Below are 72,089 nucleotides of genomic sequence, written 5' to 3'. Positions count from 1 at the left end.
GTGGAATCTTCCCTACACAAGCCTCGTCCAAACTGAATACATGGAATTAAAGACAGAGTCCCAGAGAACATTTCCTCATACTAGGAATGTTCAATTTCAGTTTTTTGTAGAACAAAGTTTCCAATTTTCCGTTTTCCAACTGGAGGTCAGGACAGAAAATTGGCTGTGGAATCTTCCCTCTACAAACCTCGTACAAACTGAATACATGGAATTAAAGACAGAGTCTCAGAGAACATTTCCTCATACTAGGAATGTTCAATTTCAGTTTTTTGTAGAACAAAGTTTCCAATTTTCCGTTTTCCAACTGGAGGTCAGGACAGAAAATTGGCTGTGGAATCTTCCCTCTACAAACCTCGTCCAAACTGAATACATGGAATTAAAGACAGAGTCCCAGAGAACATTTCCTCATACCAGGAATGTTCAATTTCAGTTTTTTTGTAGAACAAAGTTGTCGATTTTCCGTTTTCCAACTGGAGGTCAGGACAGAAAATTGGCTGTGGAATCTTCCCTATACAAACCTCGTCCAAACTGAATACATGGAATTAAAGACAGAGTCCCAGAGAACATTTCCTCATACCAGGAATGTTAAATTTCAGTTTTTTGTAGAACAAAGTTTCCAATTTTCCGTTTTCCAACTGGAGGTCAGGACAGAAAATTGGCTCTGGAATCTTCCCTATACAAACCTCGTCCAAACTGAATGCATGGAATTAAAGACAGAGTCCCAGAGAACATTTCCTTATACCAGGAATGTTCAATTTCAGTTTTTTGTAGAACAAAGTTGTCGATTTTCCGTTTTCCAACTGGAGGTCAAGACAGAAAATTGGCTGTGGAATCTTCCCTATACAAACCTCGTGAAAACTGAATACATGGAATTAAAGACAGAGTCCCAGAGAACATTTTTTTATACCAGGAATGTTCAATTTCAGTTTTTTGTAGAAAAAAGTTTCCAATTTTCCGTTTTCCAACTGGAGGTCAGGACAGAAAATTGGCTGTGGAATCTTCCCTATACAAACCTCGTTCAAACTGAATACATGGAATTAAAGACAGAGTCCCAGAGAACATTTTCTCATACCAGGAATGTTCAATTTCAGTTTTTTGTAGAACAAAGTTTCCAATTTACTGGTTTGCAAGTGGTGGTCAGGACAGAAAATTGGCTGTGGAATCTTCCCTACACAAGCCTCGTCCAAACTGAATACATGGAATTAAAGACAGAGTCCCAGAGAACATTTCCTCATACTAGGAATGTTCAATTTCAGTTTTTTGTAGAACAAAGTTTCCAATTTTCCGTTTTCCAACTGGAGGTCAGGACAGAAAATTGGCTGTGGAATCTTCCCTCTACAAACCTCGTACAAACTGAATACATGGAATTAAAGACAGAGTCCCAGAGAACATTTCCTCATACCAGGAATGTTCAATTTCAGTTTTTTGTAGAACAAAGTTTCCAATTTTCCGTTTTCCAACTGGAGGTCAGAACAGAAAATTGGCTGTGGAATCTTCCCTATACAAACCTCGTCCAAACTGAATACATGGAATTAAAGACAGAGTCCCAGAGAACATTTCCTCATACCAGGAATGTTCAATTTCAGTTTTTTGTAGAAAAAAGTTTCCAATTTTCCGTTTTCCAACTGGAGGTCAGGACAGAAAATTGGCTGTGGAATCTTCCCTATACAAACCTCGTTCAAACTGAATACATGGAATTAAAGACAGAGTCCCAGAGAACATTTTCTCATACCAGGAATGTTCAATTTCAGTTTTTTGTAGAACAAAGTTTCCAATTTACTGGTTTGCAAGTGGTGGTCAGGACAGAAAATTGGCTGTGGAATCTTCCCTACACAAGCCTCGTCCAAACTGAATACATGGAATTAAAGACAGAGTCTCAGAGAACATTTCCTCATACTAGGAATGTTCAATTTCAGTTTTTTGTAGAACAAAGTTTCCAATTTTCCGTTTTCCAACTGGAGGTCAGGACAGAAAATTGGCTGTGGAATCTTCCCTCTACAAACCTCGTCCAAACTGAATACATGGAATTAAAGACAGAGTCCCAGAGAACATTTCCTCATACCAGGAATGTTCAATTTCAGTTTTTTTGTAGAACAAAGTTGTCGATTTTCCGTTTTCCAACTGGAGGTCAGAACAGAAAATTGGCTGTGGAATCTTCCCTATACAAACCTCGTCCAAACTGAATACATGGAATTAAAGACAGAGTCCCAGAGAACATTTCCTCATACCAGGAATGTTCAATTTCAGTTTTTTGTAGGAGTTTTCTAACGAGTGTTGTTTTTGCGCCTACGCGACCTTTCGGCATTATTATTGACACTTCGTTTTTCGATCGCCACTCGTAACACAGGTAATCTGATCTTCCTATTTTCCCTTTATTTATAATTATTTATTTATTTACTCAATAAAGCTTCTGCTTTTTATTATTTGAAAATTAAAACGTTCGTGTTTTTATTTATCTCTTTTTCGAAACGCAATTTCGGCGCCTATACAAAGTTGTCGATTTTCCGTTTTCCAACTGGAGGTCAAGACAGAAAATTGGCTGTGGAATCTTCCCTATATAAACCTCGAGAAAACTGAATACATGGAATTAAAGACAGAGTCCCAGAGAACATTTTCTTATACCAGGAATGTTCAATTTCAGTTTTTTGTAGAACAAAGTTTCCAATTTTCCGTTTTCCAACTGGAGGTCAGGACAGAAAATTGGCGGTGGAATCTTCCCTACACAAGCCTCGTCCAAACTGAATACATGGAATTAAAGACAGAGTCCCAGAGAACATTTCCTCATACTAGGAATGTTCAATTTCAGTTTTTTGTAGAACAAAGTTTCCAATTTTCCGTTTTCCAACTGGAGGTCAGGACAGAAAATTGGCTGTGGAATCTTCCCTCTACAAACCTCGTACAAACTGAATACATGGAATTAAAGACAGAGTCTCAGAGAACATTTCCTCATACTAGGAATGTTCAATTTCAGTTTTTTGTAGAACAAAGTTTCCAATTTTCCGTTTTCCAACTGGAGGTCAGGACAGAAAATTGGCTGTGGAATCTTCCCTCTACAAACCTCGTCCAAACTGAATACATGGAATTAAAGACAGAGTCCCAGAGAACATTTCCTCATACCAGGAATGTTCAATTTCAGTTTTTTTGTAGAACAAAGTTGTCGATTTTCCGTTTTCCAACTGGAGGTCAGGACAGAAAATTGGCTGTGGAATCTTCCCTATACAAACCTCGTCCAAACTGAATACATGGAATTAAAGACAGAGTCCCAGAGAACATTTCCTCATACCAGGAATGTTAAATTTCAGTTTTTTGTAGAACAAAGTTTCCAATTTTCCGTTTTCCAACTGGAGGTCAGGACAGAAAATTGGCTCTGGAATCTTCCCTATACAAACCTCGTCCAAACTGAATGCATGGAATTAAAGACAGAGTCCCAGAGAACATTTCCTTATACCAGGAATGTTCAATTTCAGTTTTTTGTAGAACAAAGTTGTCGATTTTCCGTTTTCCAACTGGAGGTCAAGACAGAAAATTGGCTGTGGAATCTTCCCTATACAAACCTCGTGAAAACTGAATACATGGAATTAAAGACAGAGTCCCAGAGAACATTTTTTTATACCAGGAATGTTCAATTTCAGTTTTTTGTAGAAAAAAGTTTCCAATTTTCCGTTTTCCAACTGGAGGTCAGGACAGAAAATTGGCTGTGGAATCTTCCCTATACAAACCTCGTTCAAACTGAATACATGGAATTAAAGACAGAGTCCCAGAGAACATTTTCTCATACCAGGAATGTTCAATTTCAGTTTTTTGTAGAACAAAGTTTCCAATTTACTGGTTTGCAAGTGGTGGTCAGGACAGAAAATTGGCTGTGGAATCTTCCCTACACAAGCCTCGTCCAAACTGAATACATGGAATTAAAGACAGAGTCCCAGAGAACATTTCCTCATACTAGGAATGTTCAATTTCAGTTTTTTGTAGAACAAAGTTTCCAATTTTCCGTTTTCCAACTGGAGGTCAGGACAGAAAATTGGCTGTGGAATCTTCCCTCTACAAACCTCGTACAAACTGAATACATGGAATTAAAGACAGAGTCCCAGAGAACATTTCCTCATACCAGGAATGTTCAATTTCAGTTTTTTGTAGAACAAAGTTTCCAATTTTCCGTTTTCCAACTGGAGGTCAGAACAGAAAATTGGCTGTGGAATCTTCCCTATACAAACCTCGTCCAAACTGAATACATGGAATTAAAGACAGAGTCCCAGAGAACATTTCCTCATACCAGGAATGTTCAATTTCAGTTTTTTGTAGAAAAAAGTTTCCAATTTTCCGTTTTCCAACTGGAGGTCAGGACAGAAAATTGGCTGTGGAATCTTCCCTATACAAACCTCGTTCAAACTGAATACATGGAATTAAAGACAGAGTCCCAGAGAACATTTTCTCATACCAGGAATGTTCAATTTCAGTTTTTTGTAGAACAAAGTTTCCAATTTACTGGTTTGCAAGTGGTGGTCAGGACAGAAAATTGGCTGTGGAATCTTCCCTACACAAGCCTCGTCCAAACTGAATACATGGAATTAAAGACAGAGTCTCAGAGAACATTTCCTCATACTAGGAATGTTCAATTTCAGTTTTTTGTAGAACAAAGTTTCCAATTTTCCGTTTTCCAACTGGAGGTCAGGACAGAAAATTGGCTGTGGAATCTTCCCTCTACAAACCTCGTCCAAACTGAATACATGGAATTAAAGACAGAGTCCCAGAGAACATTTCCTCATACCAGGAATGTTCAATTTCAGTTTTTTTGTAGAACAAAGTTGTCGATTTTCCGTTTTCCAACTGGAGGTCAGAACAGAAAATTGGCTGTGGAATCTTCCCTATACAAACCTCGTCCAAACTGAATACATGGAATTAAAGACAGAGTCCCAGAGAACATTTCCTCATACCAGGAATGTTCAATTTCAGTTTTTTGTAGAAAAAAGTTTCCAATTTTCCGTTTTCCAACTGGAGGTCAGGACAGAAAATTGGCTGTGGAATCTTCCCTCTACAAACCTCGTCCAAACTGAATACATGGAATTAAAGACAGAGTCCCAGAGAACATTTCCTCATACCAGGAATGTTCAATTTCAGTTTTTTTGTAGAACAAAGTTGTCGATTTTCCGTTTTCCAACTGGAGGTCAGGACAGAAAATTGGCTGTGGAATCTTCCCTATACAAACCTCGTCCAAACTGAATACATGGAATTAAAGACAGAGTCCCAGAGAACATTTCCTCATACCAGGAATGTTAAATTTCAGTTTTTTGTAGAACAAAGTTTCCAATTTTCCGTTTTCCAACTGGAGGTCAGGACAGAAAATTGGCTCTGGAATCTTCCCTATACAAACCTCGTCCAAACTGAATGCATGGAATTAAAGACAGAGTCCCAGAGAACATTTCCTTATACCAGGAATGTTCAATTTCAGTTTTTTGTAGAACAAAGTTGTCGATTTTCCGTTTTCCAACTGGAGGTCAAGACAGAAAATTGGCTGTGGAATCTTCCCTATACAAACCTCGTGAAAACTGAATACATGGAATTAAAGACAGAGTCCCAGAGAACATTTTTTTATACCAGGAATGTTCAATTTCAGTTTTTTGTAGAAAAAAGTTTCCAATTTTCCGTTTTCCAACTGGAGGTCAGGACAGAAAATTGGCTGTGGAATCTTCCCTATACAAACCTCGTTCAAACTGAATACATGGAATTAAAGACAGAGTCCCAGAGAACATTTTCTCATACCAGGAATGTTCAATTTCAGTTTTTTGTAGAACAAAGTTTCCAATTTACTGGTTTGCAAGTGGTGGTCAGGACAGAAAATTGGCTGTGGAATCTTCCCTACACAAGCCTCGTCCAAACTGAATACATGGAATTAAAGACAGAGTCCCAGAGAACATTTCCTCATACTAGGAATGTTCAATTTCAGTTTTTTGTAGAACAAAGTTTCCAATTTTCCGTTTTCCAACTGGAGGTCAGGACAGAAAATTGGCTGTGGAATCTTCCCTCTACAAACCTCGTACAAACTGAATACATGGAATTAAAGACAGAGTCCCAGAGAACATTTCCTCATACCAGGAATGTTCAATTTCAGTTTTTTGTAGAACAAAGTTTCCAATTTTCCGTTTTCCAACTGGAGGTCAGAACAGAAAATTGGCTGTGGAATCTTCCCTATACAAACCTCGTCCAAACTGAATACATGGAATTAAAGACAGAGTCCCAGAGAACATTTCCTCATACCAGGAATGTTCAATTTCAGTTTTTTGTAGAAAAAAGTTTCCAATTTTCCGTTTTCCAACTGGAGGTCAGGACAGAAAATTGGCTGTGGAATCTTCCCTATACAAACCTCGTTCAAACTGAATACATGGAATTAAAGACAGAGTCCCAGAGAACATTTTCTCATACCAGGAATGTTCAATTTCAGTTTTTTGTAGAACAAAGTTTCCAATTTACTGGTTTGCAAGTGGTGGTCAGGACAGAAAATTGGCTGTGGAATCTTCCCTACACAAGCCTCGTCCAAACTGAATACATGGAATTAAAGACAGAGTCTCAGAGAACATTTCCTCATACTAGGAATGTTCAATTTCAGTTTTTTGTAGAACAAAGTTTCCAATTTTCCGTTTTCCAACTGGAGGTCAGGACAGAAAATTGGCTGTGGAATCTTCCCTCTACAAACCTCGTCCAAACTGAATACATGGAATTAAAGACAGAGTCCCAGAGAACATTTCCTCATACCAGGAATGTTCAATTTCAGTTTTTTTGTAGAACAAAGTTGTCGATTTTCCGTTTTCCAACTGGAGGTCAGAACAGAAAATTGGCTGTGGAATCTTCCCTATACAAACCTCGTCCAAACTGAATACATGGACTTAAAGACAGAGTCCCAGAGAACATTTCCTCATACCAGGAATGTTCAATTTCAGTTTTTTGTAGAAAAAAGTTTCCAATTTTCCGTTTTCCAACTGGAGGTCAGGACAGAAAATTGGCTGTGGAATCTTCCCTATACAAACCTCGTTCAAACTGAATACATGGAATTAAAGACAGAGTCCCAGAGAACATTTTCTCATACCAGGAATGTTCAATTTCAGTTTTTTGTAGAACAAAGATTCCAATTTACTGGTTTGGAGGTGGTGGTCAGGACAGAAAATTGGCTGTGGAATCTTCCCTACACAAGCCTCGTCCAAACTGAATACATGGAATTAAAGACAGAGTCTCAGAGAACATTTCCTCATACTAGGAATGTTCAATTTCAGTTTTTTGTAGAACAAAGTTTCCAATTTTCCGTTTTCCAACTGGAGGTCAGGACAGAAAATTGGCTGTGGAATCTTCCCTCTACAAACCTCGTCCAAACTGAATACATGGAATTAAAGACAGAGTCCCAGAGAACATTTCCTCATACCAGGAATGTTCAATTTCAGTTTTTTTGTAGAACAAAGTTGTCGATTTTCTGTTTTCCAACTGGAGGTCAGGACAGAAAATTGGCTGTGGAATCTTCCCTATACAAACCTCGTCCAAACTGAATACATGGAATTAAAGACAGAGTCCCAGAGAACATTTCTTCATACCAGGAATGTTCAATTTCAGTTTTTTGTAGAACAAAGTTTCCAATTTTCCGTTTTCCAACTCGAGATCAGGACAGAAAATTGGCTGTGGAATCTTCCCTATACAAACCTCGTCCAAACTGAATACATGGAATTAAAGACAGAGTCCCAGAGAACATTTCGTCATACCAGGAATGTTCAATTTCAGTTTTTTGTAGAACAAAGTTGTCGATTTTCCGTTTTCCAACTGGAGGTCAGGACAGAAAATTGGCTGTGGAATCTTCCCTATACAGAGAACATTTCCTCATACCAGGAATGTTCAATTTCAGTTTTTTGTAGAACAAAGTTTCCAATTTTCAGTTTTCCAACTGGAGGTCAGGACAGAAAATTGGCTGTGGAATCTTCCCTATACAAACCTCGTCCAAACTGAATACATGGAATTAAAGACAGAGTCCCAGAGAACATTTCCTCATACCAGGAATGTTCAATTTCAGTTTTTTGTAGAACAAAGTTGTCGATTTTCCGTTTTCCAACTGGTGGTTAGGACAGAAAATTGGCTGTGGAATCTTCCCTATACAAACCTCGTCCAAACTGAATACATGGAATTAAAGATAGAGAACATTTCCTCATACCAGGAATGTTCAATTTCAGTTTTTTGTAGAACAAAGTTGTCGATTTTCCGTTTTCCAACTGGAGGTCAGGACAGAAAATTGGCTGTGGAATCTTCCCTATACAAACCTCGTCCAAACTGAATACATGATTATTAAAGACAGAGTCCCAGAGAACATTTCCTCATACCAGGAATGTTCAATCTCAGTTTTTTGTAGAACAAAGTTTCCAATTTTCCTTTTTTCAGTTTTTTGTAGAACAAAGTTTCCAATTTTCTGGTGGTGGTCAGGACAGAAAATTGGCTGTGGAATCTTCCCTATACAAACCTCGTCCAAACTGAATACATGGAATTAAAGACAGAGCCCAAAGAACATTTCCTCATACTAGGAATGTTCAATTTCAGTTTTTTGTAGAACAAAGTTTCCAATTTTCCGTTTTCCAACTGGAGGTCAGGACAGAAAATTGGCTGTGGAATCTTCCCTATACAAACCTCGTCCAAACTGAATACATGGAATTAAAGACAGAGTCCCAGAGAACATTTCCTCATACTAGGAATGTTCAATTGCAGTTTTTTGTAGAACAAAGTTTCCAATTTTCCGTTTTCCAACTGGAGGTCATACTAGGAATGTTCAATTTCAGTTTTTTGTAGAACAAAGTTTCCAATTTTCCGTTTTCCAACTGGAGGTCAGGACAGAAAATTGGCTGTGGAATCTTCCCTATACAAACCTCGTCCAAACTGAATACATGGAATTAAAGACAGAGTCCCAGAGAACATTTCCTCATACTAGGAATGTTCAATTGCAGTTTTTTGTAGAACAAAGTTTCCAATTTTCCGTTTTCCAACTGGAGGTCATACTAGGAATGTTCAATTTCAGTTTTTTGTAGAACAAAGTTTCCAATTTTCCGTTTTCCAACTGGAGGCCAGGACAGAAAATTGGCTGTGGAATCTTCCCTATACAAACCTCGTCCAAACTGAATACATGGAATTAAAGACAGAGTCCCAGAGAACATTTCCTCATACCAGGAATGTTCAATTTCAGTTTTTTGTAGAACAAAGTTTCCAATTTTCCGTTTTCCAACTGGAGGTCAGGACAGAAAATTGGCTGTGGAATCTTCCCTATACAAACCTCGTCCAAACTGAATACATGGAATTAAAGACAGAGTCCCAGAGAACATTTTCTCATACCAGGAATGTTCAATTTCAGTTTCTTGAAGAACAAAGTTTCCAATTTTCCGTTTTCCAACTCGAGGTCAGGACAGAAAATTGGCTGTGGAATCTTCTATATACAAACCTCGTCCAAACTGAAGACATGGAATTAAAGACAGAGTCCCAGAGAACATTTCCTCATACCAGGAATGTTTAATTTCAGTTTTTTGTAGAACGAAGCTTCCAATTTTCCGTTTTCCAACTGGAGGTCAGGACAGAAAATTGGCTGTGGAATCTTCCCTATACAAACCTCGTCCAAACTGAATACATGGAATTAAAGACAGATTCCCAGAGAACATTTCCTCATACCAGGAGTGTTCAATTTCAGTTTTTTGTAGGACAAAGTTGTCGATTTTCCGTTTTCCAACTGGAGGTCAGGACAGCAAATTGGCTGTGGAATCTTCCCTATACAAACCTCGTCCAAACTGAATACATGGAATTAAAGACAGAGTCCCAGAGAACATTTCCTCATACCAGGAATGTTCAATTTCAGTTTTTTGTAGAACAAAGTTTCCAATTTTCCGTTTTCCAGCTGGACGTCAGGACAGAAAATTGGCTGTGGAATCTTCCCTATACAAACCTCGTCCAAACTGAATACATGGAATTAAAGACAGAGTCCCAGAGAACATTTCCTCATAACAGGAATGTTCAATTTCAGTTTTTTGTAGAACAAAGTTTCCAATTTTCCGTTTTCCAACTGGAGGTCAGGACAGAAAATTGTCTGTGGAATCTTCCCTATACAAACCTCGTGAAAACTGAACACATGGAATTAAAGACAGAGTCCCAGAGAACATTTCCTTACACCAGGTATGTTCAATTTTAGTTTTTTGTAGAAAAAAGTTTCCAATTTTCCGTTTTCCAACTGGAGGTCAGAACAGAAAATTGGCTGTGGAATCTTCCCTATACAAACCTCGTCCAAACTGAATACATGGAATTAAAGACAGAGTCCCAGAGAACATTTCCTCATACCAGGAATGTTCAATTTCAGTTTTTTGTAGAACAAAGTTTCCAATTTTCCGTTTTCCAACTGGAGGTCAGGACAGAAAATTGGCTGTGGAATCTTCCCTATACAAACCTCATCCAAACTGAATACAGGGAATTAAAGATAGAGTCCCAGAGAACATTTCCTTATACTAGGAATGTTCAATTTCAGTTTTTTGTAGAACAAAGTTTCCAATTTACTGGTTTGCAAGTGGTGGTCAGGACCGAAAATTGGCTGTGGAATCTTCCCTACACAAGCCTCGTCCAAACTGAATACATGGAATTAAAGACAGAGTCCCAGAGAACATTTCCTCATACTAGGAATGTTCAATTTCAGTTTTTTGTAGAACAAAGTTTCCAATTTTCCGTTTTCCAACTGGATGTCAGGACAGAAAATTGGCTGTGGAATCTTCCCTATACAAACCTCGTCCAAACTGAATACATGGAATTAAAGACAGAGTCCCAGAGAACATTTCCTCATACCAGGAATGTTCAATTTCAGTTTTTTGTAGAACAAAGTTTCCAATTTTCCGTTTTCCAACTCGAGGTCAGGACAGAAAATTGGCTGTGGAATCTTCCCTATACAAACCTCGTCCAAACTGAATACATGTAATTAAAAAAAGAGTCCAGAGAACATTTCCTCATACCAGGAATGTTCAATTTCAGTTTTTTTGTAGAACAAAGTTGTCGATTTTCCGTTTTCCAACTGGAGGTCAGAACAGAAAATTGGCTGTGGAATCTTCCCTATACAAACCTCGTCCAAACTGAATACATGGAATTAAAGACAGAGTCCCAGAGAACATTTCCTCATACCAGGAATGTTCAATTTCAGTTTTTTGTAGAACAAAGTTTCCAATTTTCCGTTTTCCAACTGGAGGTCAGGACAGAAAATTGGCTGTGGAATCTTCCCTATACAAACCTCATCCAAACTGAATACAGGGAATTAAAGATAGAGTCCCAGAGAACATTTCCTTATACTAGGAATGTTCAATTTCAGTTTTTTGTAGAACAAAGTTTCCAATTTACTGGTTTGCAAGTGGTGGTCAGGACCGAAAATTGGCTGTGGAATCTTCCCTACACAAGCCTCGTCCAAACTGAATACATGGAATTAAAGACAGAGTCCCAGAGAACATTTCCTCATACTAGGAATGTTCAATTTCAGTTTTTTGTAGAACAAAGTTTCCAATTTTCCGTTTTCCAACTGGATGTCAGGACAGAAAATTGGCTGTGGAATCTTCCCTATACAAACCTCGTCCAAACTGAATACATGGAATTAAAGACAGAGTCCCAGAGAACATTTCCTCATACCAGGAATGTTCAATTTCAGTTTTTTGTAGAACAAAGTTTCCAATTTTCCGTTTTCCAACTCGAGGTCAGGACAGAAAATTGGCTGTGGAATCTTCCCTATACAAACCTCGTCCAAACTGAATACATGTAATTAAAAAAAGAGTCCAGAGAACATTTCCTCATACCAGGAATGTTCAATTTCAGTTTTTTTGTAGAACAAAGTTGTCGATTTTCCGTTTTCCAACTGGAGGTCAGGACAGAAAATTGGCTCTGGAATCTTCCCTATACAAACCTCATCCAAACTGAATACAGGGAATTAAAGACAGAGTCCCAGAGAACATTTCCTCATACTAGGAATGTTCAATTTCAGTTTTTTGTAGAAAAAAGTTGTCGATTTTCCGTTTTCCAACTGGAGGACAGGACAGAAAATTGGCTGTGGAATCTTCCCTATACAAACCTCGTCCAAACTGAATACATGGAATTAAAGACAGAGTCCCAGAGAACATTTCCTCATACCAGGAATGTTCAATTTCAGTTTTTTGTAGAACAAAGTTTCCAATTTTCCGTTTTCCAACTCGAGGTCAGGACAGAAAATTGGCTGTAGAATCTTCCCTATACAAACCTCGTCCAACTTGAATACATGGAATTAAAGACACAGTCCCAGAGAACATTTTCTCATACTAGGAATGTTCAATTTCAGTTTTTTGTAGAACAAAGTTGTCGATTTTCCGTTTTCCAACTGGAGGTCAGGACAGAAAATTGGCTGTGGAATCTTCCCTATACAAACCTCGTGAAAACTGAATACATGGAATTAAAGACAGGGTCCCAGAGAACATTTCCTCACACCAGGAATGTTCAATTTCAGTTTTTTTGTAGAAAAAAGTTTCCAATTTTCCGTTTTCCAACTGGAGGTCAGAACAGAAAATTGGCTGTGGAATCTTACCTATACAAACCTCGTCCAAACTGAATACATGGAATTAAAGACAGAGTCCCAGAGAACATTTCCTCATACCAGGAATGTTCAATTTCAGTTTTTTGTAGAACAAAGTTTCCAATTTTTCGTTTTCCAACTGGAGGTCAGGACAGAAAATTGGCTGTGGAATCTTCCCTATACAAACTTCGTCCAACTTGAATACATGGAATTAAAGAGAACATTTCCTCATACCAGGAATGTTCAATTTCAGTTTTTTGTAGAACAAAGTTGTCGATTTTCCGTTTTCCAACTGGAGGTCAGGACAGAAAATTGGCTGTGGAATCTTCCCTATACAAACCTCGTCCAAATTGAATACATGGAATTAAAGACAGAGTCCCAGAGAACATTTCCTCATACCAGGAATGTTAAATTTCAGTTTTTTGTAGAACAAAGTTTCCAATTTTCCGTTTTCCAACTGGAGGTCAGGACAGAAAATTGGCTGTGAAATCTTCCCTATACAAACCTCGTCCAAACTGAATGCATGGAATTAAAGACAGAGTCCCAGAGAACATTTCCTCATACCAGGAATGTTCAATTTCAGTTTTTTGTAGAACAAAGTTGTCGATTTTCCGTTTTCCAACTGGAGGTCAAGACAGAAAATTGGCTGTGGAATCTTCCCTATACAAACCTCGTGAAAACTGAATACATGGAATTAAAGACAGAGTCCCAGAGAACATTTTCTTATACCAGGAATGTTCAATTTCAGTTTTTTGTAGAACAAAGTTTCCAATTTTCCGTTTTCCAACTGGAGGTCAGGACAGAAAATTGGCTGTGGAATCTTCCCTATACAAACCTCGTTCAAACTGAATACATGGAATTAAAGACAGAGTCCCAGAGAACATTTTCTCATACCAGGAATGTTCAATTTCAGTTTTTTGTAGAACAAAGTTTCCAATTTACTGGTTTGCAAGTGGTGGTCAGGACAGAAAATTGGCTGTGGAATCTTCCCTACACAAGCCTCGTCCAAACTGAATACATGGAATTAAAGACAGAGTCCCAGAGAACATTTCCTCATACTAGGAATGTTCAATTTCAGTTTTTTGTAGAACAAAGTTTCCAATATTCCGTTTTCCAACTGGAGGTCAGGACAGAAAATTTGCTGTGGAATCTTCCCTCTACAAAGCTCGTACAAACTGAATACATGGAATTAAAGACAGAGTCTCAGAGAACATTTCCTCATACTAGGAATGTTCAATTTCAGTTTTTTTGTAGAACAAAGTTTCCAATTTTCCGTTTTCCAACTGGAGGTCAGGACAGAAAATTGGCTGTGGAATCTTCCCTCTACAAACCTCGTCCAAACTGAATACATGGAATTAAAGACAGAGTCCCAGAGAACATTTCCTCATACCAGGAATGTTCAATTTCAGTTTTTTTGTAGAACAAAGTTGTCGATTTTCCGTTTTCCAACTGGAGGTCAGGACAGAAAATTGGCTGTGGAATCTTCCCTATACAAACCTCGTCCAAACTGAATACATGGAATTAAAGACAGAGTCCCAGAGAACATTTCCTCATACCAGGAATGTTAAATTTCAGTTTTTTGTAGAACAAAGTTTCCAATTTTCCGTTTTCCAACTGGAGGTCAGGACAGAAAATTGGCTGTGAAATCTTCCCTATACAAACCTCGTCCAAACTGAATGCATGGAATTAAAGACAGAGTCCCAGAGAACATTTCCTTATACCAGGAATGTTCAATTTCAGTTTTTTGTAGAACAAAGTTGTCGATTTTCCGTTTCCAACTGGAGGTCAAGACAGAAAATTGGCTGTGGAATCTTCCCTATACAAACCTCGTGAAAACGGAATACATGGAATTAAAGACAGAGTCCCAGAGAACATTTTTTTATACCAGGAATGTTCAATTTCAGTTTTTTGTAGAACAAAGTTTCCAATTTTCCGTTTTCCAACTGGAGGTCAGGACAGAAAATTGGCTGTGGAATCTTCCCTATACAAACCTCGTTCAAACTGAATACATGGAATTAAAGACAGAGTCCCAGAGAACATTTTCTCATACCAGGAATGTTCAATTTCAGTTTTTTGTAGAACAAAGTTTCCAATTTACTGGTTTGCAAGTGGTGGTCAGGACAGAAAATTGGCTGTGGAATCTTCCCTACACAAGCCTCGTCCAAACTGAATACATGGAATTAAAGACAGAGTCCCAGAGAACATTTCCTCATACTAGGAATGTTCAATTTCAGTTTTTTGTAGAACAAAGTTTCCAATTTTCCGTTTTCCAACTGGAGGTCAGGACAGAAAATTGGCTGTGGAATCTTCCCTCTACAAACCTCGTACAAACTGAATACATGGAATTAAAGACAGAGTCCCAGAGAACATTTCCTCATACCAGGAATGTTCAATTTCAGTTTTTTGTAGAACAAAGTTTCCAATTTTCCGTTTTCCAACTGGAGGTCAGAACAGAAAATTGGCTGTGGAATCTTCCCTATACAAACCTCGTCCAAACTGAATACATGGAATTAAAGACAGAGTCCCAGAGAACATTTCCTAATACCAGGAATGTTCAATTTCAGTTTTTTGTAGAAAAAAGTTTCCAATTTTCCGTTTTCCAACTGGAGGTCAGGACAGAAAATTGGCTGTGGAATCTTCCCTATACAAACCTCGTTCAAACTGAATACATGGAATTAAAGACAGAGTCCCAGAGAACATTTTCTCATACCAGGAATGTTCAATTTCAGTTTTTTGTAGAACAAAGTTTCCAATTTACTGGTTTGCAAGTGGTGGTCAGGACAGAAAATTGGCTGTGGAATCTTCCCTACACAAGCCTCGTCCAAACTGAATACATGGAATTAAAGACAGAGTCTCAGAGAACATTTCCTCATACTAGGAATGTTCAATTTCAGGTTTTTGTAGAACAAAGTTTCCAATTTTCCGTTTTCCAACTGGAGGTCAGGACAGAAAATTGGCTGTGGAATCTTCCCTCTACAAACCTCGTCCAAACTGAATACATGGAATTAAAGACAGAGTCCCAGAGAACATTTCCTCATACCAGGAATGTTCAATTTCAGTTTTTTTGTAGAACAAAGTTGTCGATTTTCCGTTTTCCAACTGGAGGTCAGAACAGAAAATTGGCTGTGGAATCTTCCCTATACAAACCTCGTCCAAACTGAATACATGGAATTAAAGACAGAGTCCCAGAGAACATTTCCTCATACCAGGAATGTTCAATTTCAGTTTTTTGTAGAAAAAAGTTTCCAATTTTCCGTTTTCCAACTGGAGGTCAGGACAGAAAATTGGCTGTGGAATCTTCCCTATACAAACCTCGTTCAAACTGAATACATGGAATTAAAGACAGAGTCCCAGAGAACATTTTCTCATACCAGGAATGTTCAATTTCAGTTTTTTGTAGAACAAAGTTTCCAATTTACTGGTTTGCAAGTGGTGGTCAGGACAGAAAATTGGCTGTGGAATCTTCCCTACACAAGCCTCGTCCAAACTGAATACATGGAATTAAAGACAGAGTCTCAGAGAACATTTCCTCATACTAGGAATGTTCAATTTCAGTTTTTTGTAGAACAAAGTTTCCAATTTTCCGTTTTCCAACTGGAGGTCAGGACAGAAAATTGGCTGTGGAATCTTCCCTCTACAAACCTCGTCCAAACTGAATACATGGAATTAAAGACAGAGTCCCAGAGAACATTTCCTCATACAAGGAATGTTCAATTTCAGTTTTTTTGTAGAACAAAGTTGTCGATTTTCTGCTTTCCAACTGGAGGTCAGGACAGAAAATTGGCTGTGGAATCTTCCCTATACAAACCTCGTCCAAACTGAATACATGGAATTAAAGACAGAGTCCCAGAGAACATTTCTTCATACCAGGAATGTTCAATTTCAGTTTTTTGTAGAACAAAGTTTCCAATTTTCCGTTTTCCAACTCGAGATCAGGACAGAAAATTGGCTGTGGAATCTTCCCTATACAAACCTCGTCCAAACTGAATACATGGAATTAAAGACAGAGTCCCAGAGAACATTTCGTCATACCAGGAATGTTCAATTTCAGTTTTTTGTAGAACAAAGTTGTCGATTTTCCGTTTTCCAACTGGAGGTCATACTAGGAATGTTCAATTTCAGTTTTTTGTAGAACAAAGTTTAAAATTTTCCGTTTTCCAACTGGAGGTCAGGACAGAAAATTGGCTGTGGAATCTTCCCTATACAAACCTCGTTCAAACTGAATACATGGAATTAAAGACAGAGTCCCAGAGAACATTTTCTCATACCAGGAATGTTCAATTTCAGTTTTTTGTAGAACAAAGTTTCCAATTTACTGGTTTGCAAGTGGTGGTCAGGACAGAAAATTGGCTGTGGAATCTTCCCTACACAAGCCTCGTCCAAACTGAATACATGGAATTAAAGACAGAGTCTCAGAGAACATTTCCTCATACTAGGAATGTTCAATTTCAGTTTTTTGTAGAACAAAGTTTCCAATTTTCCGTTTTCCAACTGGAGGTCAGGACAGAAAATTGGCTGTGGAATCTTCCCTCTACAAACCTCGTCCAAACTGAATACATGGAATTAAAGACAGAGTCCCAGAGAACATTTCCTCATACCAGGAATGTTCAATTTCAGTTTTTTTGTAGAACAAAGTTGTCGATTTTCTGTTTTCCAACTGGAGGTCAGGACAGAAAATTGGCTGTGGAATCTTCCCTATACAAACCTCGTCCAAACTGAATACATGGAATTAAAGACAGAGTCCCAGAGAACATTTCTTCATACCAGGAATGTTCAATTTCAGTTTTTTGTAGAACAAAGTTTCCAATTTTCCGTTTTCCAACTCGAGATCAGGACAGAAAATTGGCTGTGGAATCTTCCCTATACAAACCTCGTCCAAACTGAATACATGGAATTAAAGACAGAGTCCCAGAGAACATTTCGTCATACCAGGAATGTTCAATTTCAGTTTTTTGTAGAACAAAGTTGTCGATTTTCCGTTTTCCAACTGGAGGTCAGGACAGAAAATTGGCTGTGGAATCTTCCCTATACAGAGAACATTTCCTCATACCAGGAATGTTCAATTTCAGTTTTTTGTAGAACAAAGTTTCCAATTTTCAGTTTTCCAACTGGAGGTCAGGACAGAAAATTGGCTGTGGAATCTTCCCTATACAAACCTCGTCCAAACTGAATACATGGAATTAAAGACAGAGTCCCAGAGAACATTTCCTCATACCAGGAATGTTCAATTTCAGTTTTTTGTAGAACAAAGTTGTCGATTTTCCGTTTTCCAACTGGTGGTTAGGACAGAAAATTGGCTGTGGAATCTTCCCTATACAAACCTCGTCCAAACTGAATACATGGAATTAAAGATAGAGAACATTTCCTCATACCAGGAATGTTCAATTTCAGTTTTTTGTAGAACAAAGTTGTCGATTTTCCGTTTTCCAACTGGAGGTCAGGACAGAAAATTGGCTGTGGAATCTTCCCTATACAAACCTCGTCCAAACTGAATACATGATTATTAAAGACAGAGTCCCAGAGAACATTTCCTCATACCAGGAATGTTCAATCTCAGTTTTTTGTAGAACAAAGTTTCCAATTTTCCTTTTTTCAGTTTTTTGTAGAACAAAGTTTCCAATTTTCTGGTGGTGGTCAGGACAGAAAATTGGCTGTGGAATCTTCCCTATACAAACCTCGTCCAAACTGAATACATGGAATTAAAGACAGAGCCCAAAGAACATTTCCTCATACTAGGAATGTTCAATTTCAGTTTTTTGTAGAACAAAGTTTCCAATTTTCCGTTTTCCAACTGGAGGTCATACTAGGAATGTTCAATTTCAGTTTTTTGTAGAACAAAGTTTCCAATTTTCCGTTTTCCAACTGGAGGTCAGGACAGAAAATTGGCTGTGGAATCTTCCCTATACAAACCTCGTCTAAACTGAATACATGGAATTAAAGACAGAGTCCCAGAGAACATTTCCTCATACTAGGAATGTTCAATTGCAGTTTTTTGTAGAACAAAGTTTCCAATTTTCCGTTTTCCAACTGGAGGTCATACTAGGAATGTTCAATTTCAGTTTTTTGTAGAACAAAGTTTCCAATTTTCCGTTTTACAACTGGAGGTCAGGACAGAAAATTGGCTGTGGAATCTTCCCTATACAAACCTCGTCCAAACTGAATACATGGAATTAAAGACAGAGTCCCAGAGAACATTTCCTCATACTAGGAATGTTCAATTTCAGTTTTTTGTTAAAAAAAGTTTCCAATTTTCCGTTTTCCAACTGGAGGTCAGGACAGAAAATTGGCTGTGGAATCTTCCCTATACAAACCTCGTCCAAACTGAGTACATGGAATTAAAGACAGAGTCCCAGAGAACATTTCCTCGTACCAGGAATGTTCAATTTCAGTTTTTTGTAGAACAAAGTTGTCGATTTTCCGTTTTCCAACTGGTGGTTAGGACAGAAAATTGGCTGTGGAATCTTCCCTATACAAACCTCGTCCAAACTGAATACATGGAATTAAAGATAGAGAACATTTCCTCATACCAGGAATGTTCAATTTCAGTTTTTTGTAGAACAAAGTTGTCGAATTTCCGTTTTCCAACTGGAGGTCAGGACAGAAAATTGGCTGTGGAATCTTCCCTATACAAACCTCGTCCAAACTGAATACATGATTATTAAAGACAGAGTCCCAGAGAACATTTCCTCATACCAGGAATGTTCAATCTCAGTTTTTTGTAGAACAAAGTTTCCAATTTTCCTTTTTTCAGTTTTTTGTAGAACAAAGTTTCCAATTTTCTGGTGGTGGTCAGGACAGAAAATTGGCTGTGGAATCTTCCCTATACAAACCTCGTCCAAACTGAATACATGGAATTAAAGACAGAGCCCAAAGAACATTTCCTCATACTAGGAATGTTCAATTTCAGTTTTTTGTAGAACAAAGTTTCCAATTTTCCGTTTTCCAACTGGAGGTCATACTAGGAATGTTCAATTTCAGTTTTTTGTACAACAAAGTATCCAATTTTCCGTTTTCCAACTGGAGGTCAGGACAGAAAATTGGCTGTGGAATCTTCCCTATACAAACCTCGTCCAAACTGAATACATGGAATTAAAGACAGAGTCCCAGAGAATATTTCCTCATACTAGGAATGTTCAATTTCAGTTTTTTGTAGAAAAAAGTTACCAATTTTCCGTTTTCCAACTGGAGGCCAGGACAGAAAATTGGCTGTGCAATCTTCCCTATACAAACCTCGTCCAAACTGAATACATAGAATTAAAGACAGAGTCCCAGAGAACATTTCCTCATACCAGGAATATTCAATTTCAGTTTTTTGTAGAACAAAGTATCCAATTTTCCGTTTTACAACTGGAGGTCAGGACAGAAAATTGGCTGTGGAATCTTCCCTATACAAACCTCGTCCAAACTGAATACATGGAATTAAAGACAGAGTCCCAGAGGACATTTCCTCATACTAGGAATGTTCAATTTCAGTTTTTTGTTAAAAAAATTTTCCAATTTTCCGTTTTCCAACTGGAGGTCAGGACAGAAAATTGGCTGTGGAATCTTCCCTATACAAACCTCGTCCAAACTGAATACATGGAATTAAAGACAGAGTCCCAGAGAACATTTCCTCATACCAGGAATGTTCAATTTCAGTTTTTTGTAGAACAAAGTTGTCGATTTTCCGTTTTCCAACTGGTGGTTAGGACAGAAAATTGGCTGTGGAATCTTCCCTATACAAACCTCGTCCAAACTGAATACATGGAATTAAAGATAGAGAACATTTCCTCATACCAGGAATGTTCAATTTCAGTTTTTTGTAGAACAAAGTTGTCGAATTTCCGTTTTCCAACTGGAGGTCAGGACAGAAAATTGGCTGTGGAATCTTCCCTATACAAACCTCGTCCAAACTGAATACATGATTATTAAAGACAGAGTCCCAGAGAACATTTCCTCATACCAGGAATGTTCAATCTCAGTTTTTTGTAGAACAAAGTTTCCAATTTTCCTTTTTTCAGTTTTTTGTAGAACAAAGTTTCCAATTTTCTGGTGGTGGTCAGGACAGAAAATTGGCTGTGGAATCTTCCCTATACAAACCTCGTCCAAACTGAATACATGGAATTAAAGACAGAGCCCAAAGAACATTTCCTCATACTAGGAATGTTCAATTTCAGTTTTTTGTAGAACAAAGTTTCCAATTTTCCGTTTTCCAACTGGAGGTCATACTAGGAATGTTCAATTTCAGTTTTTTGTACAACAAAGTATCCAATTTTCCGTTTTCCAACTGGAGGTCAGGACAGAAAATTGGCTGTGGAATCTTCCCTATACAAACCTCGTCCAAACTGAATACATAGAATTAAAGACAGAGTCCCAGAGAACATTTCCTCATACCAGGAATATTCAATTTCAGTTTTTTGTAAAACAAAGTTGTCGATTTTCCGTTTTCCAACTGGTGGTCAGGAAAGAAAATTGGCTGTGGAATCTTCCCTATACAAACCTCGTCCAAACTGAATACATAGAATTAAAGACAGAGTCCCAGAGAACATTTCCTCATACCAGGAATGTTCAATTTCAGTTTTTTGTAGAACAAAGTTGTCGATTTTCCGTTTTCCAACTGGTGGTCAGGACAGAAAATTGGCTGTGGAATCTTCACTATACAAACCTCGTCCAAACTGAATACATGGAATTAAAGACAGAGTCCCAGAGAACATTTCCTCATACCAGGAATGTTCAATTCCAGTTTTTTGTAGAACAAAGTTGTCGATTTTCCGTTTTCCAACTGGAAGTCAGGACAGAAAATTGGCTCTGGAATCTTCCCTATACAAACCTCGTCCAAACTGAATACATGGAATTAAAGATAGAGTCCCAGAGAACATATCCTCACACCAGGAATGTTCAATTTCAGTTTTTTGTAGAACAAAGTTGTCGATTTTCCGTTTTCCAACTGGAGGTCAGGACAGAAAATTGGCTGTGGAATCTTCCCTATACAAACCTCGTCCAAACTGAATACATGGAATTAAAGACAGAGTCCCAGAGAACATTTCCTCATACTAGGAATGTTCAATTTCAGTTTTTTGTAGATCAAAGTTGTCGATTTTCCGTTTTCCAACTGGAGGTCAGGACAGAAAATTGGCTGTGGAATCTTCCCTATACAAACCTCGTCCAAACTGAATACATGGAATTAAAGACAGAGTTTCAGAGAACATTTCCTTATACTAGGAATGTTCAAATTCAGTTTTTTGTAGAACAAAGTTGTCGATTTTCCGTTTTCCAACTGGAGGTCAGAACAGAAAATTGGCTGTGGAATCTTCCCTATACAAACCTCGTCCAAACTGAATACATGGAATTAAAGACAGAGTTCCAGAGAACATTTCCTTATACTAGGAATGTTCAAATTCAGTTTTTTGTAGAACAAAGTTTCCAATTTTCCGTTTTCCAACTGGAGGTCAGGACAGAAAATTGGCTGTGGAATCTTCCCTATACAAACCTCGTCCAAACTGAATACATGGAATTAAAGACAGAGTCCCAGAGAACATTTCCTCATACCAGGAATGTTCAATTTCAAAGTTGTCGATTTTCTGTTTTCCAACTGGAGGTCAGGACAGAAAATTGGCTGTGGAATCTTCCCTATACAGAGAACATTTCCTCATACCAGGAATGTTCAATTTCAGTTTTTTGTAGAACAAAGTTTCCAATTTTCAGTTTTCCAACTGGAGGTCAGGACAGAAAATTGGCTGTGGAATCTTCCCTATACAAACCTCGTCCAAACTGAATACATGGAATTAAAGACAGAGTCCCAGAGAACATTTCTTCATACCAGGAATGTTCAATTTCAGTTTTTTGTAGAACAAAGTTTCCAATTTTCCGTTTTCCAACTCGAGATCAGGACAGAAAATTGGCTGTGGAATCTTTCCTATACAAACCTCGTCCAAACTGAATACATGGAATTAAAGACAGAGTCCCAGAGAACATTTCGTCATACCAGGAATGTTCAATTTCAGTTTTTTGTAGAACAAAGTTGTCGATTTTCCGTTTTCCAACTGGAGGTCAGGACAGAAAATTGGCTGTGGAATCTTCCCTATACAGAGAACATTTCCTCATACCAGGAATGTTCAATTTCAGTTTTTTGTAGAACAAAGTTTCCAATTTTCAGTTTTCCAACTGGAGGTCAGGACAGAAAATTGGCTGTGGAATCTTCCCTATACAAACCTCGTCCAAACTGAATACATGGAATTAAAGACAGAGTCCCAGAGAACATTTCCTCATACCAGGAATGTTCAATTTCAGTTTTTTGTAGAACAAAGTTGTCGATTTTCCGTTTTCCAACTGGTGGTTAGGACAGAAAATTGGCTGTGGAATCTTCCCTATACAAACCTCGTCCAAACTGAATACATGGAATTAAAGATAGAGAACATTTCCTCATACCAGGAATGTTCAATTTCAGTTTTTTGTAGAACAAAGTTGTCGATTTTCCGTTTTCCAACTGGAGGTCAGGACAGAAAATTGGCTGTGGAATCTTCCCTATACAAACCTCGTCCAAACTGAATACATGATTATTAAAGACAGAGTCCCAGAGAACATTTCCTTATACCAGGAATGTTCAATCTCAGTTTTTTGTAGAACAAAGTTTCCAATTTTCCTTTTTTCAGTTTTTTTGTAGAACAAAGTATCCAATTTTCTGGTGGTGGTCAGGACAGAAAATTGGCTGTGGAATCTTCCCTATACAAACCTCGTTCAAACTGAATACATGGAATTAAAGACAGAGCCCAAAGAACATTTCCTCATACTAGGAATGTTCAATTTCAGTTTTTTGTAGAACAAAGTTTCCAATTTTCCGTTTTCCAACTGGAGGTCATACTAGGAATGTTCAATTTCAGTTTTTTGTAGAACAAAGTTTCCAATTTTCCGTTTTCCAACTGGAGGTCAGGACAGAAAATTGGCTGTGGAATCTTCCCTATACAAACCTCGTCCAAACTGAATACATGGAATTAAAGACAGAGTCCCAGAGAACATTTCCTCATACTAGGAATGTTCAATTGCAGTTTTTTGTAGAACAAAGTTTCCAATTTTCCGTTTTCCAACTGGAGGTCATACTAGGAATGTTCAATTTCAGTTTTTTGTAGAACAAAGTTTCCAATTTTCCGTTTTACAACTGGAGGTCAGGACAGAAAATTGGCTGTGGAATCTTCCCTATACAAACCTCGTCCAAACTGAGTACATGGAATTAAAGACAGAGTCCCAGAGAACATTTCCTCGTACCAGGAATGTTCAATTTCAGTTTTTTGTAGAACAAAGTTGTCGATTTTCCGTTTTCCAACTGGAGGTCAGGACACAAAATTGGCTGTGGAATCTTCCCTATACAAACCTCGTCCAAACTGAATACATGCAATTAAAGACAGAGTCCCAGAGAACATTTCCTTATACCAGGTATGTTCAATTTCAGTTTTTTGTACAACAAAGTATCCAATTTTCCGTTTTCCAACTGGAGGTCAGAACAGAAAATTGGCTGTGGAATCTTCCCTATACAAACCTCGTCCAAACTGAATACATGGAATTAAAGACAGAGTCCCAGAGAATATTTCCTCATACTAGGAATGTTCAATTTCAGTTTTTTGTAGAAAAAAGTTTCCAATTTTCCATTTTCCAACTGGAGGCCAGGACAGAAAATTGGCTGTGCAATCTTCCCTATACAAACCTCGTCCAAACTGAATACATAGAATTAAAGACAGAGTCCCAGAGAACATTTCCTCATACCAGGAGTATTCAATTTCAGTTTTTTGTAAAACAAAGTTGTCGATTTTCCGTTTTCCAACTGGTGGTCAGGAAAGAAAATTGGCTGTGGAATCTTCCCTATACAAACCTCGTCCAAACTGAATACATAGAATTAAAGACAGAGTCCCAGAGAACATTTCCTCATACCAGGAATGTTCAATTTCAGTTTTTTGTAGAACAAAGTTGTCGATTTTCCGTTTTCCAACTGGTGGTCAGGACAGAAAATTGGCTGTGGAATCTTCACTATACAAACCTCGTCCAAACTGAATACATGGAATTAAAGACAGAGTCCCAGAGAACATTTCCTCATACCAGGAATGTTCAATTCCAGTTTTTTGTAGAACAAAGTTGTCGATTTTCCGTTTTCCAACTGGAAGTCAGGACAGAAAATTGGCTCTGGAATCTTCCCTATACAAACCTCGTCCAAACTGAATACATGGAATTAAAGATAGAGTCCCAGAGAACATATCCTCACACCAGGAATGTTCAATTTCAGTTTTTTGTAGAACAAAGTTGTCGATTTTCCGTTTTCCAACTGGAGGTCAGGACAGAAAATTGGCTGTGGAATCTTCCCTATACAAACCTCGTCCAAACTGAATACATGGAATTAAAGACAGAGTCCCAGAGAACATTTCCTCATACTAGGAATGTTCAATTTCAGTTTTTTGTAGATCAAAGTTGTCGATTTTCCGTTTTCCAACTGGAGGTCAGGACAGAAAATTGGCTGTGGAATCTTCCCTATACAAACCTCGTCCAAACTGAATACATGGAATTAAAGACAGAGTTCCAGAGAACATTTCCTTATACTAGGAATGTTCAAATTCAGTTTTTTGTAGAACAAAGTTGTCGATTTTCCGTTTTCCAACTGGAGGTCAGGACAGAAAATTGGCTGTGGAATCTTCCCTATACAAACCTCGTCCAAACTGAATACATGGAATTAAAGACAGAGTTCCAGAGAATATTTCCTTATACTAGGAATGTTCAAATTCAGTTTTTTGTAGAACAAAGTTTCCAATTTTCCGTTTTCCAACTGGAGGTCAGGACAGAAAATTGGCTGTGGAATCTTCCCTATACAAACCTCGTCCAAACTGAATACATGGAATTAAAGACAGAGTCCCAGAGAACATTTCCTCATACCAGGAATGTTCAATTTCAGTTTTTTGTAGAACAAAGTTTCCAATTTTCCGTTTTCCAACTGGAAGTCAGGACAGAAAATTGGCTCTGGAATCTTCCCTATACAAACCTCGTCCAAACTGTATACATGGAATTAAAGACAGAGTCCCAGAGAACATTTCTTCATACCAGGAATGTTCAATTTCAGTTTTTTGTAGAACAAAGTTGTCGATTTTCCGTTTTCCAACTGGAGGTCAGGACAGAAAATTGGCTGTGGAATCTTCCCTATACAAACCTCGTCCAAACTGAATACATGAAATTAAAGACAGAGTCCCAGAGAACATTTCCTCATACCAGGAATGTTCAATCTCCAAACTGAATACATGGAATTAAAGACAGAGTCCCAGAGAACATTTCCTCATACTAGGAATGTTCAATTGCAGTTTTTTGTAGAACAAAGTTTCCAATTTTCCGTTTTCCAACTGGAGGTCACACTAGGAATGTTCAATTTCAGTTTTTTGTAGAACAAAGTTTCCAATTTTCCGTTTTCCAACTGGAGGTCAGGACAGAAAATTGGCTGTGGAATCTTCCCTATACAAACCTCGTCCAAACTGAGTACATGGAATTAAAGACAGAGTCCCAGAGAACATTTCCTCGTACCAGGAATGTTCAATTTCAGTTTTTTGTAGAACAAAGTTGTCGATTTTCCGTTTTCCAACTGGAGGTCAGGACACAAAATTGGCTGTGGAATCTTCCCTATACAAACCTCGTCCAAACTGAATACATGGAATTAAAGACGGAGTCCCAGAGAACATTTCCTTATACCAGGTATGTTCAATTTCAGTTTTTTGTACAACAAAGTATACAATTTTCCGTTTTCCAACTGGAGGTCAGGACAGAAAATTGGCTGTGGAATCTTCCCTATACAAACCTCGTCCAAACTGAATACATGGAATTAAAGACAGAGTCCCAGAGAATATTTCCTCATACTAGGAATGTTCAATTTCAGTTTTTTGTAGAAAAAAGTTTCCAATTTTCCGTTTTCCAACTGGAGGCCAGGACAGAAAATTGGCTGTGCAATCTTCCCTATACAAACCTCGTCCAAACTGAATACATAGAATTAAAGACAGAGTCCCAGAGAACATTTCCTCATACCAGGAATGTTCAATTTCAGTTTTTTGTAGAACAAAGTTGTCGATTTTCCGTTTTCCAACTGGAAGTCAGGACAGAAAATTGGCTCTGGAATCTTCCCTATACAAACCTCGGCTGTGGAATCTTCCCTATACAAACCTCGTCCAAACTGAATACATGGAATTAAAGACAGAGTCCCAGAGAACATTTCCTCATACCAGGAATGTTCAATTCCAGTTTTTTGTAGAACAAAGTTGTCGATTTTCCGTTTTCCAACTGGAAGTCAGGACAGAAAATTGGCTCTGGAATCTTCCCTATACAAACCTCGGCTGTGGAATCTTCCCTATACAAACCTCGTCCAAACTGAATACATGGAATTAAAGACAGAGTCCCAGAGAACATTTCCTCATACTAGGAATGTTCAATTTCAGTTTTTTGTAGATGAAAGTTGTCGATTTTCCGTTTTCCAACTGGAGGTCAGGACAGAAAATTGGCTGTGGAATCTTCCCTATACAAACCTCGTCCAAACTGAATACATGGAATTAAAGACAGAGTCCCAGAGAACATTTCCTCATACCAGGAATGTTCAATTCCAGTTTTTTGTAGAACAAAGTTGTCGATTTTCCGTTTTCCAACTGGAAGTCAGGACAGAAAATTGGCTCTGGAATCTTCCCTATACAAACCTCGGCTGTGGAATCTTCCCTATACAAACCTCGTCCAAACTGAATACATGGAATTAAAGACAGAGTCCCAGAGAACATTTCCTCATACTAGGAATGTTCAAATTCAGTTTTTTGTAGAACAAAGTTGTCGATTTTCCGTTTTCCAACTGGAGGTCAGGACAGAAAATTGGCTGTGGAATCTTCCCTATACAAACCTCGTCCAAACTGAATACATGGAATTAAAGACAGAGTTCCAGAGAACATTTCCTTATACTAGGAATGTTCAAATTCAGTTTTTTGTAGAACAAAGTTTCCAATTTTCCGTTTTCCAACTGGAGGTCAGGACAGAAAATTGGCTGTGGAATCTTCCCTATACAAACCTCGTCCAAACTGAATACATGGAATTAAAGACAGAGTCCCAGAGAACATTTCCTTATACCAGGTATGTTCAATTTCAGTTTTTTGTACAACAAAGTATCCAATTTTCCGTTTTCCAACTGGAGGTCAGAACAGAAAATTGGCTGTGGAATCTTCCCTATACAAACCTCGTCCAAACTGAATACATGGAATTAAAGACAGAGTCCCAGAGAATATTTCCTCATACTAGGAATGTTCAATTTCAGTTTTTTGTAGAAAAAAGTTTCCAATTTTCCGTTTTCCAACTGGAGGCCAGGACAGAAAATTGGCTGTGCAATCTTCCCTATACAAACCTCGTCCAAACTGAATACATAGAATTAAAAACAGAGTCCCAGAGAACATTTCCTCATACCAGGAGTATTCAATTTCAGTTTTTTGTAAAACAAAGTTGTCGATTTTCCGTTTTCCAACTGGTGGTCAGGAAAGAAAATTGGCTGTGGAATCTTCCCTATACAAACCTCGTCCAAACTGAATACATAGAATTAAAGACAGAGTCCCAGAGAACATTTCCTCATACCAGGAATGTTCAATTTCAGTTTTTTGTAGAACAAAGTTGTCGATTTTCCGTTTTCCAACTGGTGGTCAGGACAGAAAATTGGCTGTGGAATCTTCACTATACAAACCTCGTCCAAACTGAATACATGGAATTAAAGACAGAGTCCCAGAGAACATTTCCTCATACCAGGAATGTTCAATTCCAGTTTTTTGTAGAACAAAGTTGTCGATTTTCCGTTTTCCAACTGGAAGTCAGGACAGAAAATTGGCTCTTGAATCTTCCCTATACAAACCTCGTCCAAACTGAATACATGGAATTAAAGATAGAGTCCCAGAGAACATATCCTCACACCAGGAATGTTCAATTTCAGTTTTTTGTAGAACAAAGTTGTCGATTTTCCGTTTTCCAACTGGAGGTCAGGACAGAAAATTGGCTGTGGAATCTTCCCTATACAAACCTCGTCCAAACTGAATACATGGAATTAAAGACAGAGTCCCAGAGAACATTTCCTCATACTAGGAATGTTCAATTTCAGTTTTTTGTAGATCAAAGTTGTCGATTTTCCGTTTTCCAACTGGAGGTCAGGACAGAAAATTGGCTGTGGAATCTTCCCTATACAAACCTCGTCCAAACTGAATACATGGAATTAAAGACAGAGTTCCAGAGAACATTTCCTTATACTAGGAATGTTCAAATTCAGTTTTTTGTAGAACAAAGTTGTCGATTTTCCGTTTTCCAACTGGAGGTCAGGACAGAAAATTGGCTGTGGAATCTTCCCTATACAAACCTCGTCCAAACTGAATACATGGAATTAAAGACAGAGTTCCAGAGAACATTTCCTTATACTAGGAATGTTCAAATTCAGTTTTTTGTAGAACAAAGTTTCCAATTTTCCGTTTTCCAACTGGAGGTCAGGACAGAAAATTGGCTGTGGAATCTTCCCTATACAAACCTCGTCCAAACTGAATACATGGAATTAAAGACAGAGTCCCAGAGAACATTTCCTCATACCAGGAATGTTCAATTTCAGTTTTTTGTAGTACAAAGTTTCCAATTTTCCGTTTTCCAACTGGAAGTCAGGACAGAAAATTGGCTCTGGAATCTTCCCTATACAAACCTCGTCCAAACTGAATACATGGAATTAAAGACAGAGTCCCAGAGAACATTTCTTCATACCAGGAATGTTCAATTTCAGTTTTTTGTAGAACAAAGTTGTCGATTTTCCGTTTTCCAACTGGAGGTCAGGACAGAAAATTGGCTGTGGAATCTTCCCTATACAAACCTCGTCCAAACTGAATACATGAAATTAAAGACAGAGTCCCAGAGAACATTTCCTCATACCAGGAATGTTCAATCTCCAAACTGAATACATGGAATTAAAGACAGAGTCCCAGAGAACATTTCCTCATACTAGGAATGTTCAATTGCAGTTTTTTGTAGAACAAAGTTTCCAATTTTCCGTTTTCCAACTGGAGGTCATACTAGGAATGTTCAATTTCAGTTTTTTGTAGAACAAAGTTTCCAATTTTCCGTTTTACAACTGGAGGTCAGGACAGAAAATTGGCTGTGGAATCTTCCCTATACAAACCTCGTCCAAACTGAATACATGGAATTAAAGACAGAGTCCCAGAGAACATTTCCTCATACAAGGAATGTTCAATTTCAGTTTTTTGTTAAAAAAAGTTTCCAATTTTCCGTTTTCCAACTGGAGGTCAGGACAGAAAATTGGCTGTGGAATCTTCCCTATACAAACCTCGTCCAAACTGAGTACATGGAATTAAAGACAGAGTCCCAGAGAACATTTCCTCGTACCAGGAATGTTCAATTTCAGTTTTTTGTAGAACAAAGTTGTCGATTTTCCGTTTTCCAACTGGAGGTCAGGACACAAAATTGGCTGTGGAATCTTCCCTATACAAACCTCGTCCAAACTGAATACATGGAATTAAAGACGGAGTCCCAGAGAACATTTCCTTATACCAGGTATGTTCAATTTCAGTTTTTTGTACAACAAAGTATCCAATTTTCCGTTTTCCAACTGGAGGTCAGGACACAAAATTGGCTGTGGAATCTTCCCTATACAAACCTCGTCCAAACTGAATACATGGAATTAAAGACAGAGTCCCAGAGAACATTTCCTCATACCAGGAATATTCAATTTCAGTTTTTTGTAAAACAAAGTTGTCGATTTTCCGTTTTCCAACTGGTGGTCAGGAAAGAAAATTGGCTGTGGAATCTTCCCTATACAAACCTCGTCCAAACTGAATACATAGAATTAAAGACAGAGTCCCAGAGAACATTTCCTCATACCAGGAATGTTCAATTTCAGTTTTTTGTAGAACAAAGTTGTCGATTTTCCGTTTTCCAACTGGTGGTCAGGACAGAAAATTGGCTGTGGAATCTTCACTATACAAACCTCGTCCAAACTGAATACATGGAATTAAAGACAGAGTTCCAGAGAACATTTCCTTATACTAGGAATGTTCAAATTCAGTTTTTTGTAGAACAAAGTTGTCGATTTTCCGTTTTCCAACTGGAAGTCAGGACAGAAAATTGGCTCTGGAATCTTCCCTATACAAACCTCGGCTGTGGAATCTTCCCTATACAAACCTCGTCCAAACTGAATACATGGAATTAAAGACAGAGTCCCAGAGAACATTTCCTCATACTAGGAATGTTCAATTTCAGTTTTTTGTAGATCAAAGTTGTCGATTTTCCGTTTTCCAACTGGAGGTCAGGACAGAAAATTGGCTGTGGAATCTTCCCTATACAAACCTCGTCCAAACTGAATACATGGAATTAAAGACAGAGTTCCAGAGAACATTTCCTTATACTAGGAATGTTCAAATTCAGTTTTTTGTAGAACAAAGTTGTCGATTTTCCGTTTTCCAACTGGAGGTCAGGACAGAAAATTGGCTGTGGAATCTTCCCTATACAAACCTCGTCCAAACTGAATACATGGAATTAAAGACAGAGTTCCAGAGAACATTTCCTTATACTAGGAATGTTCAAATTCAGTTTTTTGTAGAACAAAGTTTCCAATTTTCCGTTTTCCAACTGGAGGTCAGGACAGAAAATTGGCTGTGGAATCTTCCCTATACAAACCTCGTCCAACCTGAATACATGGAATTAAAGACAGAGTCCCAGAGAACATTTCTCCATACCAGGAATGTTCAATTTCAGTTTTTTGTAGAACAAAGTTTCCAATTTTCCGTTTTCCAACTGGAAGTCAGGACAGAAAATTGGCTCTGGAATCTTCCCTATACAAACCTCGTCCAAACTGAATACATGGAATTAAAGACAGAGTCCCAGAGAACATTTCCTTATACTAGGAATGTTCAAATTCAGTTTTTTGTAGAACAAAGTTGTCGATTTTCCGTTTTCCAACTGGAGGTCAGGACAGAAAATTGGCTGTGGAATCTTCCCTATACAAACCTCGTCCAAACTGAATACATGAAATTAAAGACAGAGTCCCAGAGAACATTTCCTCATACCAGGAATGTTCAATCTCAGTTTTTTGTAGAACAAAGTTTCCAATTTTCCGTCTTCCAACTGGAAGTCAGGACAGAAAATTGGCTGTGGAATCTTCCCTATACAAACCTCGTCCAAACTGGATACATGGCATTAAAGACAGAGTGCCAGAGAACATTTCCTCATACTAGGAATGTTCAATTTCAGTTTTTTGTAGAACAAAGTTTCCAATTTTCCGTTTTCCAACTGGTGGTCAGGACAGAAAATTGGCTGTGGAATCTTCCCTATACAAACCTCGTCCAAACTGAATACATGGAATTAAAGACAGAGTCCCAGAGAACATTTCCTCATACCAGGAATGTTCAATTTCAGTTTTTTGTAGAACAAAGTTGTCGATTTTCCGTTTTCCAACTGGAGGTCAGGACAGAAAATTGGCTGTGGAATCTTCCCTATACAAACCTCGTCCAAACTGAATACATGGAATTAAATATAGAGTCCCAGAGAACATTTCCTCATACCAGGAATGTTCAATTTCAGTTTTTTGTAGAACAAAGTTGTCGATTTTCCGTTTTCCAACTGGAGGTCAGGACAGAAAATTGGCTCTGGAATCTTCCCTATACAAACCTCGTCCAAACTGAATACATGGAATTAAAGATAGAGTCGCAGAGAGCATTTCCTCATACTAGGAATGTTCAATTTCAGTTTTTTTGTAGAACAAAGTATCCAATTTTCTGGTTTGCAAGTGGTGGTCAAAATTTGCGCCAAATTCTTCTTCACCATTTACTTCGCGTTGGTCATATATTCTTATTGATAAGGGTGATATATGTACATCTTATGACTGACGACAGATCAATGCATTTTCTTCTATTGTTTTATTCTGTACCTTTTTTTATAAAAATAATGACATACATACATATATTTATAAAATGGAAATAATAGTGCGTTTTCATTTATACGGATTTAATAAACCTACTGGGTTTCAAATGTTAATTCCATAGCGCAAACGTCAAATAAATCCTCATAAAGGATGTTAACCCGAAAAAACCCACCAATGCAAACGCCGTTTAAATTGGCAAAAGTGTTTTAGTACGTTTAAATGTACAAAAACCACTCGATTTCAAATGTGAATTTAATACTACGAAATGAAATCCAATGGATTTCAGATGACCAAACTAATTTCTCAAAACAAGGCAGATGATGCATTTAAAGTTTGAATTTTAAACAGTCAGATACATAAGTTTTTATAACCTGACGGTTGTTGGCTCGCTCAGCTGAACATTAAATCAATCAGCTGTTAGGAAAATAGTTTTTAGGGTAGACGTACATAAATCGTCACGGTGTTAAAGTTAATTGTTTATCAAACAACCGGAAATATGAGAAATTTGTCGAAATATGGAGAAATTTATATATCGTTTTCAATCAGCGAAAAACCATATATCCTGCTGTCGTGTATACAATGTAATCATCGTTATGAAAACATGGACGAGTTCTTAAGTCACACACAAAATTTAGATTTAAACAATGAGTACGACGATTATGCATTTTGTCCACAGAATGCTGGAAAAGTATTTGAAAATGACAAGAGTGGGAGCTCCTCACCAAGCACAATAAAAATCGAGAAGGTTTGTATGAAGATATACCCAGCATGGTTATCAATTTCATTTCATTTTAGGATCCACTTGATAATCTTGATAATACCACAGCCGATTTTTATTCAGAGTTACATGTACAAGATGCCCACGATGATGAAGATAATAATACGGAATCCAATGATTACCATGAGGTAACACATCCGTATTTCTTGCGAACACTCCAGCAGGAGTTCTCGAAAGAGAAATATGTACATAGATTAGCAGATTTTCATAAACATTTTGTATTTTAGATTGATAATGATACTGACGATGATCGAGATTTCAATTTTACTGAAGAAGATATCGGCAATGACTTAAAGAATTTATATGAAAACCATGAATTCGTTTCATCAATTATTGAAGCATACAAACAACAAGAACCACTATGGAATAAAAATAAAATTTCTTCAAACATTTCCGAAGGATATGAGATAATACGAAAACTAATCAATGAAAAATATAACATAAATACTAACGCCTACCCTAGAAATTTAGCGAATCATAAGAAAATTCATTCGAATGTCCGGGATCAAGTTTGTGATACATGCGGCAAAGCTTTTACCAGTACGAATATTTTGAATCAACATAAAAAAGTTCACAATGGTCAGAAGTTTGCGTGTTCAGTTTGTGGAAAGGATTATTCACATTATCGAGGACTTTGTCGTCACATCACGGAAGCTCATGGAACGAACGTAAAGGAATTTTGTAGCGTAATTGAAAAGGAAGGAGGGGAGCATATAGTAATAAAAAATAATGAGTAATTGTCAAAACATTGTATGAAATAATGGAATACCTATAATGCATCACTCTCAGTCATTTGCTAGTCGAGTACAGACGTGTGTTTATTATTTTCGCATTAGCAAGTGTCAGCAAAACAAAACCATCACACAGTTATTTAAAATATCAGAAAAAAAACAACAACAACATTAAGCGGGCACGGATTGACGACTCCGTTACTCATGTCTCCAACATGAGAAAAAAGACTAAACCATCAAGTTCTCAGAGTGCTGAGAACCAAAATTATTTTCTCCCGCTGCAAGCGGTTGATGACGATGATGTCACTACTGACGAAATAATTATCGATACTGCTGAGGTAAAAAAGGTGAGGATTCCTCCGATAACTCTGCTAAAATGCAAAATAGAACAACTGCATAAAATGTGCAGACTATTAAATGTGAAAGATTATTCGATTCAAAAAATATCGATCGGTCTTAAATTGCACTGTACTAGTGAAGAGGACTATAAATTAATTTGCGAGAAAGCATCTACGCAGTTTCAATTTCAATATTTTACATATGGTACCAAATATGATAGACCATATAAAGCCATACTCTTGGGAATGGATAAAATGGATCCAAAAAAGTTAAAAACTTATTAATCGAAAAAGGTTTGAAATGCTTAAATGTAAAAATCGTTATCAGACATTTGAATAATGATGAACACATTATTTATGTGGTCTATTTCGAACGAAAATCTATAACGATGAAAGAACTGAAGCAGAACTATTCTAAGATCGAGAAAATACAGGTTACATGGGAATACCAAAAACCTAAACAAAATAGAATTACCCAATGCCATAACTGTCAAATGTTTGGTCATTGTTCTAGCAGATGCAAAGTTAAGTCCTTCTGCGCTAACTGTGCTGGAAATCACCAGACTGCAGATTGCAAAGAGTCCACTCTGAAATGTGCCAATTGTGGTGGCGATCATAGCTCAACATCATCTCAGTGTCCCAGCAGATTGAAATACTTGGAAATAAAGGAGAAATTTAAACCAAAGAGGATTAATAGAAACTACAAAGGTTATCAATGCCCAAATTATGCTCAACATTTTCCGAGCAACCTAAACCAGAACATACCTACTCCAAAAAGTTGGTCAAATGGCAATAATGCCCAAAATAATCTATTCTCAATAGATGAAATTAAACAGTTGACATTTGAATTGATTTCAAAATTAAGAAACTGCAAAACTAAGGCAGAACAATTCGATGTTGTTACTGACATTGCTTTCAAATTTTTAAATTGATTGCGACTTTAAAAATAATTTCATGGAATGCTAGAGGCATTCGCAACAAACAAGATGAGTTATTCCAATTCTTAAATTTAAATGACATTGATATATGTCTTTTATCCGAAACATGGCTAAATTCTAAGTTATCTATCAAAAATCAAAATTTTGTATGCTACCGCAACGATCGGGCTGATAGGAGAGGTGGTGGTGTTGCAGCCTTAATTAAGAAAAGCATTCGCCATAAGCTGCTTAAACTGAAACCTACGAAAGTTATTGAAAAAATCGGATTAGAAGTATATCACAATGGTACTGCAATTTATATATATTCATGTTATTTTCCTGGAGGGGCGCGTGATACGCAACGGAAGCAGGAATTCTTGAGCGATATACATAAATTAACCAACAACACAAATTATATTCTTGGGGGAGATTTTAATTGTAGGCACCAACATTGGGGTTGCCTGGGGTTGAGATGGGGTTGAGATTTTAATTGTAGGCACCAACATTGGGGTTGCCTGAGAAGCAATGTCTGGGGAAACCTTCTATATAATAAACTTCAAACAAGTTCGTGTAATATTATGTTCCCTCATGGATCCACATATGTACCCGCAGATCCCAGAAGACAGCCGTCAACATTGGATTTAATTCTCACAGATATACCCGCAAACATATTTTCTTTAAGAACAATAAACGACCTATCATCTGACCACCTTCCGGTAAAAGTAGAATTAAATTTTAAAGCCGAACTGTCAGAAGTTTGGTTCTATAACCTTAACAAAGCAAACTGGAAACAATTTAAGAAACATATTACAAGGAATTGTAGTACAAGTCCTATAGAACAAATTTCGGTGCAAAATATTGACCTTATGGTACAAAATTTCACAGACACTATTAAAGAGGCAATTGAAATTAGTGTACCAAAAGTTAATGTGAAATGTAAGCCTTCTCAAATTTCCCAGAAAATTAAGGAACTAATACAATTTAGGAACATCTACAAGCGCAATTGGAAGCGTTTTAGAGACCCCAATGACAGATTACAAATTAATGTATTTAATAATAAAATCAGTAAGGAATTATCCGATTTCCGAAATAATAACTGGAACAAAATGCTAAATGGCCTGGATAAAGGTACGTCACCATTCTGGAAAATGTTGAAAGTGATAAAGAAAAAGACAAATATCATTCCATCGCTTAAAATAAATAATAAGCCAATATACACCCAGGAAGAAAAATGCGAAGCTCTGGCGGAAACATTCCTTAAAAACCATAAAATCTCAGAATCTTTTAGCGATCCTAACACAATTTATGAAGTGGACAACGCCGTCAATATTATTAATTTAACGACACCAACAAGCTTTCGTATAACGTCAGTAAATGAAGTCGAGACCATAATTAAACAATTGAAAACCAAAAAGGCCCCAGGTATAGATGAAATTAGCAATAAATGCCTTAAAATGTTGCCTAGAAACGGTATTATTTACCTTACAAATATATTGAACGCCAGCTTGAAATTGTGCAATTTCCCCCGTAGTTGGAAAATATCAAAAATAGTACCAATTCACAAAATTAATAAACCATATGACGATCCAAAATCATATAGGCCTAGCAGTCTGCTATCATCTGTTAGTAAAATCTACGAGAAAATTATTCAAGAACAACACAACGATTTTATTGAAAGAAATAACATTCTTCCTCAGCAGCAATATGGCTTTAGGAGAACAATAAACACCTGTCACCCACTTTTAAAAATTAAAAATCTGGTGAAAAGGAATTTTCAAAATTCGCTATCTACAGGTATGGTCCTGCTAGATATAAAATCTGCTTTTGATGGAGTATGGCACAATGGCCTAATCTTCAAAATGAAAAAATTTGGTTTTCCCTTACAAATAATAAAAATTATACAGAGTTACATAAAGGGAAGATCATTTGCTGTACACATTGGAAAATCTAAATCTAGAGAAATTACCATACCAAGTGGGTGTCCTCAAGGTTCCTGTTTATCCCCTATCCTGTATAATATGTACACTGCTGATATACCAACTTTAAATGACTGCAATATTTCAATTTTCGCTGATGATACATCAATATTGAGTGCTGGGACTCACTCAAGTATTATTCTATCAAACCTACAAGATGGCTTAGTCCAATTGAATAAATACTTTACCAAATGGAAAATTCTTGTAAATCCTGATAAAACTCAAGCTGACGTCTTAGCGTTCTAAACCACAATCCACTTAAAAAATCTTTCGATGTGAAAGACATATATACAGCCTACGTTGGAAAAAAGCCATCGACTGTAATATGAATGCAACATTGAAAAAATTGATTTCTGGAATAGAAGGGGGACAAATGAGTCGTCTTTGGAAATAAAAAGCTTCAATTTGAACTTCACAAATGCAAAATTGCAATCTTGGATGTATAAATAGGAGCTCCAAATGGCGAAAATTGTCTAGCAACAACAACAACATCTAATATGCCTGATGATGTTAGCCTAACCAGCTAACGAAACGATCGTCGCATAGTGGTTGATGTGTGTGTGTAGGACTTCGCTAGATATCAATTTTTCAATGTAATCTCCTTAGGTCATAAAAAGCTCGATTAATTAAATTAATTAAATCTCACAAATAATGGCCTTCGCCCCTAAAAAGGCAAAAACTTAAAAATAACTCAAGCAATTTATTTCTCAAGGAAACGAAAAGAGTGCTTCTTGCCTCAACATCCTCTTCATGTTCTCCATCATCGCATAGAATGGGAAAACAATGTTAAATACTTGGGGATTTTCCTAGACAAAAAATTAAACTTCGGTGATCACATATCATATATTATAGATAAAACTAATAAAGTAACTAGGATAATGTATCCACTAATAAACCGAAAATCTGGTTTAAACAAAGAAAACAAAAAGCTAATACTCAAATCCATTTTTTGCCAATAATGTTTTATTGTGCTCCTCTTTTTTCGTCCATTGCAACTACCCACATCAAGAAGTTACAAGTGGCGCAAAACAAACTACTAAAAATGATACTCGATCTACCTTGGCATTACTCCACCCTAAGGTTTCATACTTTATCAGGATTCCTGCTTGTAAAAGATAGTCCGTGTTTAGACACACGGGAAAGTAAATTCAGTTTTTAGGAAATAGGGGGTAGGAAAGAGTATTGAGGAGCTCTTTCCTCTCCGCTCTCTCCCAAAAACTCAATTTACTTTCCCGAGAAATTTGTGTGTCTAAACACAGACATAAACTAGAAAAATCTAGATCTACGTTTGAACAACGATGCATATCTTCGTGCTATCCCCACATCAATGAACTTGTTTCATAAGGATTTGTAAATCCAACCCCATTCTAGTCATATAACTTAAAAGGTTTTTATTATTTTTTTTCTTACATATATAATTGAAATGTTAATTATACATGCCTCATAATGTTAGTCCCAATTTACATTGGGCGAGTTTACTTGCGGCAATTGTCATTTTGTAGGAGAGAGAGTTGAGGCATATGGTAACCCTTTGCCTCTCAGCACCCTTTCTCACCTACAAACTGACAATTGCCGCAAGTAAACTCGCCTAATGTAAATTCGGACTTACAAATAGTAAAATCATAATTAAGCAGAAAAGGAACATTAGATCCTAAACTCTTTATATTCATATTTAATACTGTAAACCCACACAATGTCATGAATAAATAAATGAAATGAATGAATAAACCAAACCTATAATGCAACAGATATGTATGTGCAATTTCACAAGCTAAGTCAAAACTAATTATACCCTACACCACTATGTGGGGAGGGTATTATAAGTTGGTTTTGGCCAAAAAGTTTGTAACGCATCGAAATAATGGTCGTAGACCCATACTTATATATATCAAAATGAATGTCTCGACGAGCTGAGTCGATCTGGCTATGTGTGTCCGTCCGTCAGTCCGTCCGTCTGTCCGTCTGTCCATCTAAACCTTGTAATCACGCTACAGGTCGCAATTTTGATCGGATCGTCACGAAATTTTGGGTGTTGATGGGGGTCCCAGAGGGGAAGAAGCCTATTAATTTTGGTGATGGTCGGATAATATTTAGGGGTCGGAATGGGCAAAAAACTTATGTGGATAAAAAGACAACGTTTTTTTCCAAAGCGAATATCTCAGCTTCTATATGGGATATACCAAAAGCAAAGCCTGACAATGAAAGTAGAAAATATCGCCTTTCTAATGATGTAAAGTAGGTTCTTGTAGGTGATCAAACAACGAAGATATCACGATAGTCGCAAATAGAACCCAACTTTTCATTCTTGCGATTTTAATTATAATGACGAATATCACAGCTTTGATTGGAGACTTTCCAAAAGCAAAGCCTGGTGATAAAAGTAGAAGATCCCATATTTACAATGATGCAAACTAGGCCGGCGTAGGTGACCAACTAACGGAGATATCGCAATAGTCGGTAATACATCCCATTTTTCCATTTTTTTTTGGAAATCACGCTACAGGTCGCAATTTGGATCGGATCGGAGGTCTCACAGAGGAAGAAGTCTATTGATTTTGGTGATGGTCGGATAATATTTAGGGGTCGGAATGAGCAAAAAATTTATTTGGAGAAAAAGTCAACATTTTATTCCAAAGCAAATATCTCAGCGTTTATAAGGGGTATATAAAAAGCAAAGGAAAGGCATGGAAAGTAGAAAATATCACCTTTACAACGATGTAACGAAGGTTGTCGTAGGTGGTCAAACAACGAAGATATTGCAATATTCGCTAATAGAACCCAACTTTTCATTTTTGCGATTTTAATAATAATGACGAATATTACACCTTTGATTGGGGACCATCTAAAAGCAAAGCCTGACTAAAAAAGTAGAAAATCCCATCTTTAAAATTATACAAAGTAGGTGGTCAAATAATAGAAATATCGCAATAGTCGGTAATACATCCCTTTTTTCCACTTTTTCTGCAGTCACACTACAAGTCGGAATTTTGATCGGATCATCACCACATTTTCTCACAGAGATAGAAGCATATTGATGTTGGTGATGTCGATAGTAGTGACATATAAAATTAAATATTAATTATTTTGGTTCAGTTCGCCTTAAGCCATTTGGTTTAAAAGCCAGATAGGTAAAAACTTTCGTATGTCCCTAAACGAAATGTTTTCGAGTGAAAAAATTATGCACAGAGGTAGTGGTGTAGGGTATCACATAGTCGGTCCGTACCGACTGTAGCCTTTTCTCACTTGTTTGCATATGAGTTGTCACTTCTCTCATACAAAATGTATATGCAAAGTGACAACTCTTATGTAAAAAACATATCGTGTAAAGTACCCATTAAATATCTTCTAACAGATGCAATGTCCTGCACATTTTCTTCACCAACAAAAAAATCCACTGAACTTAACATTTTAAAATAGCTTTTGGTGGTGAATTGTGTGTTTTGGATTAAATATAGAGTTCACAAGTTTGAAAAAAATACACTGATCGATAGCACGTTTATCGACCACCCAGTTGGGTTGACCTCAATAATACAACATTTCATCTCAGTCACGCTGTCAATTGACAATGCAACTCAAGTTTAGTGGTGATGCATAATCGACCCCTAAGTTTCACATTCAAAGTTAATGGAAAAAAGGTCGCCCTTAAAATTGAATGGTCACTTTTCACTTAAAGTTAACCAGTACGCTATAATCTGGTCGTAAAATCCAAACTTTAACAAAAGAACACTTATAATAAAGGGGGTATGAGTCACAACATTGTCTATATGGGTATCGAATGATAATTTAACATCTATCAAAACACCCAGGCATTTCATACTATTAACAATGCCTATACTCTGATTGCTATAAGTCAATAAAACGTCAGATCAAGAATCAACTTATGCCATGTTCATACCAGCATTTGAATCACGTCGTTCGTTCCCATAATTACTGTAGTGCCAGGTCAGGCACCATACTTTTCTATTGCATACTTTACGGGGCGTCATTGTGTGAGTGCATGCTTTTTCAATGGGTTGAATTGTGTGTGTGGAGAGAGCAACGCTAAATGAGCGCACACGGGCGCCAAATTGCCTGACCTGGCTGTAGTGCCAGGGTGGAACGAAAATACAAATACTATATAATTAGGGTGGAACGAAAATACAAATACTCTATAATTACGTACACGAATTAACCCGTTCATACGACATGGTACACAATTCATAGCAACATGATTCATATTTTCATAGTTTTTGTTTACTGATTTTAAAGAATGTTTCAGCCAAAAGACGAGTAAAGTTAATTGATATGAACTGAAAAAATATTTGTCCTTCTTCTGGATATCTATTTAATATTAAATTATTTTAACTTCATTCGTGTTTTCTATTTTTTCTCAAAATTTTGTTGATTTCAGTATATTTTCAAATTTTTCTATTTTAAAAATTAACGAGAGAGAGACCTGCCAATATAACTTTTTGGTATACAGACTTTCCGGCAGGCATTTGATTTTTGTTTCTAAATTTGTACGCGAATTTGAAACGATGGAAAAGAAATGCAAGTGCAATGAAAGAGCAGAAAAAAATTTCTATGATTTGAATGTATAGTAGTCGTTAAAAAGTTTACTTTTCATTCATATTTTGTAGTTTTTCTAAAAATGTTTGAAATTTTGATAAATTTTTAAATTGTGTATTTTTCTTGTCATAATTAATTTATTTCGATAAATTCTCTCATGTGTTAGATGGGACATATTTTATCGTCATTCTGAGTAATTTAAATTGAACAATGTACAAAAATCGTTGTTCGTTCTCAAAATTTTGTATGGGAAATGAAGTAATTACATCGTAATTTGGGGTCGAACAACAAATAGAGAGCGAATTACGGTCAGTCTGAACCAGGCATTACTAAGTTGTTATTCCCTGCCTATAACGAGGGTTCTTTTGAGACGAAAAGCTCAAAGTCTGAGGGGTGGAAAATTCCTATTGGAGATGAAAGCCCTTGGTGAGTATATACAGAACACCGAAGGACAGATTCGCCGTGAGTCGATCTTTCGCGATATGGCGTGATGAAGTTTTTGCTGGAGACCCTGTAAGCCATCAAGAATTAGCGTTATATCTTTGTTCACTGTTGCTTTAGCTTATTTTTGATATGACATGTCTTCAGTCAAATCGAATGAGGATTATTTTCGTAGAGCACTTCGACCTTCTAACTCGCTTCCTTCAATGTCTTTTTCGTCCTTTATTTTAAGAGCCGCTATAAAAGTACCACAAGATGACGTTTTTCAACTTAGAAATGTTCTGCAAAAATGTCGACCAGAAAATTTTAGGTACGGCTCTCATTGACAACAAATCGATGTTGTCACGTTTTCGTGGTCGTTTTGTGCATTTACCCCTGTTTGCTCAGAAAAAAACTGTGTTTTGTGTTTTTGTATGTTCTGTAACCAATATACAAAAAACAAAATATAGTATTTTTCTGAACAAAAACAGGATAAATGCACAAAACGACCACGAAAACTCGACATAATCGATTTGTTGTCAAGGAGAGCCGTACCTAAAATTTTCTGGCCGACATTTTTGCAGAACATTTCGAAGTTGAAAAACGCCATCTTGTGGTACTTTTATAGCGGCTCTTAAAATAAAGGACGAAAAGGAAATTGAAGGAAGCGAGTTAGAAGGTCGAAGTGCTCTACGAAAATAATCCTCGTTCGATTTGACTGAAGACATGTCATATCAAAAATAAGTTAAAGCAACAGTGGACAAAGATATAACGCTAATTCCTGATGGCTTACAGGGTCTCTAGCAAAAACTTCATCACGCCATATCGCGAAAGATCGACTCACGGCGAATCTGTCCTTCGGGGTTCTGTATATACTCACCAAGGGCTTTCATCTCCAATAGGAATTTTCCACCCCCCAAAATTTCGGTTCACAGTGTTATTTATTCTTGGGTCAAATTTAGTAATTCAAATTTCACCCTCTTCCTGTCAACCGATTAATCTGAAATTTTGTATACACTTTAGATTTTGGTGACAATACAATTATATTTATTCATTATCATTATAAATTCAAGATGGCGGCCGCTACAAAATGGCGGATAACGTAGGTTTTATCAATCCCATCAATATGGGTATCAAATGAAAGGGCTCAACAAGCTCAACAACAATATACTTTAAAAAATTTAAATCCAAGATGGCGGCCGCTACAAAATGGCGGATAACGTAGGTTTTATCAATCCCATCAATATGGGTATCAAATGAAAGGGCTCAACAAGCTCAACAACAATATACTTTAAAAAATTTAAATCCAAGATGGCGGCCGCTACAAAATGGCGGATAACGTAGGTTTTATCAATCCCATCAATATGGGTATCAAATGAAAGTGCTCAGCAAGCAGAATACAATATACTATAAAAAATTGAAATCCAAGATGGCGGCCGCTACAAAATGGCGGATAACGTAGGTTTTATCAATCCCATCAATATGGGTATCAAATGAAAGGGCTCAACAAGCAAAATACAATATACTATAAAAAATTGAAATCCAAGATGGCGACCGCTACAAAATGGCGGATAACGTAGGTTTTATCACTCCCATCAATATGGGTGTCAAATGAAAGTGCTCAACCAGTAGAATACAATGTACTATATAAAGTTAAAATCTAAGATGGCGGCCTCTACAAAATGGCGTATAACTTAGGTTTTATCAATCCCCTCAAAATGGGTATCAAATGAAAGGTCTCAACAAGTAGAATACAATTTACTATGCAAAATTGAAATCTAAGATGGCCGCCGTACCAAATGGCTGATAAAAATTTTTTATCAATCCCACCAATATGGGTATCAAATAAAAGGGCTTGACAAGAAGAATACAGTGCACTATACAGTACATCTTATACACCCGAAAGCCATACAGTTTCCAGCTAAGTACAATTACGGGACGGCTGAAAGAAGAATGTTGCCTTTAATACTATCATGGGCTCCTACTATACATAAAATGCAAGGCAGCACTGTGGATCACGCAGTCGTATACTTAGGTGCGAAACTGTTTGAAGAAGGTCAAGCCTACGTGGCTCTTAGTAGAGTAAGATCTTTGCAGGGACTACGTATAGAGGAGTTGGACTGCAATAAACTAACGGGCAAGAAACCTTGCAATAATGAAGCACTAAACGAATTAAACAGAATGCGAAATAAAAACTAAAAACTAGAAAATAAAAATAGGTAAAAAAAACTTTTTAAGTTAAACGGTTTTATGTTAAACATACATTGCAATGTTTAGGATAAATGTACTAACCCCCTGTTTTTGTAACTTATTTTTGTTCGTTCGTCTATATTCGTAATAATTTAGGCATCCATAGCTCAGCCCCCTGAAGACATACATACCTAATTTTACGTATACCCGTTCCATATATCGCTAAGAATTCCTCATTTAAAAATCAGCGCTCTACATTTGCGCTAAAGCGAGTAAATTGATCTACAAAATTTGACAATTCGTTTGAGAACAATAAAATTTTTTACAAAAACTGGGGGTAAAAACCAAAAAATAATAAAATAGATACAGTCGTGGGAATTATAAACATATGCATAGACTAGACTAAAATAAAACCGTGGGGCACGTCAATTGTCTACAAATTATCGACTTAATGTGCGATTGAAGAATCGTTTAATTCGTCGTTAGGCAGTTGGCCCGCAAACGGTGAGGAAATTACTTACTATTTCTTGCTCATGGAAATTCCAATAGTTATACACTCTATGTAAATAAAAGAGATGTTTCAACTAGTTTATCGTTGGACATTCACACTGCTGCCTGGCGAGGAAGCGTTTCACTGCTCGTAGTTTGTCTTTAATCGACAAAGTACTACTCGCTCACCACTTTGAAACCCTAAAACTCGCTTATAATCGAGCTTGCTAGCTTGTTTCCACATTCTAGCCCTACTTATCACACGTCCATCGTTGTCGGTTGAACAACTGCCTAATTATAGTGTAACATTACAAAACAAACATTTTAATCAACAATTGTAGACAATTGACGTGCCCCACGGTTTTATTTTAGTCTAGTCTATGCATATGTTTATAATTCCCACGACTGTATCTATTTTATTATTTTTTGGTTTTTACCCCCAGTTTTTGTAAAAAATTTTATTGTTCTCACACGAATTGTCAAATTTTGTAGATCAATTTACTCGCTTTAGCGCAAATGTAGAGCGCTGATTTTTAAATGAGGAATTCTTAGCGATATATGGAACGGGTATACGTAAAATTAGGTATGTATGTCTTCAGGGGGCTGAGCTATGGATGCCTAAATTATTACGAATATAGACGAACGAACAAAAATAAGTTACAAAAACAGGGGGTTAGTACATTTATCTTAAACATTGCAATGTATGTTTAACATAAAACCGTTTAACTTAAAAAGTTGTTTACCTATTTTTATTTCTATTATTGACACGAATTTCTGATATGTCAATGGAGCCTTGCCCATATTTTTCTGCAACACAGTATAAGGATTGAAGACAGTTTCTGCATCACGTTTCAGGGCGAATGGTTCTTCTTCAAAAGTTAGCAATTCCGTTGCCATTCCTTGAAAAGGCGTGGAAACACATTACTGGTACCTCTTACCACATAAAGGCGACTGTTTAGGACCATCAACTGTTCATTAAGATCCGCCAAACTTCTTTGCAAAAACCGCCAACCAACTTTTTATCTATTGTACACAGATTAGAAGCAGCTTCACTCTTTTCCGGACCCAATGCATCGAGAGAAGTTTTCATTGCCGCCAGAATATTATCAGGCGTTGATGGCTCATAATGTTGTTTAAGATGGGCAAAAAACTCTAACTGTGAACATGTAACGAAGACAAAGTTCAGAACGGAATGGTTGCACTCCGGCACCAACAACTACCTACTACCTAGGTAATTTAGCTGTAAGTCATCAACATCCGTGTGATTAATTTTCAGCTTGCGGGATATGCTTTTTTGTTATATGTCATAGTCATCATCGACAATGGAACCGTCCTAAAAGAACAATTAGATACTATTTAAATTTGTCAATTCCAAAAAAAAAAAAAATGGCTTACATCTATAGTTACACCGGATCATTGTTGTCATTGTTCAAAGGCAAGTAGGTGGATGATTTCCGTTGTTCATTGGAATGATGATGGTGGTGATGATGCTGATCCTCAGTGGTAACTGGAAATAGCTGAGTTTTGTGAAAATGTAAATCAGGTGGCTGTATAGACAATTTTGACAATTATTGAAAGTTTCAGTATCCCATTCTGAATGAAACGTTCAGTTGTTTCATTACGAGTGGTGTCCTCTTGGCTCGTAGTACCGTCCACCGTCCTCTTCACAGAACTGTAAATGGCTTGCATCTGAAATAATACAAATTTAGTCATATTGAATTATTTTATTTACTCAAGCATGTGTTTGTTATGTGTTATACACTAAGCAAGTATAATAGTAGCTCTGTTCCAGAACTAAAAAGTTTTTACAATTTTTACGACTTTTACACATTTTGCGTTCCCGTACACAAAATTTATATGAAAATCGTTTACGACTTTTACCACTTTATAAAGTACGGGAACAGGCCAAGTATTACAATGAAATCCATTTAACAATATCCACTTTGGAATACTACTTACATTGGATACCCACATCCACATCTCCCACCCAACTCCCACATCCACATCAAATTAGTACTTTTTTCTGTTTTCGCTTTTCTTTCCTCGATCTGTAAATTTTTTTTGACATGTATGTTGGAATTGTTGCTAAAATGTCGGTTTGTGTACTGTACGGAACGTTATGGTCCTCAGCAGTACGTGCCACCGATTTCCCAAAATAAAGTACTGCTTCCCTCACAGCCTCTTTTACGTCTTCTAGTGTGAATGGTTTTTTTGTTTTTGTAAATCTCGGAAGATGCACCATCGCTTAATTTCTTGCTCAAGTTGTGCTCTGACAATGTTGTTCTCAATGGCTACGCTGTTTACAGATGGTTCTGATCTGTGATCTTGAATTTGTTGTACAAGTTCTTGCCGTGGGACATTATATTTTTGCAAGACTCGGTCAATTGGTAGGCGGAAATCTACACATGCTCTTAGAGCTAGAGCCATTTGGGATTTATCGTATTCATTTGGGTTCTGCTGGGTGTCTGTGTCTTCTAAATCAATGTAGTGGGTGTTTGTACCTTCTAACGGGTTCTGCTGGGGCTGGGTGTCTGTGTCTTCAAAATCAATGTGGTGGGTGGTTGTACCTTCTAATGGGTTCTGCTGTGGCTGGGTGTCTGTACCTTCTAAATCAATCTGGTGGGTGTTTGTACCTTCTAATGGGCTGGTGCTGTGGTGGACTTGAAGAGGGCTGTGAAACTTAAGTGCATGTGCAGCGTTTTCGTCTGTTATTACGTACACTGTGCAATTATGAAAGTGCATAGTGCTTCCGCCACCAGAAATAATGTTTTTACTGAAATTTTGAGAAAAATTAAGCAAGTAATTACTGTAAACAGTTAAGTTCTTTTTTACTCTCTCACATCTATTTCTCTTGAGTGATTTCGATACATGTACATATAATGTATATTTGCATACACAACCAAATGTTTTGTTATTTTAATGTTAAACAATACGGATTATTAAGCATTTGAAATTTGATATTCAAAGTGAAACATATTCAAAGTGAAAATTACAAATATAAAAATGGCCAATAATTTCCAGGAAATACATTACGGTCTCACATTGGGAAATGTAATAGAATCCTTCGAAGACATGAAGGTATTAGCTCTGAGGGTGTTAGGATCCAGGAACGGGTATATGATTGAGCAAAAACAGGAGCATTTGCATTTTCGAACACCGTCAATTGATTTCGTGGAGGGAAGTGTGTATCCACAACACAAACGCGGATTGTGCGGACCCACAATTGAAAAAGGTTTGCAATTTTTTCGAGGAAAGTCCGAAGAACAGAGAGAATGCGTCCTTGCCTTTGATGCACTGCTGGTGGATGGTGATAACATAAAGTCGCAATATACAGTTTGTCAAGTAATTGTTTTCGAACCAAGAAAACTAACATTGTTCTGTATTAATTTATGAAAAATGGCTTATAATTGGGATAAAAATGTCGGGTTTTTTGCAAAAAATAGTTGGTAGACTTATTAGAGACAAGTAAAGATGTATAAATAAAAAATTTACCCACATAGTCCAACAAAAAATAACGAAAACCCATAACTACATATAATTCAAGCTGTCAAATAAATGTTTTCAAAATTTAATGGAGGTGCCAAAATAACCCATATTCTTGGTAAATTCATGAAAATCATGACATTTTATGAATGTTATTGTTAAAATAGGGTAAACTACTAACAAGTATCAAAAATATTAGGCATAAAATAGCCCTACTAGGAGGGTTACCATATGGACCAAGGGAGTACCAGGTCATATTGCATGTAAAAAGGATCCTATAAGTCTTATACCGGGAATATCTGAAATCTGAGGCGTTTTATGAGTTTTTTTAGTTCACCGGAATGGACTGTCATCAATTACAATAAATACTACCTACAGAATAATTGGATCAGGGGGGTTGCCAGATCTACTAAAAGGTGACAGGTTATATAAACAGTAAACGAGGCCACCAAGATCCATAACCAGGGCTTAAAATTTGTTTATTTAACTCAAATTGAATTAAGGGATAAGGGAATTCCCCAACTTAAACCAAAATACGACATAAAAGTACAAAAATCGCTTAGAAATGCATATATAAGATATTGTCAGTCTATGCCGATTCTTAATAGACCTCCGATTTCAACTGTTTATAGCAAGTTCAGAGGAAATCTCCAAGTTTTTTTGCTTCCATGCTAACACTGAAGCATTATTTACCCATCAACATAATTTCCCCCCTATAAATGTACTACAGTAGTACTGCCGAGTACGCGAAATGTGTCCAATAGGTCGAAGTATGCATTTCTGAAAATTGTCGAAACTTTACCCCATACATTTCTAAGCAATATTGGTCTCCTACTGCGATATTTCCGATTGTTTAGTGAAATGTCATTATCTCTTAATTAATTTTAACTAAAAAAAAAACTTCGGTGCCATGTTCCGGGGCCCAGGTGGTCTCGTTCACTGTTTATATAACCTGGTACTTTTTTAGTCGATCTGGCAACCCTTCTGATCTAATTATGCTGTAGGTAATATTTATTGTATTTGATGACAGTCCATCATCGTGAACTAAAAAACTCGTAAACCGTCTTAGTTTTCAGATATTCCCGGTTTAAGATCTATAGGACCCTGTTTACATGTAATATAACCTTGTACTCCCTTGGTCCATATGGTAACCCTCCTAGTAGGGATATTCTATGCCAAATATTGTTGATACTTGTTAGTAGTTAACCCTTTTTGAGAATAATATTCTTAAAATGTCATGATTTTCAAGAATTTACCAAAAATATGGGTTATTTCGGAACTTCACTACATTTTGAAAACATTTATTTGACAACTTGCATTACATGTAGTTATTGGTTTTCGTTACTTTTTGTTGGACTTCGTGGGTTAATTTTTTATTTATTCATCCTATATTGTCTTTAATTAGTCTACCAACTATTTGTTGCAAAAAACCCGACATTTTTATCCCAATTATCAGTCATTTTTCATAAATTAATACAGAAAAATGTTAGTTTTCTTGGTTCGAAAACAATTACTTGACAAACTGTATGTTTGTTTTCAATTTGTAGGTGGTACATTGGCGAGAGAGAGTTACTCAGGCGGAGAACTTCGTAGATGCCTGCAAATAATATATGGTGTAGCTAACAGGCTAAATTTGCAAATTAGGATAGTTGTGTGCGATAATGCCCAATATCATTCGGAATTGCTTAGAGAAGTTGAAACTCCCACTGGGTATTATGACCTTGACCGGGAAATTACATACATGGACGATAGATCTGTACCATATATTTATATCCATAGTTCGTGCTTTAATACATGTAAGCATTACCTGTGACGGACTGGTCGTCAGTCGCCGTCACGTGCCTTTTGAAAGTTATCAATACGACAAAGCCTACGACTTTGATAGCTTTAAAATCAATCACTTTGAGGTGCTTTTTAATTCAGGTAAATATACAAATCTTTCAATTTTAATATTTTTTATTTAAAATTTTTATTGTTAAACAAGTGAGCAAAGGCTATAGTCGGGACGGGGCCGACCATGTGATACCCTACACCACTACCCCTGTGCACAAGCTTTTCACTGGTAAACATTTATTTTAGGGAATATAAACCGACTACCACCAAAAATAATATGCCTCTATGTCTCTGGGACCCATAAGCAACCAAAATTTCGTGACCATCCAATCAAAATTACGACCTGTAGCTTGATTGCAAAAAATGGAAGAATTGGATGCATTGCCGACTATTGTGGTATCTTCCTTGTTTGAGCACCTTCGCCAACCTGCTTTACACCAATGTAAAGGTAATATTTTCTTCTTCCATTGACAGGCTTTGCCGTTGGAATACCCCTACTAGAAGCCAATATATTCACAAAGAATAAAACTTTGAATTTGTCTCCAAATGAGTTTTTCCCAATTCCGACCCCTAAATATTATCCGACTATCACCAAAATCAATAGACTTCTTCCTCTGTGAGACCCGCATCAACTCCCAAAAAATTCGTGACGATCCGATCAAAATTGCGACCTGTAGCGTGATTACAAACAAATCGGAAAATGGGATGCATTACCGACTATTGCGATATCTTTGTTGTTTGAGCAGCTACGACAACCTACTTTACATCGTTGTAAAGGTGATATTTTCTACTTTCCTTGCCAGATTTCGCTTTTGATATGCCTCTTATAGAAACAGAGATATTGGCGTTGAAATAAAACGTTGACCTTTCTCGAAATAGGTGTTTGCCCATTCCGACCCCTGAATATTATCCGACCATCATCAAAATCAATAGGCTTCTTTCTTTTTGGGACCCCCATTAACCCCCAAAATTTCGTGACCATCCGTTCAAAATTGCGACCTGTAGCGTGATTACAAAAAAATCGGAAAATGGGATGCATTATCGACTATTCCCATATCTTTGCTATTTGACCACCTACGACAACCTACTTTACATCGTTGTAAAGGTGATATTTTCTACTTTCCTTTCCTGGTTTTGCTTTTGATATACCTCTTAAAGAAACAGAGATATTGGCTTTGAAATAAAATGTTGACTTTCTCCAAATAAGTGTTTGCCCATTCCGACCCCTAAATATTATCCGACCATCACCAAAACCAATATGCTTTTTCATCTGTGAGACCCCCATTAACCCTCAAATTTTCGTGACGATCCGATCAAAATTGCGACCTGTTGCGTGATATTCAAAAAAATAGAAAAATGGGATGTATTACCGACTATTGCGATATCTCCGTTATTTGGTTACCTACGCCGACCTAGTTTACATCATTGTAAAGACGGGATCTTCTCTTTTCATAGTCAGGCTTTGCTTTTGGAAAATTTTCAACCAAAGCTGTGATATTTGTCAATATAATTAAAATCGCAAAAATGAAAATTGCGGTTTTATTTGCTACTATTGTGATATCTTCGTTGTTTGATCACCTGCGAGAACATACTTTACATCATTAGAAAGGTGATATTTTCTGCTTTCATTGTCAGGTTTTGCTTTTGGTATACCCCATATAGAAGCTGAGATATTGGCTTTGGAAAAAAACGTTGTCTTTTTATCCACCTAAGTTTTTTGCCCTTTCCGACCCCTAAATATTATCCGACCATCACCAAAATCAATAGGCTTCTTCCCCTCCGGGATCCCCATCAACATCCAAAATTTCGTGACGATCCGATCAAAATTGCGACCTGTAGCGCTATTACAAGGTTTAGATGGACAGACGGACGGACTGACGGACGGACAAACATAGCCAGATCGACTCAGCTCGTCGAGACATTTATTTTGGTATATATAAGTATGGGTCTACGACTATTATTTCGATGCGTTACAAACTTTTTGGCCAAAACCAACTTATAATACCCTCCCCACATAGTGGTGTAGGGTATAAACAGACATCGTTTCAGGACTGCTTACTAAAGAAGAAGAACAGATGCGACTACCACAAAGAAATCGGGACCCTACCCTGGCACCGACGCGCCGATTCGTTCAAGGAATGATCAACTTTTGTGATTTATTAAAAAATATTGAACAATATTCGAAGGAGGATCAATTAATCCGCATAATTGCCGTAGACATATTTATAAGAAGTTTTCATTGCGGCCAGAATATTATCAGGCGTTCATTGCTCATAATGTAGTTTAAGATGGGCAAAAAACTCTAACTGTGAAAATGTAACGAAGACAAAGTTCAGAACGGAATGGTTGCACTCCGGCACCAACAACTACCTAGGTAATTTAGCTGTAAGTCATCAACATCCGTGTGATTAATTTTCAGCTTGCGGGATATGCTTTTTTTTTGTGATATGTCACAGTCATCATCGACAATGGAACCGTCCTAAAAGAACAATTAGATACTATTTAAATGTGTCAATTCCAAAGAAATAAAATGGCTTACATCTATAGTTACACCGGGTCATTGTTGTCATTGTTCAAAGGCAAGTAGGTGGGTGATTTCCGTTGTTCATTGGAATGATGATGGTGGTGATGATGCTGATCCTCAGTGGTAACTGGAAATAGCTGAGTATTGTGAAAATGTAAATCAGGTGACTGTATAGACAATTTTGACAATTATTGAAAGTTTCAGTATCCCATTCTGAAGGAAACGTTCAGTTGTTTCATTACGAGTGGTGTCCTCTTGGCTCGTAGTACCGTCCACCGTCCTCTTCACAGACCTGTAAATGGCTTGCATCTGAAATAATACAAATTTAGTCATATTGAATTATTTTATTTACTCAAGCAAGTGTTTGTGATGTGTTATACACTAAGCAAGTATAATAGTAGCTCTGTTCCAGAACTAAAAAGTTTTTACAATTTTTACGACTTTTACACATTTTGCGTTCCCGTACACAAAATTTATATGAAAATCGTTTACGTCTTTTACAACTTTTACGACTTTTACCACTTTATAAAGTACGGGAACAGGCCAAGTATTACAATGAAATCCATTTAACAATATCCACTTTGGAATACTACTTACATTGGATACCCACATCCACATCTCCCACCCAACTCCCACATCAAATTAGTACTTTTTTCTGTTTTCGCTTTTCTTTCCTATATTATTACAATGAAATCCATTTAACAATATCCACTTTGGAATACTACTTACATTGGATACCCACATCCACATCTCCCACCCAACTCCCACATCCACATCAAATTAGTACTTTTTTCTTTTTTCTGTTTTCGCTTTTCTTTCCTCGATCTGTAAATTTTTTTTGACATGTATGTTGGAATTGTTGCTAAAATGTCGGTGAGTGTACTGTACGGAACGTTATGGTCCTCAGCAGTACGTGCCACCGATTTCCCAAAATAAAGTACTGCTTCCCTCACAGCCTCTTTTACGTCTTCTAGTGTGAATGGTTTTTTTGTTTTTGTAAATCTCAGAAGATGCACCATCGCTTAATTTCTTGCTCAAGTTGTGCTCTGACAATGTTGTTCTCAATGGCTACGCTGTTTACAGATGGTTCTGATCTGTGATCTTGAATTTGTTGTACAAGTTCTTGCCGTGGGACATTATATTTTTGCAAGACTCGGTCAATTGGTAGGCGGAAATCTACACATGCTCTTAGAGCTAGAGCCATTTGGGATTTATCGTATTCATTTGGGTTCTGCTGGGTGTCTGTGTCTTCTAAATCAATGTAGTGGGTGTTTGTACCTTCTAATGGGTTCTGCTGGGGCTGGGTGTCTGTGTCTTCAAAATAAATGTGGTGGGTGGTTGTACCTTCTAATGGGTTCTGCTGTGGCTGGGTGTCTGTACCTTCTAAATCAATCTGGTGGGTGTTTGTACCTTCTAATGGGCTGGTGCTGTGGTGGACTTGAAGAGGGCTGTGAAACTTAAGTGCATGTGCAGCGTTTTCGTCTGTTATTACGTACACTGTGCAATTATGAAAGTGCATAGTGCTTCCGCCACCAGAAATAATGTTTTTACTGAAATTTTGAGAAAAATTAAGCAAGTAACTACTGTAAACAGTTCTCTCACATCTATTTCTCTTGAGTGATTTCGATACATGTACATATAATGTATATTTGCATACACAACCAAATGTTTTGTTATTTTTATGTTACACAATACGGATTATTAAGCATTTGAAATTTGATATTCAAAGTGAAACATATTCAAAGTGAAAATTACAAATATAAAAATGGCCAATAATTTCCAGGAAATACATTACGGTCTCACATTGGGAAATGTAATAGAATCCTTCGAAGACATGAAGGTATTAGCTCTGAGGGTGTTAGGATCCAGGAACGGGTATATGATTGAGCAAAAACAGGAGCATTTGCATTTTCGAACACCGTCAATTGATTTCGTGGAGGGAAGTGTGTATCCACAACACAAACGCGGATTGTGCGAACCCACAATTGAAAAAGGTTTGCAATTTTTTCGAGGAAAGTCCGAAGAACAGGGAGAATGCGTCCTTGCCTTTGATGCACTGCTGGTGGATGGTGATAACATAAAGTCGTAATATATGTTTGTTTTCAATTTGTAGGTGGTACATTGGCGAGAGAGAGAGTTACTCAGGCGGAGAACTTCGTAGATGCCTGCAAATAATATATGGTGTAGCTAACAGGCTAAATTTGCAAATTAGGATAGTTGTGTGCGATAATGCCCAATATCATTCGGAATTGCTTAGAGAAGTTGAAACTCCCACTGGGTATTATGACCTTGACCGGGAAATTACATACATGGACGATAGATCTGTACCATATATTTATATCCATAGTTCGTGCTTTAATACATGTAAGCATTACCTGTGACGGACTGGTCGTCAGTCGCCGTCACGTGCCTTTTGAAAGTTATCAATACGACAAAGCCTACGACTTTGATGGCTTTAAAATCAATCACTTTGAGGTGCTTTTTAATTCAGGTAAATATACAAATCTTTCAATTTTAATATTTTTTATTTAAAATTTTTATTGTTAAAACAGACATCGTTTCAGGACTGCTTACTAAAGAAGAAGAACAGATGCGACTACCACAAAGAAATCGGGACCCTACCCTGGCACCGACGCGCCGATTCGTTCAAGGAATGATCAACTTTTGTGATTTATTAAAAAATATTGAACAATATTCGAAGGAGGATCAATTAATCCGCATAATTGCCGTAGACATATTTATAAGAAGTTTTCATTGCCGCCAGAATATTATCAGGCGTTGATGGCTCATAATGTAGTTTAAGATGGGCAAAAAACTCTAACTGTGAAAATGTAACGAAGACAAAGTTCAGAACGGAATGGTTGCACTCCGGCACCAACAACTACCTACTACCTAGGTAATTTAGCTGTAAGTCATCAACATCCGTGTGATTAGTTTTCAGCTTGCGGGATATGCTTTTTTTGTGATATGTCACAGTCATCATCGACAATGGAACCGTCCTAAAAGAACAATTAGATACTATTTAAATGTGTCAATTCCAAAAAAAAAAAAATAAAATGGCTTACATCTATAGTTACACCGGGTCATTGTTGTCATTGTTCAAAGGCAAGTAGGTGGGTGATTTCCGTTGTTCATTGGAATGATGATGGTGGTGATGATGCTGATCCTCAGTGGTAACTGGAAATAGCTGAGTATTGTGAAAATGTAAATCAGGTGACTGTATAGACAATTTTGACAATTATTGAAAGTTTCAGTATCCCATTCTGAAGGAAACGTTCAGTTGTTTCATTACGAGTGGTGTCCTCTTGGCTCGTAGTACCGTCCACCGTCCTCTTCACAGACCTGTAAATGGCTTGCATCTGAAATAATACAAATTTAGTCATATTGAATTATTTTATTTACTCAAGCAAGTGTTTGTGATGTGTTAGTCCCAATTTACATTGGGCGAGTTTACTTGCGGCAATTGTCATTTTGTAGGAGAGAGAGGTGAGGCATATGGTAACCCTTTGCCTCTCAGCACCCTCTCTCACCTACAAACTGACAATTGCCGCAAGAAAACTCGCCTAATGTAAATTGGGACTTATACACTAAGCAAGTATAATAGTAGCTCTGTTCCAGAACTAAAAAGTTTTTACAATTTTTACGACTTTTACACATTTTGCGTTCCCGTACACAAAATTTATATGAAAATCGTTTACGTCTTTTACAACTTTTACCACTTTATAAAGTACGGGAACAGGCCAAGTATTACAATGAAATCCATTTAACAATATCCACTTTGGAATACTACTTACATTGGATACCCACATCCACATCTCCCACCCAACTCCCACATCAAATTAGTACTTTTTTTCTGTTTTCGCTTTTCTTTCCTCGATCTGTAAATTTTTTTTGACATGTATGTTGGAATTGTTGCTAAAATGTCGGTGAGTGTACTGTACGGAACGTTATGGTCCTCAGCAGTACGTGCCACCGACTTCCCAAAATAAAGTACTGCTTCCCTCACAGCCTCTTTTACGTCTTCTAGTGTGAATGGTTTTTTTGTTTTTGTAAATCTCGGAAGATGCACCATCGCCTCAATTTCTTGCTCAAGTTGTGCTCTGACAATGTTGTTCTCAATGGCTACGCTGTTTACAGATGGTTCTGATCTGTGATCTTGAATTTGTTGTACAAGTTCTTGCCGTGGGACATTATATTTTTGCAAGACTCGGTCAATTGGTAGGCGGAAATCTACACATGCTCTTAGAGCTAGAGCCATTTGGGATTTATCGTATTCATTTGGGTTCTGCTGGGTGTATGTGTCTTCTAAATCAATGTGGTGGGTGTTTGTACCTTCTAATGGGTTCTGCTGGGGCTGGGTGTCTGTGTCTTCAAAATCAATGTGGTGGGTGGTTGTACCTTCTAATGGGTTCTGCTGGGGCTGGGTGTCTGTTCCTTCTAAATCAATCTGGTGGGTGTTTGTACCTTCTAATGGGCTGGTGCTGTGGTGGACTTGAAGAGGGCTGTGAAACTTAAGTGCATGTGCAGCTTTTTCGTCTGTTATTACGTACACTGTGCAATTATGAAAGTGCATAGTGCTTCCGCCACCAGAAATAATGGTTTTACTGAAATTTTGAGAAAAATTAAGCAAGTAATTACTGTAAACAGTTAAGTTTTTTTTACTCTCTCACATCTATTTCTCTTGAGTGATTTCGATACATGTACATATAATATATATTTGCATACACAACCAAATGTTTTGTTATTTTTATGTTACACAATACGGATTATTAAGCATTTGAAATTTGATATTCAAAGTGAAACATATTCAAAGTGAAAATTACAAATATAAAAATGGCCAATAATTTCCAGGAAATACATTACGGTCTCACATTGGGAAATGTAATAGAATCCTTCGAAGACATGAAGGTATTAGCTCTGAGGGTGTTAGGATCCAGGAACGGGTATATGATTGAGCAAAAACAGGAGCATTTGCATTTTCGAACACCGTCAATTGATTTCGTGGAGGGAAGTGTGTATCCACAACACAAACGCGGATTGTTCGAACCCACAATTGAAAAAGGTTTGCAATTTTTTCGAGGAAAGTCCGAAGAACAGAGAGTATGCGTCCTTGCCTTTGATGCACTGCTGGTGGATGGTGATAACATAAGGTACAAACACCCACCACATTGATTTAGAAGACACAGACACCCAGCAGAACCCAAATGAATACTATAAATCCCAAATGGCTCTAGCTCTAAGAGCATGTGTAGATTTCCGCCTACCAATTGACCGAGTCTTGCAAAAATATAATGTCCCACGGCAAGAACTTGTACAACAAATTCAAGATCACAGATCAGAACCATCTGTAAACAGCGTAGCCATTGAGAACAACATTGTCAGAGCACAACTTGAGCAAGAAATTAAGCGATGGTGCATCTTCCGAGATTTACAAAAACAAAAAAACCATTCACGTAAAAGAGGCTGTGAGGGAAGCAGTACTTTATTTTGGGAAATCGGTGGCACGTACTGCTGAGGACCATAACGTTCCGTACAGTACACTTACCGATATTTTAGCAACAATTCCAACATACATATCAAAAAAAAAAAATTTACAGATCGAGGAAAGAAAAGCGAAAACAGAAAAAAGAAAAAAGTACTAATTTGATGTGGATGTGGGAGTTGGGTGGGAGATGTGGATGTGGGTATCCAATGTAAGTAGTATTCCAAAGTGGATATTGTTAAATGGATTTCATTGTAATACTTGGCCTGTTCCCGTACTTTATAAAGTGGTAAAAGTTGTAAAAGACGACGTAAAAGTCGTAAAAATTGTAAAAACTTTTTAGTTCTGGAACAGAGCTACTATTATACTTGCTTAGTGTATAACACATCACAGACACATGCTTGAGTAAATAAAATAATTCAATATGACTAAATTTGTATTATTTCAGATGCAAGCCATTTACAGTTCTGTGAAGAGGACGGTGGACGGTACTACGAGCCAAGAGGACACCACTCGTAATGAAACAACTGAACGTTTCCTTCAGAATGGGATACTGAAACTTTCAATAATTGTCAAAATTGTCTATACAGCCACCACTTTTATTTGAACTTTTCATTCATTATTTTGCGTTTTAATTTTACCGATTTTTGTCGGTAACTCAAAAAATGTGTTAGGGAATCGCACTACTGATTTACATTTTCACAATACTCAGCTATTTCCAGTTACCACTGAGGATCAGCATCATCACCACCATCATCATTCCAATGAACAACGGAAATCACCCACTTACTTGCCTTTGAACAATGAAAACAATGACCCAGTGTAACTATAGATGTAAGCCATTTTATTTGTTTTGGAATTGACACATTTAAATAGTATCTAATTGTTCTTTTAGGACGGTTCCATTGTCGATGATGACTGTGACATATCACAAAAAAAGCATATCCCGCAAGCTGAAAATTAATCACACGGATGTTGATGACTTACAGCTAAATTACCTAGGTAGTAGGTAGTTGTTGGTGCCGGAGTGCAACCATTCCGTTCTGAACTTTGTCTTCGTTACATGTTCACAGTTAGAGTTTTTTGCCCATCTTAAACAACATTATGAGCCATCAACGCCTGATAATATTCTGGCGGCAATGAAAACTTCTTATAAATATGTCTACGGCAATTATGCGGATTAATTGATCCTCCCTCGAATATTGTTCAATATTTTTTAATAAATCACAAAAGTTGATCATTCCTTGAACGAATCGGCGCGTCGGTGCCAGGGTAGGGTCGCGATTTCTTTGTGGTAGTCGCATCTGTTCTGCTTCTTTAGTAAGCAGTCCTGAAACGATGTCTGTTTTAACAATAAAAAATTTAAATAAAAAATATTAAAATTGAAAGATTTGTATATTTACCTGAATTAAAAAGCACCTCAAAGTGATTGATTTTAAAGCCATCAAAGTCGTAGGCTTTGTCGTATTGATAACTTTCAAAAGGCACGTGACGGCGACAGACGACCAGTCCGTCACAGGTAATGCTTACATGTATTAAAGCACGAACTATGGATATAAATATATGGTACAGATCTATCGTCCATGTAATTTCCCGGTCAAGGTCATAATACCCAGTGGGAGTTTCAACTTCTCTAAGCAATTCCGAATTATATTGGGCATTATCGCACACAACTATCCTAATTTGCAAATTTAGCCTGTTAGCTACACCATATATTATTTGCAGGCATCTACGAAGATCTCCGCCTGAGTAACCCTCTCTCGCCAATGTACCACCTACAAATTGCCATGATATGATTGAGCAAAAACAGGAGCATTTGCATTTTCGAACACCCTCAATTGATTTCGTGGAGGGAAGTGTGTATCCACAACACAAACGCGGATTGTGCGAACCCACAATTGAAAAAGGTTTGCTATTTTTTCGAGGAAAGTCCGAAGAACAGAGAGAATGCGTCCTTGCCTTTGATGCACTGCTGGTGGATGGTGATAACATAAAGTCGCAATATATGTTTGTTTTCAATTTGTAGGTGGTACATTGGCGAGAGAGAGTTACTCAGGCGGAAATCTTCGCAAATAATATATGGTGTAGCTAACAGGCTAAATTTGCAAATTAGGATAGTTGTGTGCGATAATGCCCAATATCATTCGGAATTGCTTAGAGAAGTTGAAACTCCCACTGGGTATTATGACCTTGACCGGAAAATTACATACATGGACGATAGATCTGTACCATATATTTATATCCATAGTTCGTGCTTTAATACATGTAAGCATTACCTGTGACGGACTGATCGTCAGTCGCCGTCACGTGCCTTTTGAAAGTTATCAATACGACAAAGCCTACGGCTTTGATGGCTTTAAAATCAATCACTTTGAGGTGCTTTTTAATTCAGGTAAATATACAAATCTTTCAATTTTAATATTTTTTATTTAAAATTTTTATTGTTAAAACAGACATCGTTTCAGGACTGCTTACTAAAGAAGAAGAACAGATGCGACTACCACAAATAAATCGGGACCCTACCCTGGCACCGACGCGCCGATTCGTTCAAGGAATGATCAACTTTTGTGATTTATTAAAAAATATCGAACAATATTCGAAGGAGGATCAATTAATCCGCATAATTGCCGTAGACATATTTATAAGAAGTTTTCATTGCCGCCAGAATATTATCAGGCGTTGATGGCTCATAATGTAGTTTAAGATGGGCAAAAAACTCTAACTGTGAAAATGTAACGAAGACAAAGTTCAGAACGGAATGGTTGCACTCCGGCACCAACAACTACCTACTACCTAGGTAATTTAGCTGTAAGTCATCAACATCCGTGTGATTAATTTTCAGCTTGCGGGATATGCTTTTTTGTGATATGTCACAGTCATCATCGACAATGGAACCGTCCTAAAAGAACAATTAGATACTATTTAAATGTGTGAATTCCAAAAAAAAAAATAAAATGGCTTACATCTATAGTTACACCAGGTCATTGTTGTCATTGTTCAAAGGCAAGTAGGTGGGTGATTTCCGTTGTTCATTGGAATGATGATGGTGGTGATGATACTGATCCTCAGTGGTAACTGGAAATGGCTGAGTATTGTGAAAATGTAAATCAGGTGGCTGTATAGACAATTTTGACAATTATTGAAAGTTTCAGTATCCCATTCTGAAGGAAACGTTCAGTTGTTTCATTACGAGTGGTGTCCTCTTGGCTCGTAGTACCGTCCACCGTCCTCTTCACAGAACTGTAAATGGCTTGCATCTGAAATAATACAAATTTGGTCATATTGAATTATTTAATGTACGCAAGCATGTGTTTGTGATGTGTTATACACTAAGCAAGTATAAAGTAGCTCTGTTCCAGAACTAAAAAGTTTTTACAATTTTTACGACTTTTACACATTTTGCGTTCCCGTACACAAAATGTATATGAAAATCGTTTACGTCTTTTACAACTTTTACGACTTTTACCACTTTATAAAGTACGGGAACAGGCCAAGTATTACAATGAAATCCATTTAACAATACCCACTTTGGAATACTACTTACATTGGATACCCACATCCACATCTACCCACATCTCCCACCCAACTCCCACATACACATCAAATTAGTACTTTTTTTCTGTTTTCGCTTTTCTTTCCTCGATCTGTAAATTTTTTTTGACGTGTATGTTGGAATTGTTGCTAAAATGTCGATGAGTGTACTGTACGGAACGTTATGGTCCTCAGCAGTACGTGCCACCGATTTCCCAAAATAAAGTACTGCTTCCCTCACAGCCTCTTTTACGTATTCTAGTGTGTATGGTTTTTTTGTTTTTGTAAATCTCCGAAGATACACCATCGCCTCAATTTCTTGCTCAAGTTGTGCCCTGACAATGTTGTGCTCAATGGCTACGCTGTTTACAGATGGTTCTGATCTGTGATCTTGAATTTGTTGTACAAGTTCTTGCCGCGGGACATTATATTTTTGCAAGACTCGGTCAATTGGTAGGCGGAAATCTACACATGCTCTTAGAGCTAGAGCCATTTGGGATTTATCGTATTCATTTGGGTTCTGCTGGGTGTCTGTGTCTTCTAAATCAATGTGGTGGGTGTTTGTACCTTCTAATGGGTTCTGCTGGGGCTGGGTGTCTGTGTCTTCAAAATCAATGTGGTGGGTGTTTGTACCTTCTAATGGGTTCTGCTGGGGCTGGGTGTCTGTACCTTCTAAATCAATCTGGTAGGTGTTTGTACCTTCTAATGGGCTGGTGCTGTGGTGGACTTGAAGAGGGCTGTGAAACTTAAGTGCATGTGCAGCGTTTTCGTCTGTTATTACGTACACTGTGCGATTATGAAAGTGCATAGTGCTTCCGCCACCAGAAATAATGTTTTTACTGAAATTTTGAGAAAAATTAAGTAAGTAATTACTGTAAACAGTTAAGTTTTTTTTTACTCTCGCACATTTATTTCTCTTGAGTGATTTCGATACATGTACATATAATATATACATATTTGCATACACAACCAAATGTTTTGTTATTTTTATGTTACACAATACGGATTATTAAGCATTTGAAATTTGATATTCAAAGTGAAACATATTCAAAGTGAAAATTACAAATATAAAAATGGCCAATAATTTCCAGGAAATACATTACGGTCTCACATTGGGAAATGTAATAGAATCCTTCGAAGACATGAAGGTATTAGCTCTGAGGGTGTTAGGATCCAGGAACGGGTATATGATTGAGCAAAAACAGGAGCATTTACATTTTCGAACACCGTCAATTGATTTCGTGGAGGGAAGTGTGTATCCACAACACAAACGCGGATTGTGTGAACCCACAATTGAAAAAGGTTTGCAATTTTTTCGAGGAAAGTCCGAAGAACAGAGAGAATGCGTCCTTGCCTTTGATGCACTGCTGGTGGATGGTGATAACATAAAGTCGCAATATATGTTTGTTTTCTTTGCATTGAAGGACATCTGGCAATTTGTAGGTGGTACATTGGCGAGAGAGAGTTACTCAGGCGGAGATCATCGTAGATGCCTGCAAATAATGTATGGTGTAGCTAACAGGCAAAATTTGCAAATTAGGATAGTTGTGTGCGATAACACCTGGGTTCATAGACAAAAAAAATAAAAAAACGAAGTTTTAGGGTATTTCAGGTTTTGACCGTGACTAAAGAAAATGTTGGAGTGAAAATTCTTGTTCTCTTATGATATTTTCCTATGTTTTACCATTTTTTGGCTACAAACAAATATGCAGTCTGATATTTCTTGCACCTATGATTATCTTTTTGGATACAAGCGTTTTGCTGAGTAATTAAAATACCATGGAATAAATCGCTTCTTGTGTTCTTGAGAATTTTCTTTGCAAAAAGTTATTATAAATGTAAACATTGCTACAATGTGAAAATTTTATGAAATGGATTCAAATCTGAAATTGTCAAAATGTGAAGAACGGAATGCATTTTTAATGACTCTGAGTAGACTGCTTCTAAAAAAGGCATTCAATCACTACTTCACATAGAACAACTTCAAATAAATTTTGCTGGGTAACGCCAATAATAGAGAAGTTTTACACCCGAAATATTTCGAAGCTATTGTCGGAAAATTTATACGTCCAAAAATGGAGACGAAATTTGGAAACTTCCTGGCTTTACAATTTACAGAACAAAATTTGCCTATGTAGTCCGTATTCTATATGTCTATATATGTAGACAAACCCGACTGCTACTTTTTCTTGTTTTCCAGAAATCAAAAATTTTGTTTTTTGTGAAACCTCAAACAGTACTACGAGTCGGATTCGCAGTCTATGAGTCGTAGATTGCATCGCCCATGTTAATGTAACTTTCTGAATGTTTAGTTGGCTTTCATTGACTCTATCGCTTCTGGTAAAATAGTAAAGCTTTGGCGTTTTTAAGCAATTAAAGAATATTATTTTCTAACAATAATACAAAACGTTTTTAATGGCACTGAAATTAGTGTGTAATATATGCACTTTTAAGAAGAAACGGCTTTATGTTCGGGTCAAACTGTTTACATCCTCCAAACACTGTATACATATATCTATTCGACATATTCGCACTTTTTGCATGGAAGTTCTTCCACCAAAAGGATTTCAAAAATCCATATTAGTGACGATATTTTTAAAACTTATGCTAATAGCCTCAACAACACAACACATGGTCGTATGTCAAACTGTCCAGAGTATGCTGAGGCTAAAAACTGACAAACTTTCCAAAAAATGTCAAATGACGCCTGCCGACACTACGTGTTGCCTAGTCCAGAAGGTTTTTAGTGCGCCTCGTGAATAAAGTCTTCAAAAAACCCTTCAAAATAGCTTTACGTAACGATACATAACATTTTTAATTTTCATGATTTTTGGTCAAGCTGCTGTTATTTGTATTGTATATCACGGTGCTCTTGAAACAACTTTAAACGAATGAAGATTACACCTGGGTTCATAGACAAAAAAAATAAAAAAACGAATTTTTAGGGTATTTCAGGTTTTGACCGTGACTAAAGAAAATGTTGTAGGAGTGAAAATTCTTGTTCTCTTATGATATTTTCCTATGTTTTACCATTTTTTTGGCTACAAACAAATATGCAGTCTGATATTTCTTGCACCTATGATTATCTTTTTGGATACAAGCGTTTTGCTGAGTAATTAAAATACCATGAAATAAATCGCTTCTTGTGTTCTTGAGAATTTTCTTTGCAAAAAGTTATTATAAATGTAAACATTGCTACAATGTGAAAATTTTATGAAATGGATTCAAATCTGAAATTGTCAAAATGTGAAGAACGGAATGCATTTTTAATGACTCTGAGTAGACTGCTTCTAAAAAAGCCATTCAATCACTACTTCACATAGAACAACTTCAAATAAATTTTGCTGGGTAACGCCAATAATAGAGAAGTTTTACACCCGAAATATTTCGAAGTTATTGTCGGAAAATTTATACGTCCAAAAATGGAGACGAAATTTGGAAACTTCCTGGCTTTACAATTTACAGAACAAAATTTGCCTATGTAGTCCGTATTCTATTCAAAAATTTTGTTTTTGTGAAACCTCAAACAGTACTACGAGTCGGATTCGCAGTCTATGAGTCGTAGATTGCATCGCCCATGTTAATGTAACTTTCTGAATGTTTAGTTGGCTATCATTGACTCTATCGCTTCTGGTAAAATAGTAAAGCTTTGGCGTTTTTAAGCAATTAAAGAATATTATTTTCTAACAATAATACAAAACGTTTTTAATGGCACTGAAATTAGTGTGTAATATATGCACTTTTAAGAAGAAACGGCTTTATGTTCGGGTCAAACTGTTTACATCCTCCAAACACTGTATACATATATCTATTCGACATATTCGCACTTTTTGCATGGAAGTTCTTCCACCAAAAGGATTTCAAAAATTCATATTAGTGACGATATTTTTAAAACTTATGCTAATAGCCTCAACAACACAACACATGGTCGTATGTCAAACTGTCCAGAGTATGCTGAGGCTAAAAACTGACAAACTTTCCAAAAATGTCAAATGACGCCTGCCGACACTACGTGTTGCCTAGTCCAGAAGGTTTTTAGTGCCCCTCGTGAATAAAGTCATCAAAAAACCCTTCAAAATAGCTTTACGTAACGATACATAACATTTTTAATTTTCATGATTTTTGGTCGTGCGGTCAACAATCCGCACAGTGGAATATATTAAAAAAAGATCGGATGCAGTTATGCTATATGCAAACATGTACATTAGGGATATAACTTTTTGCACTTTTTTGCAAATATCAAAAATACCACCACATAGCCGTGTAGAGCATGAAAAACTATTATGAAATACGGTGTCAATTTTTCTCTACCGCGAAAAAAGTTTCCGCACCAAATGCATTGAAGTTCTGTAATGCATTTTTTAATTTTATCTGTCATAACAACTTATTTGCTTTTCATTAAAATTTTTATTTTTTTGTAATCTAATTTAAAATCATTATCAAAGCGTTCTGGACCAATTTGTTCTAAAATCGTGCCATTTCGGACCATATTAGGATTTTTTGACACTAATGCAATTTTTGGTTTTTCTTTATAAACTCGTGAATTTTATGTTTATATTTTTTTAACCTATCGGACAAGAGAATATGGAGTCATTTGCAACTAATTCGCGAAAGTTACAGGCTGTTTTTGTTGACTTTGCCTTTGAGAATTGTATTTTTTTCTATAAATATTTATTCAAACAAAGCAAATTTAAAATTTTAAGTAGAAAAAATATCAAAAGCGTTTTAGTAATCACGGCCGGTGCGGGAACTTTTCTCACAGAATCGGTCTTAGAAACGCGTTTTCATTATTAGGACAAAATTCCCCACATGGTACTGGTGTTGTATTTTTGTAGAAAACAAATACGATTCTCACAAGCAAAGTTAACAAAAACAGTCTGTAACTTTCGCGAATTCGTTTCAAATGACCCCATATTCCCTGGTCCGATAGGTTAAAAAAATATAAACATAAAATTCACGAGTTTATAAAGAAAAACCAAAAATTGCAATAGTGTCAAAAAATCCTTATGTGGTCCGAAATGGCGCGATTTGAGAAGAAATTGGTCCAGAACGCTTTGATAATGATTTTAAATTAGATTACAAAAAAATAAAAATTTTAATGTAAAGCAAATATGTTGTTATGACAGATAAAATTAGAAAATGCATTACAGAACTTCAATGCATTTGGTGCGGAAACTTTTTTCGCGGTAGAGAAAATTGACACCGTATTTCATAATAGTTTTTCATGCTCTACACGGCTATGTGGTGGTATTTTTGATATTTGACTGTTTACATCCTCCAAACACTGTATACATATATCTATTCGACATATTCGCACTTTTTGCATGGAAGTTCTTCCACCAAAAGGATTTCAAAAATTCATATTAGTGACGATATTTTTAAAACTTATGCTAATAGCCTCAACAACACAACACATGGTCGTATGTCAAACTGTCCAGAGTATGCTGAGGCTAAAAACTGACAAACTTTCCAAAAATGTCAAATGACGCCTGCCGACACTACGTGTTGCCTAGTCCAGAAGGTTTTTAGTGCCCCTCGTGAATAAAGTCATCAAAAAACCCTTCAAAATAGCTTTACGTAACGATACATAACATTTTTAATTTTCATGATTTTTGGTCGTGCGGTCAACAATCCGCACAGTGGAATATATTAAAAAAAGATCGGATGCAGTTATGCTATATGCAAACATGTACATTAGGGATATAACTTTTTGCACTTTTTTGCAAATATCAAAAATACCACCACATAGCCGTGTAGAGCATGAAAAACTATTATGAAATACGGTGTCAATTTTTCTCTACCGCGAAAAAAGTTTCCGCACCAAATGCATTGAAGTTCTGTAATGCATTTTTTAATTTTATCTGTCATAACAACTTATTTGCTTTTCATTAAAATTTTTATTTTTTTGTAATCTAATTTAAAATCATTATCAAAGCGTTCTGGACCAATTTGTTCTAAAATCGTGCCATTTCGGACCATATTAGGATTTTTTGACACTAATGCAATTTTTGGTTTTTCTTTATAAACTCGTGAATTTTATGTTTATATTTTTTTAACCTATCGGACCAGGGAATATGGGGTCATTTGAAACGAATTCGCGAAAGTTACAGACTGTTTTTGTTAACTTTGCTTGTGAGAATCGTATTTGTTTTCTACAAAAATACAACACCAGTACCATGTGGGGAATTTTGTCCTAATAATGAAAACGCGTTTCTAAGACCGATTCTGTGAGAAAAGTTCCCGCACCGGCCGTGATTACTAAAACGCTTTTGATATTTTTTCTACTTAAAATTTTAAATTTGCTTTGTTTGAATAAATATTTATAGAAAAAAATACAATTCTCAAAGGCAAAGTCAACAAAAACAGCCTGTAACTTTCGCGAATTAGTTGCAAATGACTCCATATTCTCTTGTCCGATAGGTTAAAAAAATATAAACATAAAATAAGGATCCGAAATGGCGCGATTTGAGAAGAAATTGGTCCAGAACGCTTTGATAATGATTTTAAATTAGATTACAAAAAAATAAAAATTTTAATGTAAAGCAAATATGTTGTTATGACAGATAAAATTAGAAAATGCATTGCAGAACTTCAATGCATTTGGTGCGGAAACTTTTTTCGCGATAGAGAAAAATTGACACCGTGTTTCATAATAGTTTTCCATGCTCTACACGGCTATGTGGTGGTATTTTTTTGGTTATAGCCCTAATGTACATGGAATATTTTTGGGTGGAAAATAAATATCCAATTTAAATTTAAAATATAATTAAATGAATTTAAGAAAAATATACTTACTTTACGGACAATGCTTTTGGTTGGCTGGTTGGTCTGGTTGGTTTTGCTTGCCTGGCTGTTGGTTGGCCTGTAGTTGTTGGTTGCCTGGCTGTTGGTTGGTTGGCTGGTTGTTGTTTGCCTGGCTGTTGGGTGGCTGGTTGTTGGTTGCCAGGTTGTTGGTTGGCCTGTAGTTGGTTGCCTGGCTGTTGGTTGGCCCGTAGTTGGTTGCCAGGTTGTTCGCTGGCCTGTAGTTGTTGGTTGCCTGGCTGTTGGTTGGTCTGTAGTTGGTTGCCAGGTTGTTGGTTGGCCTGTAGTTGGTTGCCTGGCTGTTGGTTGGCCCGTAGTTGGTTGCCAGGTTGTTCGCTGGCCTGTAGTTGTTGGTTGCCTGGCTGTTGGTTGGCCTGTAGTTGGTTGCCTGGCTGTTGGTTGCCAGGTTGTTGGTTGGTTGCCTGGCTGTTGGTTGACCTGTAGTTGTTGGTTGCCTGGCTGTTGGTTGGCTGGTTGCCAGGTTGTTGGTTGGCCTGTAGTTGGTTGCTTGGTTGTTGGTTGGCCTGCAGTTGGCTGCCAGGCTGTTGGTTGGCTGGTTGTTGGTTGCCTGTATGTTGGTTGGCCTGCAGTTGGTTGCCTGGTTGTTTGACTGGTTGGTTTTGGTGGAGGTGGACTGATTGGTTGGTTTACGGGCAAAATGCAGGTCGGACATGCCCTATTAATTCCTCTTTGCCTCATTTCTGCGGCCAAAGCTTCCGACACTGTAACGCAAGTTCCGTGGAACCACTCGTCGCAAGCTATCATCATAGCATGAAAATCAGGCTGCCTACATAGGCACCACAACCTAAACCACCAAACATGTAGAAATGTAATTAATATGAGAAATCGAAAAGAACAAAAAAATGAAAAAAGCTGCAATAATCTAAAATTTTTTACTATTTTTTCCGATAACATAAAGGAAAAATTGTTATCGGAGTAAAAATGTGTACATTCTTGGAGCTTATGGAACAGGCATAATAAATAAACAATTTACAATTTAATTAAACATGAAGTAAAAAACAATAAAAAGGCATATTAGAATATTAATTTGTTGGATTGTTATAATTTACATTAAAAACATGAAGCAAAAAAACAATAAAAAGGCATATTAGAATATTAATTTGTTGGTTTGTTATAATTTACATGAAACAAAAAAAAAATAAAAAGGCATATAATAGTACGTTTATATATAACCGGATTTAACAAACCAACTGGGTTTCAAATGTCAATTCCATTACATATACGTCAAACAAATCCTCATAAAGAAGGTTAACCCCGCAAAAAGCTCTAATATAAACAGCGTATTAGAATATTAATTTGTTGGTTTGTTATAATTTACATGAAACAAAAAACAATAAATAATGTGAATTTTGTGTTAAATATAAATATAAATGGTTAACGAGGGTTATTCGTGCATAAAATATGGATTAATGTGCGTATTAAAATGACAGATGAAATCGATAACACCACTACTACCTATATTTACGACTACACGATTTCAAATGTCAATTCCGTGCCCTGTTCATGAGAAAACTTTCATGAAACCTACCTATATTACACCTACATCGGTTGTAATGTTCAAATCAACATACACTGGGCAACATCTTGATGGACAAGGACATCTAGTATTTATCCAAAGCTCCACTCCACTTCCACTCCGAAATGATCCTCTTCCTTCCTCTCCTCCACTTCCTCCTGTCATCCTCCTGAGATGATGGTTGCAGATGCACGCCTATATCCATCCACTCCTGCCAATCCTGAGATGCTCGTCCAGCTACATACATACATGTCTTTATACATAATATTTATATAATTTAGTATTGGATCAAATCTATATATATAAAAATGGTGTAAAAAATGTATAGTAATTCATAAAATGAGAACGGCTAGGCCGATTTCTGTAAAATTTTTTGTCAGTTATTCGTATTATCGAGGAGAAGGTCTTTACGGAAGAAAATTTTGGAAAATCTCTCTGGAAAAGTCGGAAAATTGGAAAAATCGAAAATTGAGTTTTTGTATGAAATTTTATTACTTAATAGCGAGACGAAGTTCGCCGGGTCCGCTAGTAAAATATAATTATAATACATACCAAATGTAATAATAAATATTAAATCATATATAATTATAGATAACAATAATGATAACGACGATTGGATCCTGCATCAAGAAAGCTTCTATAATATTGTATATAAGAAGTACTTACTTATTTTGATCGTTACATCCTTCATTATTTTCATTCTTCTTTCGTTTTGCACGAGAGGAGGAGCTAAAATAAAGATAAATAATTAATTATAATAAAATATATTGTATAACACTATGCAACACTGAAAATGAAAACAACGTCTAGTATTCATTTTTTGAAAGTACATATTTAGACTACAAAATAGTAGGTTTTGTCCTGTCAGATCCAGTTCGGATTTTATGGCCTCATCTAAACCGGGCTAAATCTACACTTTTTTGGACTTATCAGGCCTTTATCTCAGAAACGAATAGGAATTTGGGCTTGCTGTCTTTAGCAGCCCTAAACTGTAGCCCTAAACTAGTAGAACTTAACTTTTAAAAAAAAAATCAAAATCTATAAAATATAGAAAATTTTACATAATTGCTGAAATTCTGGTCAGTATCGGCTAAACTATTGGGAGTTGAACCAAGTTACATTTTGCAAAAATCTTCCAAATAATGTTCTCAACAATTCTTTAGAACAATCTGAAACTCTAAAATGCTTACTTCATGTTGTTTCAGCGGTATTTTGCATCATATCTTTTACAATACTTATTTAAAACACAGTTCACACCAACAGTTTATTCTCGCATTTCGGATTTCACCACATTATTGACTTCTTTATTAAATCGTCGTTGAGAAATATACTGAAAACAACGTGATTCTGAAGAATTGTGTACTACATTCCAGCGAATATTTTTCCGAAAGAAAACATAAAGAAAAAACTAACGCTTTTGGAGATATGGTGCGAAATGTATACAAATTATGGAAATTTTCGATATTTTATGAAATTTGAGGCAATAAATGTTGTTTTTCGAGTTCACTATTTCTCCAAGTATTTCATTCTTGTCCTTATCTTTAAATTTGCCTCAGAGGTCTGAAGAAGATTCGCATTGGCTTCAGAGATATAAAATTTGAGGCAATAAATGTTGTTTTTCGAGTTCACTATTTCTCCAAGTATTTTATTCTTGTCCTTATCTTTAAATTTGCCTCAGAGGTCTGAAGAAGATTCGCATTGGCTTCAGAAATATAACCCCGAATAGCTTTAAGAAGTCAATGTTTAACCATGTTTAGATGGGGCCATAAAATCCAAGCTGGATCTGACACAACAAAACCCAACTAGGGTTTTTGTCGTGTGGGTCTGTACTTTCAAAAAATCCACAGTTCAAATTGCAAGATTACCTTAAAAATGTTGCACAGTGTAAGTAAACTGCTAATATCGAAAAAAATGAAAGTGGAAGAAAAAATACAGTTTTAAGATCTCGGTACATAAGCGGCTTTTTTGTTTAAATTATTTATGGTAAAATTCTTAAAAGCAACATAGTTCGAATAAGCAAAAAGA

At 36.8% G+C, this 72,089-nt stretch overlaps 1 protein-coding gene across 1 annotated transcript; it reads left to right on the top strand.

Moving 5' to 3' along the window:
- The first annotated feature begins 32,939 nt into the window (after window positions 1-32,939).
- Window positions 32,940-46,000, top strand: LOC141398184 (uncharacterized). Its single transcript, XM_073975416.1, has 4 exons — window positions 32,940-33,231; window positions 33,282-33,392; window positions 33,492-33,850; window positions 45,910-46,000. Exons 1-4 carry the CDS (start codon window positions 32,983-32,985, stop codon window positions 45,998-46,000), a joined length of 810 nt encoding a protein of 269 aa, XP_073831517.1. The 5' UTR covers window positions 32,940-32,982.
- Window positions 46,001-72,089: the final 26,089 nt, after the last annotated feature.

Source organism: Musca autumnalis, unplaced genomic scaffold (genome assembly GCF_047663935.1).
Source record: "Musca autumnalis isolate F117 unplaced genomic scaffold, ASM4766393v1 scaffold_3, whole genome shotgun sequence".
NCBI lineage: Eukaryota > Metazoa > Arthropoda > Insecta > Diptera > Muscidae > Musca > Musca autumnalis.
The sequence above is the reverse complement of the archived record's forward strand: the minus strand, read 5'-3'. Positions and strand labels throughout refer to the sequence as shown.

Excerpts from the sequence above, each read along its gene's own strand:
- LOC141398184 (XM_073975416.1), top strand. The coding sequence starts at position 32,983 with ATGAGAAATTTGTCGAAATATGGAGAAATTTATATATCGTTTTCAATC. Across the intron at positions 33,232-33,281 it reads GCACAATAAAAATCGAGAAG|GATCCACTTGATAATCTTGA; the intron begins GTTTGTATGAAG and ends ATTTCATTTTAG. Across the intron at positions 33,851-45,909 it reads AAAGTTCACAATGGTCAGAA|ATTAGAAGCAGCTTCACTCT; the intron begins GTTTGCGTGTTC and ends TATTGTACACAG.